Source organism: Panicum hallii, chromosome 1 (assembly GCF_002211085.1).
Source record: "Panicum hallii strain FIL2 chromosome 1, PHallii_v3.1, whole genome shotgun sequence".
Lineage (NCBI taxonomy): Eukaryota > Viridiplantae > Streptophyta > Magnoliopsida > Poales > Poaceae > Panicum > Panicum hallii.
In genome coordinates this window covers 38,404,522-38,476,610 of record NC_038042.1, presented here as the reverse complement: position 1 = coordinate 38,476,610, position 72,089 = coordinate 38,404,522, and positions in this window count along the sequence as shown.

Genomic DNA, 72,089 nt, shown 5'->3' with positions numbered 1-72,089 from the left:
TTGCTACTCAAAACGAGACCATCCACCATAGGGAGGATCAGATTAATGAAAGTGATCATATAATCACCCAGCGGAATACGGTTATTGAATTTTTACAGACGCAAGTCCAGGATCTGATTCTTGCGGTGGATGATGCTCAAGCCCAGATTGAGGAATTGCAGCAGTTTCCGAATCCTCCAGTTGCACCGGCAGCACCTGAAGCTGAAGAGGAAGATCCCGAAGAGATTGAAGGGGTCTCCGAACTTGATTCTGAGCATGGGGATCCTGTCGTTAGTCCCCATCATTCTTCCTCCGGAAGCCAGTCCTCAGTGGGCAATTTTGATGACTCTTAGTCATAGTTGACAGGGTGATGGACTAGGTGTAATAAATGTATAAGATGTAACATAAGTAGTGTGTAGAATATCTAGCTATAAAGCCACTTGTTGTATATGTGGCATGTACTTTTGGGTAAAAGTTTGTAACCATTTGAGTGTGCTGATGTAAGATGGTAGTATCCTTGTAGTAATCTAAATCCTGAGTTTTGGTTATCTTGCTCAACACTTGTGTACCTGTTATGAGTTGACTGAATGGAGCATATGCATTACATTTCAGCTGGATAAATTGCATATTATCTGAAATTGGAGCAAGATTATGGTTGATAATGGATATCTTCTTTATTTCAGATGGTTGGAGCTACTCGAGGAACCCCGGAAGGATTCCGGGCAGGACAACCTGGTAGTTCCCAGCAACCACCACCGCCACCTCCGAACTTGGCCGAGGTTATGGCCCGGCAGACTGAACTTCTAAATCAGCTTGTGCAAGCTCAGATGGGCCATTTCCAGCAGCAACCTCGAGGCCGAGGTGAACCTCTGTCGGCCAACTATCAGGACTTCCTCAGCACCCAACCTCCTTTATTCCACAAGGCCGAGTTAGATGCGGATGCCTGGTTGCGGACTATCGAGTCCAAGTTCGCTTTATTATCAGCTCCATGTTCAGAGGAGAACAAAGTGCTCTTCGCCGCCCAGCAACTCCGAGGCCATGCACGTCTTTGGTGGGATCAGTTTCATGCAATGCAACCCGCCGAACACGTGGTCCTTTGGGATGAATTTCGGACTGCTTTCCGGGCACATCATATACCAGCAGGACTCATTGAGCGAAAGCTCAATGAATTTTTAAATCTGACCCAAGGTACCCGCACGGTTACTCAATATGCACAGGTTTTTAATCACTTGTGCCAGTATGCAGGATCACATGCGGACACGGATGCCCGCAAATGTGATCGCTTCCGTCGAGGCTTAAACACCAAGCTCAAGGAATGGCTGAATTTAGTGAAGGCCAATGATTTCAATGAGTTGGTCAATATGGCCATAACTCAAGAAGACTGCATTGCCGCCCACAGAGCTGAAAAGAAACGGAAGGTACCTACAGGGCCTGCAACTTCACAGCCGCCACGGTATCGGTTGATTCCGAGCAACGCCCCTCGAGCTCCGCCTCGTAATACTTTGCCTTGCAGATGGGTAGCCCGACCTCCCCAACAAGCACAATTCAACCGACCACCCCTGCCACAAAATCAGCAACAACCCCAACAAGGTCCACAGCCGAGCTTTCCGCCAGCTGCTCCCGGAAACAACAATTATCGTTGTTTCAATTGCGGAAGCCCGTCCCATTTCATTAAAGATTGCCCTCAACCTAGGAAATCATTCCAAGGGCAAACATCTAATCCAAACTACAAAGGCAAGGGTAAGAGACAGGTGGTGCAGGTCCGACAAGGGAGGGTGAATCTCACCACACTCTCCGAACTTCCTGAAGGGGCACCGATAATGACGGGTACATTTTCTATTAATCACCATCCCGTTATTGTTCTTTTTGATACGGGTGCTACCCATAGTTTTATCAATACAAAACTAGGAACTAAGATAGGCTTGGAAGTCTGTCCTGTTAATGGGATATATGTGATAACAACTCCTGGGGGTAGCATCTCTTCAAATCATGTCTGTAGGGGTGTGCCAATTCAAATGGGCAATACCCTGATAAAGTCAGATTTATTATTGTTGGACCTAAAAGGAATAGATGTTCTTTTAGGAATGAATTGGATGACCCAATACCATATATCCATAGATATCCCTTCCCGCATGGTGGAGATAGGTTCATTGGAGCACGAACCTACTCTTCTTTATCTTCCACCATCAAAGTCGTTCAACTCTTACACCTATGCCGTATCTGGGGTCAAGCTAGAAGATATTCCAGTCATCTGTGAATATCCAGATGTTTTCCCGGATGACTTACCTGGAATGCCCCCAGACAGAGATATTGAGTTCATCATAGAACTCCAACCTGGTACAGCCCCTATATCTAAGAGACCTTACCGTATGCCTCCTAATGAGTTGGCTGAATTAAAAACCCAACTCCAAGATCTCTTAGACAAAGGCTTCATTCGTCCAAGTGCATCACCATGGGGTTGTCCGGCCTTATTTGTGAAAAAGAAAGACAATAGCTTAAGGCTGTGTGTTGATTATCGTCCTCTCAATGCGGTGACTATCAAAAATAAGTACCCTCTACCCCGCATTGATATCCTCTTTGATCAACTAGCCGGAGCTAAGGTGTTTTCTAAAATAGATCTTCGTTCCGGCTACCACCAAATTAAGATTCGGCCCAGTGATATTCCCAAAACAGCTTTCTCTACCAGATATGGGTTATATGAATATCTGGTTATGTCGTTTGGTCTCACCAATGCCCCAGCATATTTCATGTACCTCATGAATTCTGTCTTCATGCAAGAGCTCGACAAGTTTGTCGTGGTCTTCATTGATGACATCTTGATCTATTCTAAAACTCCAGAAGATCATGTTAAACATCTTCATATCATCCTTCAGCGATTAAGAGACCACCACCTGTACGCCAAATTCTCTAAATGTGAGTTTTGGCTTGAAACAGTCAAATTCCTGGGCCATACCATTTCTGGTGACAGAATATCCGTCGATCCCAGTAAAGTACGAGAAGTGATGGATTGGAAACCCCCAACCTCCGTCCATCAAATTCGTAGTTTTCTCGGTCTAGCTGGCTATTATCGCCGTTTCATTCCTGACTTTTCCAGAATAGCCAAACCTATGACCGAACTACTAAAGAAAGGTGTGAAATTCTCCTGGGATCAAAAATGCGAAGATGCATTTCATATCCTTAGAAATCATCTTACGACGGCTCCAGTCTTAGCTCAACCAGATGTCTCAAAACCTTTTGACATCTATTGTGATGCATCAGGAACTGGACTTGGTTGTGTACTTATGCAAGACAACTGAGTCATTGCCTATGCATCACGAGCACTTAGGGTTCATGAACAAAACTACCCTACTCATGACCTTGAACTTGCAGCCGTTGTCCATGCCCTGAAAATCTGGAGACACCATCTGATGGGTACGAAATGTTATATCTATACCGATCATAAAAGCCTCAAGTATATCTTTACGCAGGCAGATTTGAATATGAGGCAAAGACGTTGGCTAGAACTAATCAAAGATTATGATTTGGAGGTACACTATCATCCCGGCAAGGCTAACGTTGTTGCCGACGCCCTCAGTCGCAAGGCACATTGTTCCTGCTTGTCCGTTGAAGCGTTCAACGAGACTCTCTGTTGGGAAATAAGAAAGCTCAATCTAGAGATCGTTTCCCAAGGTGACTTAAACCATCTCTCGGTTGAAGCCACACTCAGAGATAATATTGTTCTAGCACAACAGCGTAATGAAGGGGTCAGAATCATTAAACAAAAGATAACCCAAGGTGAAGGGAAGTATAAATGCTTCCGAGTAGATCCTGAAGGAGTTTTATGGTTCAACGAACGTATTGTTGTACCGAAGAACCATAAACTCCGAAAGCAAATAATGGATGAGGCCCATCTATCTAAATTCTCTATCCACCCTGGCAGTACAAAAATGTATCAGGATCTGAAACAAAACTTTTGGTGGACTCGTATGAGACGAGAGATTGCCAAATATGTGTCAGAATGTGATATCTGCCAAAGAGTCAAAGCCAGTCATTTGAAGACTGCTGGTATCCTTCAACCTCTACCCATTCCCTCGTGGAAGTGGGAGGATATCAGTATGGACTTTATTGTTGGCTTGCCCAACACTTCTCGGAGGCATGACTCTATTTGGGTAATCGTTGATCGATTAACCAAGACTGCACATTTCCTTCCCGTGCATACTACGTATATTGCCAAGAAGTATGCCGAGATCTATTTAGATCAAATTGTTCGTCTTCATGGAGTACCTAAGACGATTATTTCTGATCGTGGAGCACAATTTGTCGCTAGGTTTTGGGAGCAAATTCATGATGCTCTTGGAACTAAGTTAATTCGAAGCTCCGCATATCATCCTCAGACGGATGGGCAAACTGAGCGAATAAACCAGATTCTGGAAGATATGCTCAGAGCTTGTGTACTCCAATTTGACAAAAACTGGGATAAATACTTGTCATTAGCAGAATTCTCTTATAATAATAGCTATCAGACAAGTATTAAGATGGCCCCATTTGAAGCATTATACGGTCGCCGATGCCGAACTCCTTTAAGTTGGTCACAAACCGGCGAACGTAAAATTTTTGGACCCGATCTGGTTATAGAAGCAGAAGATAAAGTCAGGCTTATCCAGAATAATCTAAAGGTCGCTCAATCTCGACAGAAAAGCTACGCTGATATACGAAGAAGACCATTACAGTTTCACGTCGGAGACTTCGTATATCTTCGAGTATCTCCCACCCGAGGTGTTCAAAGATTCGGTGTAAAAGGGAAACTTGCTCCTCGATACATCGGACCCTTTGAAATCCTTGAAATCTGTGGACCTGTAGCTTATCGTCTCCAACTTCCACCTCAATTAGCGGCCATCCATAACATCTTTCATGTATCCCAACTCAGAAAGTGTATTAAGATCCCCACCGAGATCATCGATTCCCAAGTTATCGAAATCGAACCAGACCTAACCTATACAGAGCATCCAATCAGAATTCTCGATACGAAAGAAAGAAGTACCAGAAGAGAGACCATCAAAATGTACAAGATTCAGTGGAACCATCACACAGAAGAAGAAGCAACATGGGAAACCGAATCTTATCTTCAACACAACTTTCCCGATTTCTTTCAAACCAATCTTCGAACTTGATCTTTCTGTCCCATCCTGCTTCGGAATCTCGGGACGAGATTCTTTTTAGGGGGGAAGGCTGTGACACTCAGGTAATTAGCTGGGTCACACATTAGAGTTTTGGTATGCTTGTATGTTTTAAGTATGGTAAATGTGTATATTATGTATGCAATGCTATGGAAGAAGGGATGTTTATGTAATTAATATTAACTAAAGGTCCTTTTATGCAAAATAGATGGAGATGGGGTAAGAGTTTAAAAAGCATAAGGGTTAGTTTGCAAAAGTGATATCTGTGGTAAAATTTCAAAAATATATATGAAACTACCATAGGGTATATGTGTAAAAGTAACTTTACTTATGGATTTACATAAAATATGAAATTATTACTAAGTCTATTTTATTTCTAAAACTATTGCTCAAATGCAGATGAACCTTAAAGAGAAGTTGTAGAGTTTGAAAAACCATGCACTTTTGCTTTTTGGACCATCTTCATTTGAGCATTGGTTTAAAAGTTGCAAGTCCTTTACAGTAAGGTCCCTGCCTTTCTCTGATTTTACAGATCAGTCCACAAATCAGTTCATCCCCTTTTCTTCCTCCAGGCGCCTCTGCTCCCCCTGCTCTGCCTCCCCTGGTTCCTCTGCCGCCGGAGTAACGCGCCGCTCTGGCTCACCGCCGGCCATCTCCTGTGCTTCCCCGTCCACGCGTTGCTTTCCTGCTCCTCACCGCCCTAGCCCTCTGCTGCTGGCGCCCCACCCGAGCGCCACGTTCTCCCCCGGCTGCCAGCACTGCACGCCGGAATGCCTGCCGCCGCCGCAATTCTTCCACCGGCTTGCCTTATCCTTCCCTCTCTTCTACTCAGTAGGATCCGCAACTCTACACTGCCTGTTTCCCTCGCTCAATCGCTTACCCAACCCCGGCCCACGGCTGTCTCTCCCCTTTTCTTCTTCCCTGCGTCACCGGAGCCGCCCGCTTTCCTCACCGGCATACGCCGCAAACACTCCACCTCGCCCAAATCCCGCTGACCCAGAGTCTCCCCACCTCCTCCCCTTGCCCTACATCCTGATCCCGTCCAGCCCCGACCCCTTCTCCCACCGGATTTGCTCCAACCCGAGCCGCCCCTCCATTGGCGCCGCCGAGCTCGGCTCTACCGTCGGCAGCCCGTCTCGCCGCCTCTCCGACCAAGCCACGTATGGAAATAGTTCCCCCGTGCTCCAGTGTTGCTCGTGCGTGCTTTAAGTCTCCATGTTCGCCGGCCGTTTGCCGGGAACGGCATCGCGCCGCCACGGCCGCCGCCTCTTCTCGCCGTCGGTGGGAATTTCTTTCTACCAGTGGAGTTCTTCTTGGCCCTTTGTGTTCCCCACCCCCCTATGGTCGTGCTTGACCGGCTCCTCACCACCGGCGACCTTGCCGCCGGTGGGAACACACCGGAGGCCGAGCCTCCAGCCATGTCGAGGCCAGGCAAGGGCCCTTTTGCAATTAGACATTTTGGTCTGAGGGCCCTAATGCAAATATTCCATTTTTTTTCTCCCCCTAGTGTGTCTATTATTTCATGTGTATATGTTTTCCTGTCTTGTAAAATTCATAACAAATCACAGAAAAATCTAAAAATAGCAAAACTAGTTTTGTTAGAAAATAGATTTCAAACTCTATGACTTTTACTAATAGAGTTTAGTTTGAAACAAAATATTTCTACCTGTATTTTAAATCCAAGATTAAGGGGTAATGTACACTTAACATTGTCTTTTCATGTTTGGTTACTTATGAAATTTTGCATAAAATGTTCTATGAACTCTAAATAACTTTGTGCAAGTTACAAACTTAACCTTATTTTAAATTTAACCTCTTTTATTTTGAAACTTTTAAATTTGAAATAAACCCAATATATAACCTTTCTCTAATTGGAATCTTTCATCATCCACTAATGTGATATTTTATAATGTTTAATGTATAATCAAATTTCTATAATCTTTTATTTAAAGTTTTGAATTCAAATTTTAGTTCATTTCAAATTTAATATAAATATTTAATTTATATTGCAATAAACTCTACCATATCTATATAAATAGTGTTTAAATCTAAAACCTCTTTATTTTATGTAGGTTTGTGTGTTAATTGTATGAGCTATAATATTTGAAATGTGAACTTCTAAATTTAAATTCCACCTTATTTGATTTATTGCATCTCATATAGAGTCAACGACACTCGACGACGGGGATTACGAACTGGTCTTAGGGCAAGACCAAGGCTTTCCAGAAGATCCAGCACAAGTCGTCGAAGGACTAACCGAAGTTCCGAACCCGAGTTCGGGAATCTCTGACTCTCCTGCCCCCACCCCCACTCAAGAAGGCAAGCCCCGGACATATCCCACTACTTTATTTACACTGCAATCTATGTCTATTTATCTATATTTCTGCATTAAGTCTAGGAGTTGGAGTGAAACCCTAGATGCATAAATCCTAGGAATCCAATGTAATGCGCCCAAGTCCTTATCGGTTAGATGCTCCGCTAATAGGACCGGTAGAAGACGGGTGATTTCCTGTCACTCGCGCGATATAGGAGTTGCATGTTTATTTTCCTGCAACCACTATAAGGATGACGGACAGGGTCATGTGTTGTATCATGACCTGAGATTCTACCCTGTCTGTTTTGATAAAAGTTGATAAGGTCGAAATGTGTGATAGTGGTGGCTAAGTTTTTGAAAGTACTAGCCACATGCCGTGAAATATGGTAAGCGGTAAGCCTAGTAACCAATCGGCCTGGCAAGTGGACATACCTCCCACCACTCGACTTTTATTTTTGTTCTCACGCACCGACGTGCGGGAGTACGTTCTGCAAGGCAGACAGGAATACGGGTTTTGTAGTCGCGCTACAGACGTATATCCTGCACATATAGGGTGTGCGTACGGTCCTGCAGTCGCTTGTGGTGGCCCTGATCCACAACCCGGAATATGAGGGAAACGGTTGCTTGGAACGCCCTGTTGGTATTCCGAGCGTGTGAGTTAGGTTTACCTTGCAAGGTTAAATTCGATTTGAATCGTCCGCCTCTCACGAGGATTGAGATTGCTTATCCCTTTTACCACATTGAGTAAGAAGTGGAACTAATGATGGATAATCTTGATGGATGATAATCACTACCTTGCTTGTTTAGATAGAATGACTAATCAAGCTAGAATATGAAAGCTAAAACTTGAAAATAGTTCATACTCTCTGTTGCTTTTCAGCTGAAAATAAACCTAGAATCTTTACAAAGCCTTCATGAGTCTAGTTACGGGCTAAAGTATACCCAAGCCCGGGTAAGCCTTGCTGAGTATTAGAATACTCAGCCTTGCCAATGTCTGTTTCAGGTATAACCTACGAGAACCCCACGGACAACCTTGGGTGGCCAACGTCCGTTCCGTTTGGCTGGTCCGTGGAGTGGGACCCGTCCCCGGCCGGCACTGACCCACCGGAGTGACACCAGGCCCTGGGCTAAGCTTGGTGTTTGCCTTCGCGACGTCTGTAGTCGCGTGAAACTTTTTCTTCCGCTGTGAGTTGGACAAGCTGTGATGCTTGTCAGATGAACATGGTTATGTATAAATTTACCTATCTTTGAACTCGGTTTGTAATAATGTATGTATGGCTGTAAATTAAAAGTGATGAGCTATTCCGTGATGTGAACTCGCCTTCGTGTGAGGTAAACCTACTTCGATCCTGCTGAACCGTGGTTGTATCGGGCGGAGACCCGACAGACCAAAGGATTGTTCCGTTTAAAGTGCGTTAAGCTGATTGCAGTTTGTACGGCGGTCAATAGCGCTCTTGAGCCGGAATAATTCGAGCGGTTCTGCCACAGCCTCGATGACAGCTACACCTCCAGTTAGTTCAGCTCCAGCAGGCAGTTCTGACCAGCCGCTCCCGTCCGTCACCGAGCATCCACCGTCCGACGACGACGACGACGATGACCCGGACCGTTTTCTCGCCGTACCGCGACAGCCGGATCAGTAGCTCACCTCTTTTTGTGCTTTGATGCCAAAGGGGGAGAGGGAGTTGGAGTCAGGGGGAGGGTAGAGTTAGAGAGGGCTCATAGTGATCAGGACTTTGATGTTTTATATCACATTTGGTGTTAGTTCATGGATATGTACATTTGTCGCTTGAGTATGCTGTGTTTTGAGACATATCTATGGATTTCGTTTGAGCCGTTGAGTTCTTTGGTTCTTTCTTTCCGAGTTTGCTTGTGTTTATTCTTGCCTTATCTTTCTCGCTCTCTTGTTATTTATGTTTGTGTTGTCATCAATCACCAAAAAGGGGGAGATTGTAAGCATCTAGGCCCTCAAGGTATGTTTCGGTGATTAATGACAACCATTATTGTGACTAATGAGTTTGTGCAGCTTAATAGATCGTTATCGCTCATTTGGTCATATGTCAAAAGAGGCCCCTAATTTTCGTTATTCAAAAAGGCGATCTCGGCATTCAACTCAATCATATGTCAAGACTAAGGATCTTTCTAGTCCTAAGTGTCATAAGGTTGAGAAGGACACTTAGGTTAGTATAGGTTTTATAGTTTTGTAGTGATCGCACTATTAAGAGGGGTTAAGGCTAAGTAACTTGAGTATGGACATGGTCATTTGAAAATGGATGCACACAGTGGTCACTCAGGTTTCTAGAAGTTCAAATTAGTGGCTCTCAACTCATATCTCAAGAATATTTGGATTTCATTCAAGACTCAAATCAGAAAAGGCAAAATCAGGAAAAATCCTTAACACCGGTTTAACCGACGCTCTCAACTTTCTATACGTCGGTTAAACGAAGTCAGTAGAGTCTGGACAAATCAATACACCGTTTAAACCGACGTGTTTGAATTTAACGTCGGTGCATTTAGTCCAGAGTTGGTTTTTCCAGGGTATTTCAAGTCAATACACCGGTTAAACCGACGATGTTTGAAATGGGACATCGGTGCAGTTGTCCAGAGACTTGGTTTTTCAGTTGATCAGTGGACAACTACACTCACCGGTTAAACCGATGATACGACGGTTAATCTGCCCAAGTTGTAACGGCTAGTTTTCAGAAGGGGCAGTTTACAATCACCTGTTAAACCGACGATGACTATTGGATGTACGTCGGATTAACCGGCGCTACGCAGTTTTCTGGCAGCTTTTTCACCAACGGCTCTATTCGTGTGAGCTGCCTATATATACCCCTCCAATGGGTCATTTTGCTACTTTTGACACCAGGCAACATCCAAACACTCATAATATAGTCAAGAGCCACCTTGAGCTTCATCATTTCACATACTTGTTCATTCAATCAATCAAGAAGCAAGAGTAAGGACTTGAGTAGAGAGAAGCTTGTGTGCATCCGTTCTTGGTGATCGGTTCTTGCTCAAGTGAAGGCCTTAGCTTGTTACTCTTGGTGATTGGCATCACCTAGGCGATCTTGGTGATCGAGGTGTTTCTCACGGAGCTTGCCAAGGATTGTGGGAGCCCGGAGAAGATGATTGTACGTGGCTTGATCTCCACCACACCGGGATGGTGAACGGAGACTCTTAGTGAGCGCCCTCGTCTCGGTGACTTGGGAGGTGACATGACTCTTTGTGAGTGTCACAACGTGGATTAGGGGTGTGTGCCAACACATCGACACCACGAAAAAAATCCGGTCGTCCCTTGTCCACTTTCTTTATTCAAGCATTTTCTTTCATGCAATTTATTCATGTGCTTGACTTAGAGATCATTACTTTTCTCTACCTTGCTAGGCTTTACTTCTCTTTTTATTTCTCTTAGCTTGTGTAGGTAGCTTAGTTATCCGGTTGGTGAATTGGTGCCTTACTAGCTTTGCATAGGTTAAGGTTGCTTTACTTTGTTTTAGAAATTGTAAAAGGCCCAATTCACCCCCCCTCTTGGTCCATCGATCCTTACAACGGACCAGCCAAACAGAACAGAGAGTGGCCATGTTGGACTATCCGTGGGGTTTTCAAAGGTCATACCTGAAAAATAGACTAGCAAGACTGAGTATACTAATACTCAACAAGATTTTACCGCTTCATGGTATAATTAGCCATGTATCTAGACTCATGAAGGCTTGAAATGGTTTTGGGTTTAATTTCAGCTGAAAAGCAACAAAGAGTATGAGCTAACTTTCATATTTTAGCTTTCAGATTCTAGTTTCATTAACCATTCTAGGTAAGCACCTATACTTAGACAAACAGGGTAGAGATTAACATCCATCCAGATTATTGCATAATGATTACCGTTCTTACTCTATGTGGCAGAAGGAATAAGCAGTCTCAATCTCTGCAAGAAACGGACGATTCTGAATCGAATTTCCAAACCTTGCAAGGCAAACCTAACTCACACGCTTGGAACATCCAACGATAGTTTTGAAGCAACCGTGTTTGCCTTTCATTCCGACTCGTGGAACAGGGCCACCACAAGCGACTGTAGGACCGTATGCACACCAATTGTGCAGGACATACGTCTGTAGCGCGACTACATGACCATACTCCTGTCTGCTGCGCGGAACGTACTCCTGCACGTTGATACGTGAGAAAAACCAAATTACGAGTGGTGAGAGGTATGTCCACTTCTCGGGCTGATTGGTTACTAGGCTTACCGCTTTACCATATTTCGCGGTATGTGGCTAGTACTTTCAAACGCTTAGCCACCACTACCACATACTGCGACCTTATCAACTTTTATCAACACAGATGGGGTAATCTTCCGAGTCATGATACTGCACATGACCCCATCCATCATCCTTATAGTGATTGCAGAATAGTAAACATTCAATTCCTAGATCGCACGAGTGACAGGAAATCACCCGACTTCTACTGGTCCTATTAGCAAAGCATCTATCCTGATAAGGATTCAGGCAAAATACATAGGTTCCTAGTATCAATGCATCTAGGGTTCCATTTCAACTTCTAGACTTAATGCAAGATATAATATATACATATAATTTGAAATGTAGTAATTTGAAATACTGGGTTATGCACCGGGGCTTGCCTTCTTGAGCGGGGCTGGGGGCAGGAGTGTCAAAGATTTCCGAACTTTGGTCCGGAGCTTCAGTTAGAGTCTCGACAATGTTTACTGGATCTTCAGAAAACCCATGCTCAGTTTCCGGGACTAGCTCGTAGTCTCCGTCGTCGAGTATCGTTGATTCTACACGATATGCAATGATTTGATTTAGATGGTTTGCGAGTTAAGAGTTTTATTTCACGATAAAATTGCAATCCAACAGAGTAATACACATACATTCATAAAGCAAGAGGTTTAAATATAAACTTATTATTGGTATCCTAATTCAATTATCCTAATTAGTTGAATTAGGTTAACAAGTTTGATTTTTAATTTGAAATTCATAAAGGCTCTACCTTGAATTTTTGTAGGTGAGAATTTTTCTAGTGGATGAGCTTACTGTGAATTTTTCATAATTTTCTAAAAATAGACACTAGGGTATTTGAATTTAGTTCAAATTTTAGGTTTAAATTCAAATCTTAGGTAAAACAGTGCTATGAATTCTTGAAAAATTGATTATGAACTAATTAGCAACATATCAATATATGATAAAAAGATCTAAGCACAAAAAGCTTAGGAACATGTTTGAATAAATTTAAAACCTTTCAAGCTTGATTTGCACAAAATTAAATTAGCTGAAGCTAGAGTGCAATACTGGTGCTGATATTTTACAACATTGGACTTAAATCAAACTTAATAAATTTTTGTCCTTAGTAAGGTGAATTTTATGTAGTTTTGGACTTAACTGCAAATATTTATGGCAGGTCATGATGACTTGCATTTTTATATTTTAGCCCTTAGTAACTTTGAAAGTTATCTTTGTAATTCAACTACTTGCATAAAAGGATTTGTATTTTTGTGAAATTACATAAATACCCTTATTTTCATAACTTTACTCAAATTTCACACAATTCAAACCATACACAACATTTTTCCTATTGGCTTGCTATAATTAACACCTAGGTTGTCACACCGCCGGTCGCCAGCAGCTGCTCCCGCTCACCCGTGCCTCTTCTTGGTTCCGCAGAGCGTCCAAGAGTTCTCCTCGGCTTCGTTTACCTCCTCGCGCGGCCGCATTTTGCTTCCTCGGCTTCTTCTCCACTCAGCACCGCCGCCAGACCACCGCCGCACTCTCTGCTCGCTGTCGTTAGCCAACTTCACCGCCCCACGTCCGCAACCCGGTGCTTCCCTGGCACTGCCACATCCCACCGAAGCTCCATAGCCAGTTCTTCTCCATCCTCTCGTGCTTACGCCGCCCAGAATGCCGCGCCGGCGGTCCTCTTCACCGCCACCATTCGGTGTCACCGTCGTCCCGCCGCTTCGTCCCCTCTTGGCCCTCATCGCGCTTACCACCAGCACTACATCTACACGTGGAAGCTTCCTAGCCACTTCTTCGCCACCTTCCTGCACTCCGGCCGCCGGAACACCGCCGCCGCCTCGGCACCTCACCGCGCCGGCTCGGTTTTCCGTCGAACTGCCGTCGCCGCGCCGGCTCGGTTCTTCCTCAATTCAAATCAGCCAACTTTGAAAATCTGTAGAAATTTGTAGAAAAGTCCAAAAATTTGTCAAACTAGTTTTGTTATACTCTAGAAATCCAGCTCTACAACTTTTGTTACTAAAGTTTAGTTTGAAACTTAATGCTTTATGTGTTATTTTAAAGTTGAACAAAAGGGAATCTTGTATGTATCTTTTGCATGCTAGCATTATTTCATGTGATTTTTGGTATGCAACTTGTATGTGATATGAGTGAATTGGTGTGCAAATTTCACCACCAGTACTGTACTCTAACTTGAACCAATTTAAACTTGTGCAAAGAAAGTTTGAAATAAAGTAAATATATTCAAGCATGCTACTGATGCTTCCATACTTAAATATTTTTACCATGTGTTGTTCTGATGTTGATTAATTCATAGGGAATTTTTAATAATTTTATAGCACTGTTTTGCCTTAGGATTTAATCTATACTTGAAATTTGAATTTAATTAAAATAATTTAGCTTCTGCTTTCAAACAAATTATGAAAACTTGCAATAAAACTTGTTATCTTAAGTTTGAATTTGTCAAAATTTATACTATTATTTATCAAAATTTAAGGCCAAAACCTATGTAGATTTCAAACTAACAATAAAACTTGTTATCTTAAGTTTGAATTTTTCTATTTTTATACTATTATTCTGTTAGGTTTAAAAATATGAAAAATTAATAGAAGTCTTATATTAACTTCAGATGTGTGCAGTTAAATTCTTAACCTCAGTACTCCTATGCTTGAAGCTATAGAAATTAATTATGATATTAGTAGAGTTAATTGGTTTAATTTATGATAAGGAAAATTTAATTCTTGGAATTTAAATCTATTGTTTTGTGATGTGTTGAATGTGAGTTATTACATTGCAAATTTATTGTGAAAGAAAATTATTGATATAATAAATCACTTAATTCAAATCATTGCATATCATGTAGAATCGACGATGCTTGAAGACGAAACCTATGAGTTGGTCCCGGAACCCGAGCAGGGTATATCTGAAGACCAAGTGAATGTCGCCGAGAATCTTACTTAAGCCCTGAACTGAAGTTCGGAAGTTATTGACATTCCTAACCCCAGCCCCACCCAAGAAGGCAAGCCCCGGTGCATAACGCAGTATTTTTAAATTATGCACTTATATTAATATATATCTATCTTGTGCATTAAGTGTTAGGAGTTGTTATGAAACTCTAGCTTCATGAAACCTAGGAACCAATGTAATGTTTCCGAGTCCTTATCGAGTAGATGCTCTGCTAATAGGACCGGCAGAAGTCGAGTGATTTCCTGTCACTCGCGCGATATAGGAGTTGATTGTTTACTATTTTGCAATCACTATAAGGATCACGGACGGGATTATGTGCAGCACCATGAATTGGAATGGTACTCGTCTGTGTTGGTTTAAGTTTGATAAGGTCACAATGTGTGGTAGTGGTGGTCAAGTGTTTGAAAGTACTAGCCATATACCGTAAATATGGTACGCGGTAAGCCTAGTACCTGATTGGCCCGGCAAGTGGACTTACCCACCACTCGAATTTTGGTTTTGCTGCACACACGCACCAATGTGTAGGAATACGTTCTGCATAGCAGACAGGAGTACGGTCATACAGTCACGCTGTAGACGTACGTCCTGCACATTGGATGTGCGTATGATCCTGCAGTCGCTTGTGGTGGCCCTGATCCACGCCCCGGAATATGAGGGGAATGGTTGCCTAGAAAGGAAAGTTTCCAAGGGTGTGAGTTAGGATCCCTTGCAAGGTTATGAAATTCGATTCAGGAATCATCTGTTTCTTAGGGAGATTGAGACTGCTTGATACTTCTGCCACATAGAGTAATAATAGTAACAGTTCATGGAATAATTTGATGAATGCTTAATATCTACCTTGCTTGACTAGCATGGGTGCTTACCTAGAATGGTTAAAAGAAACTAGAATCTGAAAGCTAATATATGAAAGTAAGGAGATAGTCTTTGTTGCTTTTCAACAAAAGAAAACTAGAGCTGTTACAACCTGTCATGGTCTAGTTATGGGCTAAGTATACCCAATGTCGGGTAAGCCTTGCTGAGTATTAGTATACTCAGCCTTGCTAGTAATGTGATTTTCAGGTATGCCATTCGAGGACTCACTGGCTAGTTCTCCTTGGTCCTGCACTGTTCCGCTTGGCTGGTCCGTGGAATGGGATCCGTCCCCGGCCGGCAATGATGTGACATTCAGGCACTTAGGATTAAGACACACTAGATTCTAATATGAGTTTGTGTGTCTGATCTTCTGTACGTGTGTTAAAAACTTTAATACAAAGGCAATAGGGTCTTTTTGTAATTCTGGAAAATTTAGGTCCTTTGGTGCAAAATGTGTGAGAATGGTAGGTAAAATCAAAATATGTAAAGGGTTGTTTTGCAAGAAGCAAGTACTTACTTTTAAACCTCTGTGAGAAGTGAAACTACCCTAGGGATTCAATTGGAGTGTAGAATTTAAATAGGATATCTCCGAAGTTTAAAATTTGGCCAAGTTTTAAAATAGGTCCAAATCCTTAACTCTTTTGAATCTGAACCTTAAAGCAAAGTTGTAGATCTTATTAAGCTCTACACTTTTGCTTTTGGGTATATTTTCATTTGAGCTATGGTTTAAAAGTTAATTTAGTTTTATAGTGGAGTCCCTGCACTTTTGAAAAATTGCAGAAAGGTCCTCATCGTCTACCTCCAGCCCCTACCTCCCTCTATTTCTCTCTGCGCCCGTGACCCCCCGCCTTCGCCGGCTGTTTCCCGAGCCCCAGCTGCCCCCGCGCCGCTCCTCTCCGCGCCACGTGCCCTCCAGCGCCCGCACCCGCCGCTCACCACCCTGCGCTGGCCCTCTCCGTGCCCCTCCACGTCGCGCCGCCGCGGCCCGAGCCGCCACGCACGCCGCCGGGCTTGCCAGCAGCTGCTTCGCACGTGCAGTGCTTCTCCTAGTCTTAAATCTTGCCCAGGAGTCCCTCTCGACTTATTTTACCCATTCCACCACGCAGCATTGCTTCTCCTTCCTTCCTCCGCTTGACTACCCTCACCGGAGCTCCGCCGTAGCTCCTGCCCGCCGTCATCAGCCGCCTCCGCCGCCTCCCACCCGCGATTCAGTGCTCTAGTAGCACCGCCGCAACCCACTGAAGCTCATAGACCCGTCCAATTTCATTTTCCCGCACTCGAGCAGCCCAGACCATAGCACCGGTGAGCTCGAGCTCCGCCGCCGCTCGGTCCCGCCGTCATCCTGCCGCTCCGCCACCGCTCAGCACCTGCCAAGCACACCACCAGCACCACATCATCGCGTGAAAGCTTCCTAGCCACTTCCCCACCGTCCTTCAGCACTCCGGCCACCGGAACGCCATTGCCGCCCCTCGGAGCCCCGCCGTCCGCCCCTGTTCGCCGTCGACCCGCCGTTTCAGCCCCTCTTTTTCTCAACACCGGCCACCCCCGTGACCGCCGTGAGCTCCTGAACCTTTTCCCCCACTTTCCCCTCGCCATCGGTGAGCCCCCTCGCCGGAATTTGATCGCCATCGATTGGCTTCTCTGTTAACCCAGCCAAGGACCCAATTGCAAGGATTCAAATCTTTCCAGGGGCCTTTCTGTGGAAAATCAGTACCCCCATTTCAAATCAGCCAAATTTGAAAATCCATAGAAATTTGTAGAAAAATCCAAAAATTGCCAAACTATTTTTGTTGTACTTCAGAAGTCTAGCTCTACAACTTTTGTTACTGGAGTTTAGTTTGAAACAAAATTTTTTTAGAGTTATTCTAAAGTTCAGCAAAAGGGTATCTTGAGTATAACTTTGGCATGCTAGCTCTATTGCTTGTGATTTTTGGTGTGTAGCCTAGATAAGTTATAAGTAAGCTTGTGTAAAAACTTCACTTGCATTACTGAACCCTACCTTGAATTAATTTAAACTTATGCAAATCAAGCTTGAAATTTTTTAAATTTATTCAAGCATGCTACTAAGGTTTTCATGCCTAGATCTTTTTATCATGTGATGTTCTATAATTGAGTAGTTCATAGTAAATCTTTCAAGAATTTATAGCACTGTTTTGCCTAAGGTTTGAATTTAAACTAGAAATTTGAACTTAATTCAAATGCTTTAGTTTTTGTTTTCAGAAATTTATGAAAAATTCATAGTAAGCTCATCTACTAGAAGTAAGCTTACCCACAAAAATCCAAGGCCATAGCCTTTGTGGATTTCAGAATAAAAATCAAACCCTTTAACCTAATTCAATTAATCCAATCAATTATGATAATTGACTTAAGATACCAATGGTAGGTTTGAATTTAAATTTCTTGTTTTATGAAGTTGTGTTTATCAATTTGTTAGATTGCAACTTTATTGTGAAGTAAAATTCTTAACTCAAAAACCACCTAATACAAATCATTGCATCTCATGTAGAGTCAGAGACACTCGACGACGGAGTCTACGAGTTAATTCAGAAGCCCGAGCAAGGGTTTTCTGAAGACCAGGAGAACGTCACCGAGGATTTAACTGAAGCACCGAACCAAGGTTCGGAAGTCCTTGACATTCCAGACCCCAGCCCCGCTCAAGAAGGCAAGCCCCGATGCATAACCCAGTATTTTAAATTATTACACTTATACAGTTTTATACTTATATATCTATATTATGCATTAAGTCTAGGAGTTGAAATGGAACCCTAGATGCATGAATCCTAGGAACCTATGTATTGTATCTGAGTCCTTATTGAATAGATGCTCTGCCAAAAGGACCGGCAAAAGTCGAGTGATTTCCTATCACTCGCGTGATATAGGAGTTGAATGTTTACTATTCTGCAATCACTATAAGGATGATGGACGGGGTCATGTGCGGTATCATGACTTGGAAGGTTACCCCGTCTGTGTGGATAAAAGTTGATAAGGTCGCAGTGTGTGGTAGTTGTGGTCAAGTATTTGAAAGTACTAGCCACATGCCGCGAATTATGGTAAGCGGTAAGCTTAGTAACCGATCGGCCCGAGGAGTGGACATACCCCCCACCACTCGTAATTTGTTTTTTTTCACAGACGCACCGACGTGCAGGAGTACGTTCCGCACAGCGGATAGGAGTACGGTCATGTAGTCACGCTACAGTCGCTTGTGGTGGCTCTGATCCACGAGTCGGAATGAAAGGCAAATGGTTGCTTCGGAATGATCCTTGGATGTTCCAAGCGTGTGAGTTAGGTTTACCCTTGCAAAGTTATGAAACTCGATTCGAAATCGTCCATTTCTCGCGGAGATGGAGACTGCTTGCTCCTTCTGCCACATAGAGTAAGAACAGTAACTATTGTCGGAATAATCTTGATGAATGCTAATCTCTACCTTGCTTGCCTAGTATAGGTGCTTACCTAGAATGGTTAATGAAACTAGAATCTGAAAACTAAAACATGAAAGTTAGATCATACTCTTTGTTGCTTTTCAGCAAAAGAAAACCAAAGCCTCTCAATCCTCCATGGTCTAGCTTCGGGCTAAGTATACCCAATCTCGGTTAAGTCTTGCTGAGTATTAGCATACTCAGTCTTGCTAGTCTATCTTTCAGGTATGGCTTGTGAGAACCAAACGGATAGTCCAGCCTGGCCATTCTATGTTCTGTTTGGCTGGTCCGTGGAGTGGGATCCGTCCCCAGCTAGCAATGACCCTCCGGAATGACGCCATGTTTCAGGCTGAGCGTGGTGTCAACTTTCGCGATGTGTGTAGTCGCGTGTTAATTTCTTCCGCTGTGACTCTGAACAAGCTGGCATAGCTTGTAGTTTTAAACAATGTTTGTATAAGTTTACTTTAAGTTTGAAATAGATTGTAATAATATTTAATATTTCTGTGAATTAAAAGTTGGTGAGCTGTGGTGTGATTGTAAACTCGCCTTCATGCGAGGTAAACCTACCTCGATCCTGTGTAACCGTGGTTGAATCGGACGGTGACCCGACAGACCAATAGGTTGTTCCGTTTGAAGTGCGTTGAGTTAGTATCGCCTGTATAGTGATGACTAGCGCACTTGAGCCGGAATAATTCAAGCGGATTGGTTCTGCCACAAATGACCCATCGGAATGACGCCATGCTCTGGGCTAAGTATGGTGCCTTCTTTGCGACGAGTAGTCGCGTTGTTATATCTTTTTCCACTGCCCCCTCTGAACAATGCCAGTTAAAACTTGAAGTTTTGAATAATACTTGTATAAATTTGTATTAGCTAGGAAGAAACAAAAACTCTGTGTAATAATGTTTAATTATCCTGTGGTGTAAAATTTGCGAGCTGTTGTAAGGCTGGACTCGCCTTCGTGCGAGGTAAACCTACGTCGATCCTGTGTAACCGTGGTTGAATCGGGCAGTGACCCGACAGACCAATGAGTTGTTCCGTTTGAAGTGCGCTGAGCTTCTATCGCTTGCCTAAGCGAGGACTAACGCGCTTGAACCGGAATAATTCAGGCGGTTCTGCCATAGCTGGTATCAGAGCTGTAGGTTTACGCTTACAGCCGGTACCAGAGATATAAAGGTATCCAGGATTGCAACAGCTTTTAAAAATACTTTCATAATAAAAATTTATTTAATAAAAGAGTTATAAATTACGTTTGACTCGTTAAGGTTTGTGCTTAGATCGTAAAGCCCTAAAGGATTATATGGGAGTTATTAGGTGGCTACTAATATATATGTATATATAGTACTACTCTAACTTCCAACACTACATTTCTATAAAAACTTACTTTCAAGCACAATCAACCTTATATTCTGTAACAACGCAATCGATGATAAGGTAAGAGGGTACGGATCCTTAGCCAACTGAGAGAGATTGGCCTTTCCGTCGGTGATGCGAACTGAACGCTGTTTCTCAAGCAGTGGCTTACTTGAGATGCTACCAATATATCAACAATAAGTTGATTACATTGGGAGTATATGGTTAGGCACAGGGTATGGTGATCGCTGTCCATACCCCCGTTTTATACGGTACCCCGTGAATACGTTGCAAACGTAACGTATGTTAACGTTGTCCGTACGGTGGGAATTGTATGGATACTGTTTCTATAGTGAACAGTAATGTTTGGGGATGCTTTCATGATGTGCTGGCATGAAAGGTTCGTGATATACAACTGTGAATTTATCGACTAGTTATTATAGAGAGAGATGTATGTATTGTGCCACCGAAATTAACCACGTAAGTCCAAAGATATTTGGCAGTTGTTTTTGGTTGTGAGGTCGAATAGCACATGTATGCATAATTCATGATCAAAATAAAGTGAATACATTGAATGTGTTGTTCTTTTAAGGATGTATCGAGTGTTGTCTATCTCCAGTGCAGTTTCGATAGGATTCTTGCGGCAGCCTTAGTTGAGTTCTCGGTAGGATAGTCGCATTCCGGCCATTCCATGCATCTAAACTCACCTTTATTGCCCCAGTCTATTCAACTATTTGTTGAAAACCTTCAATCTCACCATTTGAATTCTTGCTTCAGATGGCGGAAGTTCCAAAGATCTTATGGGACCACGAGGGACATGCTCATACCAATGCCTTGCATTGGGAGGGTTTTCCATATCTTTTGTGGGAGTCACTTCAGTTATTTTGCTACACCGAGCCCCCGCAATATGATGGAGTTGAGTATGGTGAAGAGGGTGTTCCTCAGTGCAGAGTGAAGATGACCATCCCTCAACATCCTTTTTGTTCTCTATGGCAGCCCATCGAGATTAATATGGTTGGTTATCGCCTTGTTGACACTATAGAAGCGGCAGCCCTTGAAGCTATCCACATTTTCTGTGACCAACATCCAGAAGAAGTTGCCGGGTATCCTATTGGCCTATTCCCTGCAGCTGATTCTCGTAATCCCGAGTGGGTTTTTCGAGTATCGCATTGTGGCCATTTGCTGGGAGATCTGGCCAAAGAGACGTTAGGAGCTACAATCAGATTCATGAATGCACAGCACTGCTATCAGATACTTCAACACCATGGTATGAACCAACTGACTAGCATAGGTCAAAGTCATCACAGAAATCTTGACCAACAGGATACTCAAATTGAAGAGCTCCAAGCCATGATCACTGCTAAAGATGAGGTTATCGCATAGAGAGACGAAACCATCACTCACCAAGAGGATCATATTCTTGAGAGTGATACGGTGATTATCCAGCGCAACACCATTTTTGAGTTCCTCCAGGAGCAAGTCCACGACCTCACCCTTGAGCTTGATGATGCCATCACCCACATCAATGTGCTCCATGAGCAGCCGGTACCTCCTGATGTACCTGGGGAGCCTGAAAGTGAAGATGAAGAAGAAGACCCGGAAGAGATTGAAGGAGTTTCAGATCTCGATTCCGAGCATGGAATCCAGAACCTAATCCTCAGCCCAATCATTCTTTTTCTGGCAGTCAGTCGTCTGTAGGCAACTTTGATGATTTCTAGTTCATCCGTATCGTCAATATCCTAGATGTGTTTAGTGTAGAATAGTGTGACATAGGGAGTGAGTAGTCTAGTTTGACCTAAGGACCACTTGTTGTATTATATATGGCATGTGTAGGTATGGCTTGATTGTAATTAGTAAACTACTGAGATGTAACATAATGACCACCAATTATGACCTATAGCCTGGGTTCTTGTCCGGTTATCTTTTGAGCTATCCATCTGTTACACTATCTCCATATGTTTTATTTTCGTGCGGTATATTTTTGAAAATGGAAGCAAGTATTGGTGATTTCTAATGGATATCTTCCATTCTTCAGATGGTGGGCGCTACGCGTGGAACCCCTTAAGGTTTCAGGTCGGACCAGGCTAGCGGTTCCCAACAACCGCCCCCAGCACCCCTAAATCTGGCAGAAGTAATGGCACGGTAGACTGAGTTACTTAATCAGCTAGTGCAGGCACAGATGAACCAATTCTATCACCAGCCCCGAGGTCGGGATGAACCTCCATCTGCTGGTTATCAGGACTTCTTCAGCACACAACCTCCACATTTCCACAAGACTGAAGAGCCTCTCGACGCTGATGCATGGCTCCATACTATTGAGTCCAAGTTTGCGCTACTATCCGCAGCACAGCAGCTTCGCGGCACTGCCCGCATTTGGTGGGATCATTATTATGCCATGCAGCCAGAAGGACATGTAGTCAGATGGGAAGAGTTTCGGACCGCCTTTAGGGGTCATCATATTCCTGAAGGACTTATTGAGTGGAAGCTCAATGAATTGTTAGCTCTTACCCAGGGAACCCGCACCGTGAGATAGTATGCACAGGCTTTCAATCACCTATGTTAGTATGCGGGCTACCATGCAAACACTGATGCCAAGAAATGAGATCGTTTCCATCATGGCCTAAACACCAAGCTCAAGGAATGACTGAATCTTGTTAAGACAGATACCTTCAATGAGCTGGTCAACATGGCGATTACTCAGAAGATTACATCTCAGCCCATAGGGCTGAAAAGAAGTGAAAGATACCCACTGGACCCTCGAATGTTCAACCCCCAAGGTATCGGTTAGTCCAGAATACAGCTACACGAGCCCCACCCTGGAACAATCAGTCAGGCAGATGGGTAGCTAGACCCCCTCAGCAGTCTAGATTCAACAGGCCACCAGTGCCTCAGCAGCAGCAACAGTCTGGATCAAGGTCGAACTTACCGCAGTTCAACCAAGGAAACAACAACAATCGTTGTTTCAATTGTGGCAGTTCATCGCATTTCATCAGAGATTGCCCTCAACCTAGGAAATTATTCCAAGGGCAAACGTCCAACCCGAGCAGCAAGGGCAAGGGCAAGGGCAAGAAGCAAGTTGTACAAGTCCGCCAAGGGAGGGTGAATTTCACCGCTCTCTCCGAACTTCCCGAGGGTGCACCAATAATGATGGGTACATTCACTATACACCATCAACCTGCAGTTATACTTTTTGATTCTAGTGCAACTCATAGTTTTATCAATTCAAAGTTTAGAATAAAAGTAGGTTTGGATTACTATCCTACTAAAGGAGCATATATGATAGCGACTCCTGGCGGTAAAATTGTCTCAAATCAAATCTGTAGAAATGTGCCAATTCAGTTGGGTAGCAATCTGGTAAAGACAGATTTACTTGTGTTAGATCTAGAAGGAATGGATATCCTACTAGGCATGGATTGGATGACTAGGCACCGAGTATCATTAGATATCTCTTCATGAGAAGTTGAGATAGACTCACCCTACCAAGGCACTACTGTTCTTTATCTCTCACCACGGAAGTGCATCAACTCTTGTGCCTATGCTGTAGAAGGAATCAAGCTAGAGAACATCCCTATTGTATGTGAGCACCTAGATATTTTTCCTGATGATTTGCCTAGGATGCCTCCAGATAGAGACATTGAATTCATTATAGAGCTATAGCCCGGCACAGCCCCCATCTCAAAAGAGGCCATACCGTATGCCACCCAATGAGCTGGTAGAATTGAAAATTCAACTTCAGGACCTCCTTGATAAAGGTTTTATTCATCCAAGTGCTTCACCATGGGGATGCCCAGCCCTATTCGTGAAGAAAAAGGACAATAGTCTAAGACTATGTGTAGACTATCGCCCTCTCAATGTGGTAACCATCAAAAACAAATATCCTCTTCCCCGCATTGACATCTTGTTCGATCAATTAGCCGGAGCCAAGGCATTCTCTAAAATTGACCTTCGCTCTGGATATCATCAAATAAAGATTAGGTCTAGTGACATTCCAAAAATGGCATTTTCCACCAGATATGGGCTCTATGAATATCTGGTTATGTCTTTTGGTCTTACCAATGCACCAGCCTATTTCATGTATCTTATGAACTCAGTCTTCATGCCAGAGCTCGATAAATTCATTGTGGTATTTATCGATGATATCCTGATCTATTCCAAAAACCTAGAAGATCATGCAAGACATCTCCATGTGGTTCTTCAGAGATTGAGAGACCACCGTTTATATGCCAAGTTCTCCAAATGTGAGTTTTGGTTGGATACAGTTAAATTTCTTAGGTCACACCATCTCCAGTGATGGCATATCCGTCGATCCGAGTAAAGTACAGGAAGTACTGGATTAGAAGCCTCCTACTTCAGTCCATCAAATCCGTAGTTTTCTTGGTCTAGCTAGCTATTATCGTCGTTTTATCCCTGACTTCTCTAGAATAGCCAAGCCCATGACAGAGCTACTGAAGAAGGGAATTAAATTCTCCTGGAATGAGAAATGTGAAGAAGCATTCCACACCCTTAGAGCACATCTCACTACTGCTCCAGTTTTGGCTCAACCAGATAATTCTAAACCTTTTAACGTTTATTGTGATGCTTCAGGCATTGGACTTGGTTGTGTACTTATGCAAGATAACTGAGTAATTGCTTATGCATCGCGAGCACTTAGGACTCATGAACAGAACTATCCTACACATGATCTTGAACTTGCAGCTGTTATTCATGCACTTAAGATTTGGAGACATCATCTGATGGGTACTAAGTGCAATATTTATACTGACCATAAGAGACTCAAGTACATTTTTACGCAAGCAGATCTAAATATGAGGCAAAGACGTTGGCTAGAACTTATAAAGGATTATGATCTAGAAGCGTACTATTATCTAGGCAAGGCCAATGTGGTTGCAGATGCACTTAGCCGCAAGGCGCACTACTCTTGCTTATCAGTAGAAGCCTTTAATGAAACTCTCTGCTGGGAAATGGGAAAACTTAATCTCGAGATCATTCCTCAAGGTAGTTTAAATCATATCACAATTGAAACTACACTTAAGGATATCATCATCATGGCACAACAGCATGATGAAGGTGTCAACATCATCAAGCAGATGCTAGCCCAAGGAGAGGAAAAGTACAAGTGTTTCCATGTGGATCAAGAAGGGATTCTATAGTTCAATGGGCATATTGTTGTACCCAAGGACCATCAGCTTCGCAAGCAGATATTGGACGAGGCACATCTATCCAAGTTTTCCTTACACTCCGGTAGTACCAAGATGTACCAAGACTTGAGGCAAAACTTCTAGTGGACTCGCATGAAAAGAGAGATTGCAAAGTATGTCTCGGAATGTGACATTTGTCAAAGAGTTAAAGCCAGCCACTTAAAAACTGCTGGTATCCTTCAACCTTTACCCATCCCTTCTTGCAAGTGGGAAGATATCAGGGGATTTTATTGTTGGTTTACCCAACACTTCCCAAAAGCATGATTCTATATGGGTAATCATTGATCGATTAACCAAAACTGCCCATTTCTTTCCCGCGCACACTACTTACAATGCTAAGAAGTATGCCGAGATTTATCTAGACCAAATCATTCGTCTCCATGGAGTACCTAAGATGATCATTTCTGATCATGGAGCACAATTCATTGCTCGTTTCTGGAAGCAACTTCAACATTATCTTGGGACCAAGTTAATTTGAAGTTCCGCATATCATCCTCAGACTGACGGACAAACAGAAAGAATAAATCAAATCCTAAAAGATATGCTTAGAGCCTGTGTAATTCAGTGTGACAAGAATTGGAACAAATGCTTATCTTTGGCGGAATTTTCCTACAATAACAGTTATAAGTGAAGATCATTCAAAGTAATCTAAAAGCGGCCCAATCTCGACAAAAGAGCTATGCGGACAAACAAAGAAAACCATTACAGTTTGAAGTTGGTGATTTCGTATATCTTTGAGTATCTCCTACCAGAGGTATTCAACGGTTCGGCATAAAAGGAAAACTCGCTCCTCGATATGTTGGACCTTTTGAAATTCTCGAAGTCTGTGGACCCGTAGCTTATCGTCTTCAACTTCCTCCTCAACTAGCAGCCATTCATAATGTCTTCCATGTGTCCCAACTTAGGAAAAGCATCAAAACCCCTACCGAGATCATCGATTCGCAAGCCATTGAAATCGAATCAGATCTGTCTTATACTGAGCACCCGATCCGAATATTGGATAGCAAGGAAAGAAGCACAAGAAGAGAAACCGTCAGAATGTTTAAAATTCAGTGGAACCATCACAACGAAGAAGAAGCGACTTGGGAAACCAAGTCATATCTCCAACACAATTTTCCACACTTTCTTAAAGCGAACCCACATATCTAATCATCTGATTCCATCCTGTTTCGGAATCTCGGGATGAGATTCTTTTTAGGGGGGAAGGCTGTGACATTCAGGTACTTAGGAGATAGGCATGCTAAGTTCTAGTATATGTTGTGCTTGTTAAAATGAAGCGTGTGTTGCTTTTATAAATGCTTTTAAAACCTAAATGTAGGTTAAAGGGTATTTTTGTAATTATGGAAAAAATTAGGGTTCTTTTGCTAAAATGTGGTTGAAGGTAGGGTAATTTCAAATTGTAGGAAGGTTAGTTTTATAAAGACAAGAATTTACTTTTAAACCACTGTAAGAAGTAGAATTATCCTAAGGTTTCATTTGAAATGTGAATTTTAAATAGGTTTTATGTGAAATTTGATAGTTTGTCGGATTTTGAAATAGTTGCAAAACCCTAACTCTTTTGAAGCTAACCCTTAAAGCAAAGTTGTAGATTTTTTTAAACTCTACACTTTTGCTTTTGGGCATATTTTCATTTGGGCTGTGGTTTGAAAGAAAATTTTACTTTACATTGCACTCCTTGCTCTTTTGGAAAATTACGGAGGGGTCCTCGTCGTCTTCCTCTCTCCCCTCCCTCTCTATTTTTCTCTGCTGCTCTGCTCCACCGACCGCAGCCCCTCACCGGCGAGCTCCCGCGCTGCCAGCTGCCACTCGCCGCTCTAACCCCACCACCTGGCCCTCCAGCTGACCCGCCCGCCGCCCGTCCGACCCCTGCTGGTTTTTCCCCGCCCCGCCACGTCGTGCCGCCGTCGCCCGCAGCCGCCATGTTGCGTCGCAGGTCGCTAGCAACTGCTCCCGCTCGCCCGTGCCTCTTCTTGGTTCCGCAGAGGGTCCAAGAGTTCTCCTCGGCTTCTTTTACCTCCTCGCGCGGCCGCATTTTGCTTCCTCGGCTTCTTCTCCACTCTGCACCGCCGCTAGACCACCACCGCACTCTCTGCTCGCCACCGTTAGTCAACTTCACCGCCCCACGTCCGCAACCCGGTGCTTCCCTGGCACCTCCACATCCCACTGAAGCTCCATAGCCAGTTCTTCACCATGCTCTCACGCTTACGCCGCCCAGAACACCGCGCCGGTTGTCCTCTTCACCGCTGCCGTTCGGTGTCACCATCGTCCCGCCGCTCCGCCCCTCTTGGCCCTCATCGCGCTTACCACCAGCACTACATCTACGCGTGGAAGCTTCCTAGCCACTTCTTCGCCGCCTTCCTGTACTCCGACCACCGGAATGCCGCCGCCGCCTCGGGACCTCGCGGCGCCGGCTCGGTTCTCCGTCGAACCACCGTCTCCGCACCATCCTTCTTCGATTCCGGCCACCCCCGAGCCCGTCGTGAGCTCCTAAACGTTTCCCCCCACTTCCCCCTCACCGCTGGTGATCCTCCTCGCCGGAATTTGACCGCCGCTATTGCTGTCCCTCGGTTCAAACCGGCCAAGGACCCAATTGCAGACCTTCTTTTCTTTCTAGGGTCCTCTCTGCAAAATATCCGTACCCCTCTCTCAATTCAAATCAGCTAGCTTTGAAGATCTGTAGAAATTTGTAGAAAAGTCCAAAAATTGTCAAACCAGTTCTGTTATACTCTAGAAATCCAGCTCTACAACTTTTGTTACTAAAGTTTAGTTTGAAACTTAATGCTTTAAGTGTTACTTAAAGTTTAACAAAAGGGAATCTTGTATGTATCTTTTGCATGCTAGCTTTATTTTATGTGATTTTTGGTATGCAACTTGTATGTGATATGAGTGAACTGGTGTGCAAATTTCACCACCAGTACTGTACTCTAACTTGAACCAATTTAAACTTGTGCAAAGTATGTTTGAAATAAAGTAAATTTATTCAAGCATGCTACTGATGCTTCCATACTTAAATATTTCTACCATGTGTTGTTCTGATGCTGAGTAATTCATAGGGAATTTTGAATAATTTTATAGCACTGTTTTGCCTTAGGATTTAATCTAAACTGGAAATTTGAATTTAATTAAAATAATTTAGCTTCTACTTTCAAACAATTTATGAAAAATTTATGGCAAGCTCATCTGATAGAAATAAACATATTTATAAAAATTCAAGGCCAGAACCTCTGTAGATTTCAAACTAAAAATAAAACTTTTTATCTTAAGTTTGAATTTGTCTATTTTTATACTATTATTCTGTTAGGTTTAAAAATATGAAAAATTAACAGAAGTCTTATATTAACTTCAGATGTGTGCAGTTAAATTCTTAACCTCAGTACTCCTATGCTTGAAGCTATAGAAATTAATTATGATATTAGTAGAGTTAATTGGTTTAATTTATGATAAGGAAAATTTAATTCTTGGAATTTAAATCTATTGTTTTGTGATGTGTTGAATGTGAGTTGTTAGATTGTAACTTTATCATGAAAGAAAATTATTGACGTAATAAATCACTTAATTCAAATCATTGCATATCATGTAGAATCGACAACGTTTGAAGACAGAACCTACGAGTTGGTCCCGGAACCCGAGCAGGGTATATCTGAAGACCAAGTGAACGTCGCCGAGAATCTTACTGAAGCCCCGAACCAAAGTTTGCAAATTTTTGGCATTCCTAACCCCAGCCCCACCCAAGAAGGCAAGCCCCGGTGCATAACCCAGTATTTTTAAATTATGCACTTATATTAATATATATCTATCTTGTGCATTAAGTGTTAGGAGTTGTTATGAAACTCTAGCTGCATGAAACCTAGGAACCTATGTATGTTTCCGAGTCCATATCGAGTAGATGCTCTACTAATAGGACCGGCAGAAGTCGAGTAATTTCCTATCACTCGCGCGATATAGGAGTTAATTGTTTACTATTTTGCAATCACTATAAGGATCACGGACGGGATTATGTGCAGCACCATGAATTGGAATGGTACTCGTCTATGTTGGTTTAAGTTTGATAAGGTCGCAGTGTGTGGTAGTGGTGGTCAAGTGTTTGAAAGTACTTGCCACATACCGTAAATATGGTACGCGGTAAGCCTAGTACCTGATTGGCCCGGCAAGTGGACTTACCCCACCACATACCGCTAGTGATTTTGATAAAGATACACTTGCTTTGTTTGCTACTAACCTTGCAGGTAATGAGGGAACACCAGAAGAACATATTGATGCAGGTGCCGCCGAACACTACGAGAGTCTCATTGTGCAGCGTGTGCTTAGTGCATAAATGGAGAAGGCGGAGCAAAATCAGCGACACACACTATTCCAAACCAAGTGTGTCATTAAAGAGCGTTCCTGTCGTATGATTATTGATGGAGGTAGCTACAACAATTTGGCTAGCAGCGAAATGGTGGAGAAGCTTGCACTCAGCACCAAACCACACCCACATCCGTATCACATTCAATGGCTAAACAACAGTGGTAAGGCTAAGGTAACGAGACCGGTGCGCATTAATTTTGCAATCGGATCATATCATGATGTTGTTGAGTGCGATGTTGTGCCTATGCAAGCTTATCATATTCTGCTCGGTAGACCTTGGTAATTTGATACGGATTGTGTGCATCATGGTAGATCAAATCAATTTTCGCTCTTGCACCATGATAAGAAAATTGTGTTGCTTCCTATGTCTCCTGAAGCTATTGTGCGTGATGATATTACTAGAGCTGCCAAAGCTAAAAGTGAGAACAATAAAATTGTCAAGTCTGTTGCTAATAAGAAAGATGAGATACGATCGAAAGGAACTTGCTTGCTTCCTACTAAATCTGATATTAATGAATTGATTGCTACCACTTCTGTTGCCTATGCTTTGGTGTGCAAAGATGCTTTGGTTTCCATTCACGATATGCAGCACTCCTTGCCCCCTGTTGTCGCTAACATTTTGCAGGGGTATTCTGATGTGTTTCCAAGTTAAATACCAGCGGGACTACCACCAAAACGAGGGATTGAGCACCAAATTGATCTAATTTCAGGTGCATCATTGCCCAACCGTGCGCCATACAGGACCAATCCAGAAGAAACAAAAGAGATTCAGCGACAAGTGCAAGAACTATTTGACAAAGGTTATGTACGTGAGTCCCTTAGTCCTTGTGTTGTTCCGGTTATTTTAGTCCCCAAGAAAGATAGAACCTGGCGTATGTGTGTTGATTGTAGAGCTATTAATAATATCACAATTCGATATCGACATCCTATTCCACATTTGGATGATATGCTTGATGAATTGAGTGGTGCTGTTGTATTTAGCAAAGTTGATTTGCGTAGTGGGTACCACCAGATTCGCATGAAATTGGGAGATGAATGAAAATCTGCTTTCAAAACTAAGTTCGAATTATATGAGTGGCTAGTCATGCCTTTTGGGTTAACTAATGCACCTAGTACCTTCATGCGATTAATGAACGAGGTTCTGCATGCTGTTATTGGAAAATCTGTTGTTGTCTACTTTGATGATATATTGATTTACAGCAAATCCATGGAGGCACATCTTGATCATTACTTGCTATTTTTAATGCTTTACGTGATGCACGTTTATTTGGTAACCTTGAGAAGTACGTATTTTGCACAGATCGAGTATCTTTTTTGGCTATGTCATCACTCCATAGGAAATTGAAGTTGATCAAGCCAATGTGGAAGCTATTTAGGGATGGCCTGTACCAAAGACCATCACACAGGTGTGGAGTTTTCTAGGACTTGTTGGGTTCTATCGTCGCTTTGTGAAGAATTTCAGCACCATTGTGGCACCGTTGAATGCGCTTACGAAGAAGAGGGTGCCTTTTTCTTGGGGCACCACATAAGAGAATGCATTCACCATGTTGAAAGATAAGTTGACACATGCACCTCTCCTCCAACTTTCTGATTTTAATAAGACCTTTGAGCTTGAATGTGATGCTAGTGGAATTGGTTTGGGTGGTGTTTTGTTACAAGATGGTAATCCTGTTGCATATTTAGTGAGAAATTGAGCGGACCGGTTCTGAATTATTCTACTTATGATAAGGAATTCTATGCTCTTGTGCGCACATTAGAAACATGGCAGCATTATTTGTGGTCCAAAGAGTTTGTTATATATTCTGATCATGAATCTTTGAAACATATTCGTAGTCAAGGAAAATTGAATTGTAGACATGCTAAGTGGGTTGAATTTGTTGAATCTTTTCCTTATATCATCAAATACAAGAAAGGGAAAGAGAACGTCATTGCTGATGCTTTGTCTAGATGATATACTTTGTTGACACAACTTGATTGCAAGGTTTTTGGTTTGGACACAATTAAAACATAATATGTGAATGATGCTGATTTTAAGGATGTCTTGTTGCATTGTAAGGATGGAAAAGCATGGACAAATTTGTCATCAATGATGGGTTTGTGTTTCGAGCTAACAAGCTATGCATTCCAGCTAGCTCCGTTCGTTTGTTGTTGTTACACGAAGCGCATGGAGGTGGCTTGATGGGGTATTTTGGAGCAAAGAAGACAAAGGATGTACTTGCTGGTCATTTCTTTTGGTAAAAAATGAGAAGAGATGTCGAGCGATTTGTTGCACGCTGCACTACATGTCAAAAAGCTAAGTCATGATTAAATCTGCATGGTTTGAATATGCCTTTACCAGTTCCTAGTGCTCCTTGGGAGGATGTTTCTATGGATTTCGTATTGGGATTGCCTAGAACTAGGAAGGGACGTGATAGCATTTTTCTAGTTGTGGATAGATTTTCTATGTGGCAGAACCAACCTGAATTACACCGGCTTAAGTGCGCTCATCCTTTCTCGAAAGACAGCAGGAACTCGACCGCACCTCAAACGGTGTAACCCCGTGGTCTATCGGGTAAAGTCCCGATAAAACCACCTAACTCAGGATCAAACCAAGGTACCTCGCACAAAGGCGAGTCCAGAGATACAAACACCAACTATTTTTACATTACAGACATAATATTACAATGGTATTCAACCATAGTATAAAGACCTAACTAGTTTGAATTTATACAAGACTTGTTCCAAGTTATAGTATTTGCAGCAGAAAACAAACGCGACACTACAGATGTCGCACAATGGATGTTTGAGCTAAGCCCATGCTCAACATCATTCGGAGGAACCTGTGTTGGCTGGGGACGGATCCCATTCCACGGACCAACCATCGGGAAGAGCATAGGGCCATGGCACGGGCAGAGTAGAGTCCTCAGGGGGATTATCTGGAACAAAAGTCACAATGCAAGGCTGAGTATGCTAATACTCAGCAAGGCTTACACGTTTCATGGTATACTTAGCCATGTAACTAGACTATGAAGGCTTTTAATGGTTCTGGGTATAGTTTTCAGCTGAAAAGCAACAAAGAGTAGATCCTTAATTTCAACTTTTAGCTTTCAGGTTCTAGTTGATTATCCATTCTAGGTAAGCAACTATAACTATTCAAGCATGGTAGAATCCTTTAAACAAACATCAGCTTTGACCATCATAAGGTTGCTCTTGTTACTCTATGTGGCAAAGGGATCAAGCAGTCTCAATCTCCGTGAGATATGGATGATTCTGAATCGAATTTCAAAACCTTGCAAAGGGTAAACCTAACTCACACGCTTGGAACATCCAATGATTGTTCCGAAGCAACCATTTGCCTTTCATTCCAACTCGTGGATCGCGGCCACCACAAGCGACTGTAGGACCATATGCACATCCAATATGCAGGACGTATGTCTGTAGCGCGACTACATGACCATACTCCTGTCCGCCTATGCGAAACGTACTCCTACAGTGTGCGTGACTGTAGGACGTACTCTCATCCGCTGCGGAACGTATTCCCGCACATCGGTGCGTGTGCGAAAAACCAAATTACGAGTTGTGGGAGGTATGTCCACTCCTCGGGCCGATTGGTTACTAGGCTTACCGCTTACCATATTTCACGGCATGTGGCTAGTACTTTCAAACGTTTAACCACTGCTACCACATACTGCGACCTTAGCAACTTTTATCAACACAGGTGGAGTTTTTACCAAGGTCATGAATCATAATCACAACCCCGTCCGTCATCCTTATAGTGGTTGCCGGAATATAAACATTGTAACTCCTATAAACCTCGCAAGTGACAGGGAATCACTCGACTTCTATTGGTCCTATTAGCTTAGCAGCTAGTCAGACTCAAGTTCTAGTATTCAATACATAGGTTTCTAGGAATATGCAACTAGGGTTTCAAATACAATTCCTAGAAACTTAAATGCACAAGTAGATATACATGAATATATAGATTGCAGTGTAATAAAAATAGCGGTTTATGTCCGGGGCTTGCCTTCGTTGGTGGGGCTGGGGTCAGAGATGTTAATACTAAAATTTTCCGAACCGGGGTTCGGGGCTTCAGTTATATCTCCGATGATATCCCCGGGGTCTTCAGAATTATCCCCTTCTGGTTCCGGGATCAGCTGGTAGTCTCCGTCAGCGAGAGTTGTCGAGTCTATATGATATGCAAATATTACAGTTACGGAAACGCATATGTTTTCATTTTATTTCACGACAAAGTTGCAATCCAATAATTCAATAGTCAAAGCATCACAAAGCAAGGATTTGAATTCTAAGGTTTCTAATCTACTTCCTGTAAATTAACTTATGGTAACAAGTTTGATTTTCATTTTGAAATCCACAAAGGTTATGGCCTTGAATTTTTGTGGGTAAGCTTACTTCTAACAGATAAGCTTACTATGAATTTTTTATAATTTTCTGAAAATAGAAACTAAAGCATTTGAATTAAGTTCAAATTTTAAGTTTAAATTCAAATTTAGACAAAACAGTGCCATAATTTCTTGAAAAATTTACCATGAACCACTTAATTACAAAACATTCTATGGTAAAAAGATCTAAGCATGAAAACCATAGTAACATGCTTGAATAAATTTAAACCATTCCAAGCTTGATTTGCATAATTTTAATTTAGTTTAAGCTAGGTTTCAATATTGTAAGTGAATTTTGCACACAAGCTCACTCATACCCCAAACAGACTACACACCAAAAATCACAAGTAATAGAGCTAGCATGCAAAAGTTACACATAAGATATCCTTTTTGTTAAACTTTAAAATAGTTCAAAAAGCATTTGGTTTCAATCTAGACTCTAATAACCAAAGTTGTAGAATTTGCTTCAAGGATTCAAACAAAACTGGTTTGATATTTTTCTAAATTTCCTGCAAATTTCTACAAATTTCTAAAGATCACTGATTTTGAATTGAGGGGAGGGACTGGAATCTTGCAGCCAGGCCCTCAGAAAGAATTGAATCAAAGCAATTGGGTCCTTGGTTCGTCGGGGAAGGGAAGCCGAGATGCGCCGGCCAAATTCCGGTGATGGTGGTCATCGGCGGCGAGGGGGAGCTGACCAGGAAGGAGCAGGGGACTAGGGGGAACCTCGCTAGGGGTGATGTGATGGTCGGGGTTGACCGGAGGGGGCGGAACGGCGGCAACCTGAAGCGGCGGCGGTGGAGCTCAACCACGGTGATGGTGTTCTGGCGTGGCGGCTCACCGGCGGTGGATCTGAGGTAGGGACCGGCGGTGGATCTGAGGTAGGGGAAAAGCTTCAGGGGATCAAGGCGGTCCTCCCAAGCTACTTGTCGGGAGCTAAGATGGCCGGAAGAGCAGGTCCCCACGGCGACCCGGGATGACGGCGAGGGAAGGAGCTCATCGGCAAGGTAGATGCGGTGCTTAAGGGCGGCGATGGAGGGGCTGGTGAGCTTCATGGGATCACGGCGAAGCTACTGGAGGTGACGGGGTGGATTGAGAAGGGGCGGAGCGAGCTGACGACGGTGCGGTGGTCGGCGGCAGAAGGTGAGCAAGGAGGTGGTCCGGTGGAGAAGAAGTCGAGAAAAGCAAATGACGGCCGTGTGAGTAGATATAAGTAGTCGAAGGGGAGCTCCTGGTTATGCTGTGGGACTAAGAAGAGGCACGGCGAGCGGTAGCTGCTGCTGGCAGTCGACGGCGCGGCGTGGCGGCTGGGCGGAGCTCGGGCAAAGATCGGGCGGCGTGGCGCGCGCGGAAGAAGGCCAGAGGGGAGGAGCTAGAGCGGCGGCCGGCCTGGAGGTGACGCATGGGAGCTACCAGAGCAGGAGGTGGCACCGGCAGGACTGTAGTGACGGTGAGCGGCGGCGGTCTGCGGCGGCAGAGAGGGAGCAGCTCGGGCGGATGGCAGAGCGTCGTGGCGTGCTCGGGGAGGGCCAGCAGGAAGGAGGTGAGGCGGTGGGCGAGCTCGGGGGCGACGCGTGGAGCGGCGCTAGAGGAGTAGTTGGCCTCGGGCGGTGCAGCAACGGTAGCCGGCGGCAGCGCTGTCGCGTGGCAGAGGAGGGGGACAGAGGAAGAAGAGGAGGGAGGGGGTGCGCCAGGGACTGTTGTGAGATTTCAAAAACTCTAGGGACCTCACAGTAAAGCCAGGTTTTCTCACTATTTTATACCTCAAATGAGAAAATGGTCAAAATAAAAGTTTTAGAACTTTTCAAACCCTATCACTTTTACTTAGGGTTCACATTCAAAAACTCAAAGGATAGAGCTTTATTTAAAAACTTTGGACTCAATTCAAACTTTTCAATGTTTTTGTCCTTAGTTAGGTAAATTCCATATACTTTTGGACTGAATTGCAAGTTTAGGTAATGTAATTGTGACACTCAGATAATTAGTGTTGTCACACCCTAGATTTAAGTGTGATGTTATGTGCAATAGGTGGTAAAAGTGTGTTTAAAAATTAAAATGCTAAGGGAAAAGGGTTGTTTATATAATTATATTTTAATAAAGGTCCTTTAGTGCTAAATGGGTAAGCATGGAGGGTAGAATTTAAATGTATGAGGGTTGTTTTGCAAAAGTCAAAAACTTGTGTTTAAATCGCATATTTGGATGAAACTAGGCATAGGATATAAATGTGGTGTACTTTTAAAATAGGATTTATGCAAAGTTTGGAAATCTTGTTAAGTTTCAAATTAATTGCAAATCTTTAGCTCTTCTGCAAATGAGCCTTAAAGCAAGGTTGTAGATCTTGAAAAACCATACACTTTTGCTTTTGGGCCCATCTCCATTTGAGCACTGGTTTAAAAGTTACCCAGATATTACAGTAGGGTCCCTGGCTTTTCTGCTTTTTGCACCTAGGTCCTCTATCGTTTTCCTCGAGTCCCCGAGCTCCTCTGTCTCTGCCGCGCGCGCGTGACCCGCCACCGCCGGCCGATTCCCGAGCTCCTGTAGACCTGCACCACCCCTCCCTTGCCCACGCGTCGCCCCACTCCTCCTCCTACCGCCAGTGCTGCCCCCACTGGCCGTTCTCCGCACCGCCACGTCGGGCCGACGTTGCCGAGTGGCTGCCACGCACCGCAGAGCACGCCGGCACCGCCCGCCGTCCTGGGCTCGGCCCGTGACTGCCCCCTCTCTCCCTCTCCTCTACAAGGCCGTGCCCTCCTATAAAACCCGACCCGAACCCCCTTTCCCCCGCTTGCTTCCCTCTTCTTCCTCCTCGCGACATAGTGCTCGCCGCTGCATTATTCGCCGAAATTCATCGCGACCATGCCACCCCGCCCGAATCCCCACTGCCCGCCACTTCCCCACCTTCTCCCCTAGCTCCCCGACCTGATCCGGTCCAGCCCCCAGCCTTCCTTCGCTAGAATTTCTCCAACCCTGTGCTGCCCCTCACCGGAGCCGCCCGCGGACGACCTCACCATCGACGACCTACTTCCACTCTTTCCCAAGCCAAATTTGGTACGGGAATCACTTCCTCACCTTCCCCTAGTGCTCGTGCGCGCCTTACTTGCCCATGTGCACCGGCCCTTCGTCGGGAACGCCGGTGACCCGACACGGCCGCTGCCCCTCCTCGTCGCCGGTCGTGTTCCACCGCCGCCCATCGAGCACATCCCCTCCCAAACAGTCCCCTAGGTCTCGTAGATCGTGCCCGGTCAGCCCCTCACCGCCGGTAACCTCGCCGCCGGCAAGAACGTGCCGGAGCTGATCGGCCGGCCGCCGTCGGGGTCTGGTAGGGGCATATGTGCAAGTCTATCTTTTGTTCTAGGGACCCAAGCGCAAAAGACTAAGGACCCCCCCCCCCCCAAAGGTTTTATTATTTCATGTGATGAATGCTGCTGCATTGTAAAATTCATAGAAAACTGTAGAAAAATACAAAAATTGCCAAACTAATTTTGTTGGAAACTAGATTTCAAACCCTACAACTTTTATTAATGAAGTTTAGTTTGAAACTAAATACTTTTGAATCTATTTTAAACTTAAAGTTAAAAGGTAAATTGTGTATAACTTCTACATACTAGTTTATTTTCCTGTGATTTTTGGTGTGTAGCTTCTATAGGTCATGTGTGAGCTTGTGTAAAAGTTCCAAACCTAGCACTGTTTTGTAGTTTAAATTCTTTTAAATTTGGTTAATTCAAATTTGAGATGATTTGAAATTAATTAAGCATGTTCCATAGGCTTAATTAATTAGATCTTATTGTCATAATCTAATGTGTTGATAATTAGTCTATAATTAAATTTTCAAGACTTTATAATTCTATTTACCTAAGATTTGAATTTAAACTTGAAATTTGAATTCAAATTCAAATATTTAGTTTCTATTTTCAGTAAAGCCAGTATTATAATCATAATTGGTAATTCAAGACTAAACCCCCCTTGTTTCATGAGTTCATGTGTGTTAACTATTTGGATTGCAACTTTATTGTGAAATAAAATCTTAAACTTAAGCACCATCTCACTTAAATTAATGCATATCATTTAGAATCAACGACGCTCGACGATGGAGACTACGAGTTGGTCTTGGGACAAGACCAAGGGTTTTCTAAAGACCCGATAAACGTCGCTGAGGATCTAATTGAAGCCCCAAACCAAAGTTCAGAAGTCTCTGACACTCCTGCCCCCAACCCCACTCAAGAAGGCAAGCCCCGATGCATAACCCAGTATTTCAAATTACTACATTATGCAATTCTATACTTATATATTATATCTTGCATTAAGTCTAGGAGTTGAGATGGAACCCTAGATGCATAAATCCTAGGAACCAATGTATTGTACCTGAGTCCTTATTGCATAGATGCTCTGCTAATAGGACCGGTAGAAGTCGGGTGATTTCCTGTCACTCGCGTGATATAGGAGTTGAATGTTTACCATTTCGCAACCACTATAAGGATCATGGACGGGGTCATGTGCAGTATCATGACCTGGAAGTTTGCCCCGTCTGTGTTGATAAAATTTGATAAGGCCGCAGTGTGTGGTAGTGGTGGCTAAGCGTTTGAAAGTACTAGCCATATGCCGCGAAATATGGTAAAGCGGTAAGCCTAGTACCTGAATGGCCTGGCAAATGGACATGTCTCCACCACTCGACTTTTATTTTATGTTTGCACGCACCAACGTGTGGAAGTACGTTCTGCATGGCAGACAGGAATACGATCATGTAGTCACGCTACAGACATATGTCCCGCACAATTGGTATGCGTACGGTCCTGCAGTCGCTTGTGGTGGCCCTGATCCATAACCCAAAATATGAGGGAAACGGTTGCTTCGGAACGATCTTTGGATGTTACAAGTGTGTGAGTTAGGTTTACCCTTGCAAGGTTGAAATCCGATTCAGAATCGTCCGTCTCTCATGGAAATTGAGACTGCTTATTCCTTCTGCCACATAGAGTAAGAAGTGTAACTAATGATGGAACAATCTTGATGAGTGATAATCTCCACCTTGCTTGCTTAGTGTAGGTGCTAACCTAGAATGGATTATCAACTAGAATCTCGTAAGCTAAAATTTGAGAGTAGATCATACTCTTTGTTGCTTTTCAGCTGAAAATAAACCCAGAACCTTTTCAATGCCTTCATGAGTCTAGTTACGGGCTAAAGTATACCCAATCCCGGGTAAGCCTTGCTAAGTATTAGAATACTCAGTCTTGCTAGTATCATTTTCAGGTATAAGCTTCGAGAACCCCACGGATAGTTCTGCGTGGCCAACTTCTGTTCCACATGGCTGGTCCATGGAGTGGGACCCATCCCCGGCTGGCAGTGACCCTCTTGAGTGACACCAGGCCTTGGGCTGAGCATGGTGTCAACCTTTGCGACGTATGTAGTCGTGTGTTTATTTTTCCTTCCGCTATGAGTATGGACAAGCTGTTTGGCTTGTCGGTTTAAACACTGTTTGTATAAGTTTTACTTTGAGTTTGAACAAGGTTTGTAATAGTATTTGAATATCTGTAAATTAAAAGTTGATGAGCTGTACCGTGATTGTAAACTCGCCCTCGTGCGAGGTAAACCTGCTTCGATTGTTGAACCGTGGTTGTATCGGGCGGAGACCCGATAGACCAATGGGTTGTTCCATTTGAAGTGCGTTGAGTTAGTATCGGCTAAATAGCGATGACTAGCGCACTTGAGCCGGAATAATTCAAACGGTGAAAGGATCGATGGACCAAGAGGGGGGGTGAATTGGGCCTTTTTCAATTTCTAAAACAAGATAAAGCAACCTTAACCTATGCAATACTAGAAAGGCACCAATTCACCAACCGGATAACTAAACAACCTACACAAGCTAGATAAGATAAAAAGAGATAAGGCCTAGCAAGGTAGATCTAACTAGTGATTCCTAAATCAAGCACATGAATGAATTGCATGAAAGATAATGCTTGAAAAAGTAAAGTGGACAAGGGACAACCGGATTTTTCCCGTGGTATCGATGTGTTGGCACACACCCCTAATCCACGTTGTGACACTCACAAAGAGTATTGTCACCTCCCAAGTCACCAAGACGAGGGCGCTCACTAAGAGTCTCCGTTCACCATCCCGGTGTGGTGGAGATCAAGCCACGTACAAATCTCTTCTCCGGGCTTCCACAATCCTTGGCAAGCTCCGCGAGAATCACCTCGATCACCAAGATCGCCTAGGTGATGCCAATCACCAAGAGTAACAAGCTAAGGCCTTCACTTGAGCAAGAACCAATCACCAAGAATGGATGCACACAAGCTTCTCTCTACTCAAGTCCTTAATCTTGCTTCTTGAATGATTGAATGAACAAGTGTATGAAATGTTGAAGCTCAAAGTGGCTCTTGACTATAGTATGTGTGTTTGGATGTTGCCTGGTGTCAAGAGTGGTAGAATGACCCATTGGAGGGGTATATATAGGCAGCTCACACGAATAGAGCCGTTGGAGAAAAAGCTGCCAGAAAAACTGCGTAGCGCCGGTTAATCCGACGTCCCTCCAATAGTCATCGTCGGTTTAACCGGTGAATGTAAACTGCCACTTCTGAAAACTAGCCGTTACAGCTTGGGCAGATTAACCGTCGTTGCATCGGTTTAACCGGTGAGTGTAATCATCCATTGATCAACAGAAATACCAAGTCACTGGACAACTGCACCGACGTCCAATTTCAAATAGCGTCGGTTTAACCGGTGAGTGTAGTTGTCCACTGATCAACTGAAAACCGAGTCTCTGGACAACTGCACCGATGTCCAATTTCAAATAACGTCGGTTTAACCGGTGTATTGACTTGTCCAGACCGGCTGACCTCGTTTAACCGACGTATAGAAAACTTTAAACGTCGGTTAATCCGGTGTTAAGGATTTTTCTGATTTTGCCTTTTCTGACTTGAGTCTTGAATGGAATCCAAATATTCTTGAGATATAAGTTGAGAACCACTTATTTGAGCTTCTAGAAACCTGAGTGACCATTGTGTGCATCCATTTTCAAATGACCATGTCCATTCTCAAGTTACTAAGCCTAAACCCCTCTTAATAGTGCGATCACTACAAAACTATAAAACCTATACTAACCTAAGTGTCCTTCTCAACCTTATGACACTTAGGACTAGAAAGATCCTTAGTCTTGACATATTATAGAGTTGAATGCCGAGATCGCCTTTTTGAATAATGAAAATTAGGGGCCTCTTTTGACATGTAACCAAATGAGCAATAATGATCTATAAAGCTGCACAAACTCATTAGTCACGATAATGGTTGTCATTAATCACCGAAACATACCTTAAGGGCCTAGATGCTTACAATCTCCCCCTTTTTGGTGATTGATGACAACACAGACATAAATAACAAGAGAGCGAGAAAGATATGGCAAGAATAAACACAGGCAAACTCGAAAGAGAGGAACCAAAGAGCTCAAGGGCTCAAACGAAATCCATAGATATGTCTCAAAAGCTCAGTATGCTCAAATGACAAATGTACATATCCATGAACTAAAACCAAATATAAGACAATATATAATACAATAAGAAACAACAAAGTCCTGATCGAGCTCTCTCTAGTGCTACCCTCCCCCTGTCTCTCACTCCCTCTCCCCCTTTGGCATCCAAGCCCAAAAAGGGTAGCTACTGATCCGGGTGATGAGGGACGGCGAGGAAGCGATCCGGGTCATCGTCGTCGTCGTCGTCGTCAGACGGTGGATCCTCAGTGACTGACGGTAGCTGCGGATCTGAAGGGCCTGCAGGAGCTGAGCTGACCGGAGGTGTAGCTGTCGTCGAGGCTGTCGTCGAGGCCCTGGTGCTCGCACTGCCTGGGAGAGGGTCCGTGGAAGTAGTAGCCGGCTCAGCAGAAGATGTGTCAACATCTGAAGTAGTGAGTGCTGATGCTGCCGGCTGTGACGACTGCTGGGCTAAGGACACCTCTCCGCCTCCCCCTGAAGGTAATGGCTGTGGTACGACGGGGAGGCCAACGGACTGCACTGCAGAAGGTGACTCCTGGAAGAGTGAGGTCGCAGGCAGTGGAGAGAAGAGAGGACGACTCGCAGACCCAAGTAATGCTGACAGTGAGAACATAATCTCTGGGGTCGCGGAGGAAGCTGGAGCAGTGGAGGCCGGAGCAGGTGTAACTGCAAGTGGTGGTGCTCCGGCGCCCTGAAGGCCTGTCTGACCTGGCTGCTGTGGGGCGAGTCCGGTGTGAGAATACAGCTGTGAAATCATTCCGAACATCGCCATCATGCCCTGCTGCATCTGCTGAAACTGAGCGTCCGTCCTCTGAGAGACTCTGTCAATAAGGCCGACGAAACGCTCCTCAGTAGCAGCTCGCTCTCGGGCGGCCTCCCTCTGAATCTGTGCAAGCTGGGCCTCATGGGCTCTCCTGGCCTCCTCCTGAGCAAGGCGGTCCTCTCTCTGCTGTGTCACCAGCTGCTGTAGAAGTGCGGTGAGCTCAGACGGCTGAGACACCTGTGACTCTGAAACTGTAGCGGCAGCAGCTGATGCTGGAGCTGGCTCTCCGGACCCGCCTGCCTCATGATCATGACTAGCTGGGGCTGGTGCAGGGAAGTACTCCTCATCCTCGGAGGAGTCTGACCAATGAATCTCATCATCTCCTCCGGGAAGCTGTGCCTCTGCGGCAAGCAGTGCCTCATCCTCCTGGGCCACTCGGGCCTATACCTCCGGTGACAATCGTGCCATGGCAGCTCTATCAGCCTGCCTGCCTCTCCTCCGGTCCGAAGGTGCTGTAGGACGGTAAACTGGGAACCAGGGAGTCTCGTCCTGTCGGTAGACTGCACTGACGGGTGACTCAGCTGGCACTATCATGGAGCAAATGAAACTGATCCAGTGAGCATAAGGAAACTGTCGTACTACGCCCATCCCGTCAGTGATAACATCCTCGATCTCTGCCAGAATAAAATCAACAATATCGAACGGCTCGTGAGTGAGGATGTGAAGTAGAAGGAGCTGCTGCAGACCAGTGAACCCCTCTGGGTAGCCACTCCTCGGGAGCAAAGTCCTCCGGAGTGCCATGTGAACTGCGTAAGCCTCTGGGGTCAGCAAGCTGGGGACTCTGGCGTAGGAGGCTGGAAAGGGCTGGCGGAAGCACTGTGAGATCGCCTCGTGAGAAGGTGCAATCCCGCCAATCATGGCCCTGCGAGGTGGATCTGCATCACCGTAGACCATCTCGTGCAGAGAGACGTCAACAAGGTCAACTCCAAGTATCCCAGCAAGTGTCGCTCTGGACAATCCAAATACCTGCCCCCCAAACATGAAGTGAACAGCTCTGTGCTCTGGGGCAATCCATGCTGTGGCGTAGAAAACCCTGACCCAATCCTCAATGTATCTGTTCCTCTCAATCGAGAGCAACCTGGGCAAACCCCTGAAGTGGTCAAAGTGCTCCCAGACATCGGCTCCCCCTGCAGCTGTCCTCAGTGAAACCCAGTCAAGAACCCTGTGCGGAAATATCCTGTGGCCCCGCCTCTGATAGGTCTCGTAGAAACTGGCCTGAAGAAGTGTCCAGAATCTGCGATCGACCCGGCTGTCTCGTGTCACGGGAAACCACTCCTCCTCCTGTACACTCCACCTGAGCCTCTTGACCTTTGCCGCATTGGCCTTGGTCAAGTTCTGGAGCAGCACACCTGGCTCCAGACGCACGACAGTGTCCATGCGGAACACTGCGCGCTCGGCCGCTAGGGCCTCGGCTCGTCGAGCTGCTGCTGCTGCTGCGGTGGACCTGCGAGGCTCCTGAGGCTGGTGGCCTCCTCGCGTCCTAGGTCCGGTGCGACGCTCGGTCGCTGGTGAAGTGTCCTCTGCGGGGGACGTCTGCCGGGTGCGGCCAGAACGTCGTAGAGCTGGTGACTGAGTGTCCTGCCCCTGAGACTGCTCGGACTGCGCTGTCTCTGTATCTGAATCGGACTCTGCCGCTGAAGCTGACTGCCCTGACTCTGCTGCTGCTGCGGCTGTGGCTCTGGTGGCCCTGGCACCTCTGACTCGGCCCATCCCTCTGCCTCTGCCTCTGCCCCTGGCTGCCGGATCTCTGATCGCGAACGGACGAGCACGGCCAGACGCCTGCTCCTCGGCGGCCTTAGCCACCATCTCGGCCCTTTCGGCCTCTCTCGCTGAGCGAGTCCGCTTGCGCGCGGGCTCCTCAACCACTATCTCCTTCCCCTTCCTTTTGTCACGACCCATCTTGACACAGTGAGTAACACGGACGCGACGATGCGGTGGCAAGCGGGCGACGCGGTGATGCGCGAGTGGCACAGTGGTGTGCAGGACGGTAGTGGTGGAGCGACAGTGGTGGTGACACGATGCGTGGGCGGCGCTGGCGCAGGCGACGGCGCGGTGGCGCACGGGCGCAAGTGAGACGGCGGTGTGACGGCGCGGAGGCAGTGCTGGTGGTGCACGGGCGCGGCTGGGCGCGCGGTGGAAGGCGGCGGCGGCGCGAGGGCGGCGGTGTGACGGCGGCGCGAGGGAATGCACGGGCAGCAAGTGCGAAGGCGCGTGAGTGCAGACGGCGGCGGCGCGACGGGCGGCGGAGCGAGGCGGCGCGGGCGGCGTATGGCGGCGCGTGCGGGCGGCGCAAGGCGGCGGACAGCGGCGGCGGTGACAGGAGCGAGGGAGAAGGCGAGGGGTCGAGCGGGAAACGAAAGCGCGTGAGGGGTCATGAGCCGGCAAGAGAGAAATATGACATGTGGACCCCGCAATTTTTCTTATCGTCGGTTGATCCGTCGCTTAGGTTTTGAACACCGGTTGATTGCGTCGGTGTAGTTTACCAGAAACTCTGCCAAATCTGTATCTGTACGCCGGTTGAACCGATGATCTGAAAAGTGAACTCGTCGGTTGAACGATGCAAATAACAGTTGATTTTCAGGTCAAATTTGTGATCTGTTCACCGGTTGATCCGATGCTGCAAATTTTGTATACGCCGGTTGAACGCCTGAAATGACTGAGCTGTGGCTGACACTTAGTAACGCCGGTTAAACCGATGGGTATAGATCCATCGAACGTCGGTTTAACCGGTGTACCCAAAAACCCTCTCTCAGCTCACTTTTCTATGCTAAGTCCAATGAACTTATAAGATTCAACTAAACTCAAGTTAATGGACTTGCATAGGCGACTTTACCCCTCAAAATAGGATAGCTTAATAACTTAAATAGTTTTTCTTTTCAAAATCAAGGATAAGTCGCAAGAGAGACAAAGCGCCAAATTAAAATGTATGAGCCATGTCATAGGAATATTGAAGGAGGAAAGCTTCAAACTCACAATGACATTGCTCACTAGGCAATAACGCACCTAACACTTTACTCTCTTCACTTCTCATGAATTAAGATCTTGCATGTAAAAACAAGTCTCATCTTCATCAAGTGATCTCCTTTGTGACTTTTACGCATGCAATGATAATGCAAATTACAAACACATGCGAAAGAAAGGTAAACATGAGATGCACAATTATATGACAAGAAATGCATAGCGAGAATTTAAGATCTACTTGTCAAGTTTGATCCCATGGAAAGCTTCTTCATGATGAGCCTTTCTACAAGCCTAGAGGAAAACAAGTGGACCACCACCTCTAGCTAAACCCTTGCTCATCACTATCTTACCATGGTTAGACAAGTGTCCTATATGTATGCATTTTTCTATATGACATGGCAACTTACATGACGTTTGCCGCATCTAACACATTTAGCTCATTTCTTAGCCTAACAAAGGTACTCTCGTATAAAGGTTTTGTGAAAATATCCGCCAATTGCTCCTCGGATCTCACACCTTGAAGGGAAATGTCCCCCTTGGCTTCGTGATCACGCAAGAAGTGATGGCGAATATCAATGTGCTTTGTGCGAGAGTGTTGAACTGGATTCTTGGCAATTTTTACGGCACTTTCATTGTCACAAAGGAGTGGTATTCTTCCTAGTTTCACACCAAAGTCCAAAAGGGTTTGCTTCATATATAGAATTTGGGCACAACATGCACCGGCAGCTATATATTCCGCTTCCGCGGTGGACAAAGCCACGGAATTTTGCTTCTTACTCGACCAAGAAACTAGTGAACGCCCAAGCAAGTGGCAACCCCCGGAGGTACTCTTGCGATCGACACGGCTTCCGGCAAAATCCGAATCCGAGTATCCCAAGAGATCTAAGCTAGCGCCTTTGGGGTACCACAAGCCTATGCTAGGAGTGTGCTTGAGATACCGAAGGATCCTATTCACAGCCGAGAGATGTGACTCCTTAGGGTTAGCTTGAAAATGGGCACACAAGCACACGCTAAACATTATATCGGGCCTAGATGCGGTAAGGTAAAGCAAAGACCCTATCATAGAGCGATAGAGGGATTGGTCAACCGGTTTACCGTCCACATCCAAGTCGAGATGCCCATTGGTTGCCATGGGTGTCTTGATTGGCTTACATTCATCCATCTTGAACTTCTTCAAGATATCTTTAGTATATTTTTCTTGATAAATGAATGTCCCTTCCTTCATTTGTTTGACTTGAAAACCAAGGAAGAAGGTCAATTCGCCAATCATGGACATCTCGAATTCCCTAGACATCATGGTAGCAAACTCATGGCTTAGTAAATCATTAGTTGAGCCAAAGATAATATCGTCAACATAAATTTGACAAATGAAAAGATCCCCGTTGACGTCTTTTGTGAACAAGGTGGTGTCCACCCTCCCGATCTTGAAGCCTTGCATGATTAGGAAGTCACGAAGCCTCTCATACCAAGCCCTTGGAGCTTGTTTGAGTCCATAGAGTGCCTTGTGCAACCTATAAACATGGTTAGGATTCCTCGGATCTACAAACCCGGGAGGTTGCTCAACATAAACAAGTTCGTTAATAAAGCCATTTAAGAAAGCACTTTTCACATCCATTTGATATAACTTGATATTATGATGTGAAGAGTAAGCAAGAAGAATGCGGATAGCTTCAAGTCTTGCGACCGGAGCAAAAGTTTCACCAAAATCCAAACCTTCGACTTGAGAAAACCCTTTTGCCACAAGTCTTGCTTTGTTGCGTACAACCACCCCATGTTCATCTTGCTTGTTTCGAAAGACCCACTTTGTGCCGATGATGTTCTTATCTTTCGGAGGAGCTTCGAGGACCCATACTTCATTGCGGGTGAAATTGTTCAACTCTTCTTGCATGGCCATCACCCAATCCGAGTCCTCAAGTGCTTCCTCTATGCTAGTGGGTTCAATACAAGAAACAAACGAGTGATGTTCGCAAAATGAAGCATACTTAGAGCGAGTTCTTACTCCTTTGGAAGGACTACCAATGATTTGACCAATTGGATGATCCTTGGAGATGCGACCGTGCTTCACTAGCGGTATTTGCGTGGATGCTTGTTGGGGTGGATCATGAGTGACTTGTGCTTGTGGTGGAACATTTTGCTCTTCTTGTTCTTGGACTTGGGGTGTTGGCGTTGACACATTTTCTTGGGGTAGTGGATCAACTTTATCTTGATCTTCATTCGCTTGGGGTGCCGTGGAGGTGTTTGGTAAAGATGAGGAAGTTCCTCCCCCTTGATCATTGTCTTCATGCACCTCTTCCGGCTTGATATCCCCAATGGACATCTTCTTTAAGGCTTCTTCAATCTCTTCATCCCCTACATTTTCATAGCCAACAACCTCCTCTTGGGAGCCATTAGATTCATCAAACTCCACATCACATGTTTCTTCAACTAACCCGGAGGTTTGATTGAATACTCTATATGCTTTGGAGTTTGATGCATAACCAAGAAAGAAACCTTCATCACATCTACTTTCAAACTTACCGAGCCTTTTCTTCTTATAAATGAAGCATTTGCAACCAAAGACTCGAAAGTATGATATATTTGGTTTCCTCCCGGTGATGAGCTCATATGGAGTTTTCTTGAGGAGTCGGTGAGGATACACACGGTTGGATGCATGACACGCCGTATTGATTGCTTCCGCCCAAAACTTCTCGGACGTGCCATAATCATCCAACATTGCTCTTGCTAGGGTGATGAGTGTCTTGTTCTTTCTTTCCACCACACCATTTTGTTGGGGCGTGTAGGTGGCGGAAAACTCATGTTTGACTCCTTCTTCATCGCACCATTCTTCAATCTTCATATTTTTGAACTCGGTGCCGTTGTCACTCCGAATCTTCACGATTGGGGAATTGTATTCCCTTTGAGCTTTTCTTGCAAATGACTTGAAGATTTCCGGAGTTTCACCCTTATCGCCTAGAAACATGACCCAAGTGTAACGTGAAAAATCATCAACAATTACTAGGCAATAGAGGTTACCACCAATGCTCTTGTATGAAGTTGGACCAAAGAGATCCATGTGTAGTAGCTCGAGCGGCTTGGAGGTAGACAACATCGTCTTGATAGGATGATGAGTTGCAACTTGCTTCCCGGCTTGACATGCTTTGCATAGCTTGTTCTTGTCAAAAGTGACGTCCTTTATGCCGGTGATCATCCCTCTCTTGTGGGCTTTCTTGAGGTTGCTCATGCCAATGTGAGCAATTCTTCTATGCCAAAGCCACCCAAGAGACGACTTGGTGAAGAGGCAAGTCATGGTGCTTGTTTGCTTTGAAGAGAAATCCACCAAATAGATATTGCCATGCCTAAACCCCGTGAATACCAATGACTTGTCTTTTTCATGAGTCACTACAACACCATTCTTGTCAAAGGCACACGTTAGTCCAAGATCACATAATTGTGCAATAGAAATAAGATTAAAACTAAGTGCTTCTACAAACAAAACATTTGAAATGGATAAATCTTTTGAAATTGCAATTCTACCCAAACCTAAGACTTTCCCCTTTGAGTTATCACCATAGGTGACATGTTCATGATCGCCGGGGTCTTCAAGTGAGGTGAACATGCTATCATTGCCGGTCATATGTTGAGAGCAACCGCTATCAAGTACCCAATGTTTTCCACCGGCTTTGTAGTTCACCTACACACATGAGAATTTATTTTTGAGTTTTCGGAACCCAAACAAGCTTTGGGCCTTGCACATGTGTGACAAGAGCTTTTGGGACCCAAAGTTGCTTGGGGAGCTTCTTCTTCGACTCCTTAGCAATTTTGCCAATGAACTTGGCCTTCACCTTTCCCTTCACTTTACTCAAGAGAAAATGATTATTTTGAAACATTGATGAGTAATTCTTGGGTAATTTAGGAAGAGGACGTGATGGTAAAGTGCACTCCCTAGTGTGGTGCCCGGTGACTTGGCAATGTTGGCAATATGAACCAACTTCCTTGATGAAGCTTGTCTTGATCTCCGGAGAAGGAGTTGTAGCCATGTTTGGCTCCGGAAATGAACCAAGACCTCTCTTACCATAGTCACGGGCATTGTTGAAGAGAATCTCCTTGTGGATGTATTCTCCCCTTGAGAGTTTCTCCACACTACTCTTGAGGCTTGCCACTTGATCCATCAATTCCTTTTCCCTAGAAGAGGCAAGCTTGGGCACAACATTAGTGGCATATGCATCAATGAGTAGGTCATGACATGAAGTAGAAGCATTGACCTTTTCAAGAACAACTTTCTCAAGACTTGGGTCAATTACTTCATAAGCAAATTCAAGTTCTTGATACTTGTGAGCCAACTCCCTATGCTCTTGTTTGAGCTTTTTGTGGCTCTCTTCAACTTGCTTAGCAAGTACAAGTGACTCATTGTGCCTTTTGAGCAAGTCATTGTACTTACTAAGTAAGTCGGAGTGGGCAAGCTCTAACTTGGCATGAGTGCTCTCAAGAACTTTAACTTTGCCCTTTTCCCTCTTGATGACGGATGTATACTCATTGATGAGGTTAGTAAATTCATTTGGATCAAGCTCTTCATCACTATCATCTTCACTATCTACCTCACATACCTTGGTGTTACCTTTTGCCATGAGGCACATAGGAGGCGGAGGTAGAGAAGGTTCTTCATTGGTGAGGGCGATGGTGACAATGTCTTCTTCATCACTTGAGTCTTCGCTTGATGAGACATCAGTCACCCACTCTTGTTTCTCCACCAAGAAACTTTTCTTGGTGTGCCCTTTCTTCTTTGGGAAGAGCTTGGTCTTCTTGTCATGGGTCTTCTTCTTCCCAAATCTCTTGTTTTTGTTCTTTCTCTCCTCTTCTTCATCATCGCTTGAATCATGGCGATGCTTACTCTTGTTGTCCTTGCTTCTTTTGTCCGGCTTGGGGCAATTTGGACGGATGTGTCCTTTTTCGCCACAATTGTAGCAAATCTTGTTCTTGACATCCATTGGCCGGAACATTCCCTTCTTGGAGTCAAAGTTGAAACCCTTCTTATTGATCTTCTCATTCAAGCGTGTGAACTTTCTCATCATGAGAGCAAGTTCTCCATCATCTTCAATATCGGATGAGCTCTCATGATGATCATCTTCTTCATTGCTTGAGCTTGAGTCTTGTTTGACCATCTTGAGCTTGCGGGATTTGTTTGTCTTGGTCTTTAGAGCAATTGACTTGCTTGAAGTTGGCTCTTCAGTCATACCAAGAATACTCATTTCATGAGCGCGAATTTCGCCCACTAGTTCTCCTACTTCCATTGTGGCGAGATCCTCCTTTTGAAGCATAGCATTGATAATGTTATACTTGGGCTTCGGGAGGAGCATGAGGATCTTGCGGTTGATGGATGCACTGTCAATTTTGGATATTTCAAGTGCATTAATGTCCTTGACAATGACATTCAAGCGAGAATACATATCATTGCAATTTTCATGAGCTAGCATTTTAAAGGAATCATACTTAGCTCTAAACAAGTGATATTTTTGTTCACGAACTTTGGTGGAACCTTCATGTATTTCAATGAGCTCCTTCCAAATATCACTTGCTAGGTCCATGCCATTAACTCTAGCAAAGACCTCCTCACTAATAGCTTCGAAAATTGCATTTCTAGCTCTAGCATTCCATTTTAATTGGTCGGGGGTGGGATCTCCGGTGAACCCGACTTTAGTTGCCAACCATACTTCGGGGGCAATCGCATCAAGGTATGCGGCCATGCGAACTTTCCAATAGGCAAAGTTCTTGCCCTCGAAGTGCGGCGGCGAACCACCCATCTTGGCCATAGCTCTAGGCGGTGAAGCCTAATGATCCAAATGAGCAACGAGGCTCTGATACCAATTGAAAGGATCGATGGACCAAGAGGGGGGGTGAATTGGGCCTTTTTCAATTTCTAAAACAAGATAAAGCAACCTTAACCTATGCAATACTAGAAAGGCACCAATTCACCAACCGGATAACTAAACAACCTACACAAGCTAGATAAGATAAAAAGAGATAAGGCCTAGCAAGGTAGATCTAACTAGTGATTCCTAAATCAAGCACATGAATGAATTGCATGAAAGATAATGCTTGAAAAAGTAAAGTGGACAAGGGACAACCGGATTTTTCCCGTGGTATCGATGTGTTGGCACACACCCCTAATCCACGTTGTGACACTCACAAAGAGTATTGTCACCTCCCAAGTCACCAAGACGAGGGCGCTCACTAAGAGTCTCCGTTCACCATCCCGGTGTGGTGGAGATCAAGCCACGTACAAATCTCTTCTCCGGGCTTCCACAATCCTTGGCAAGCTCCGCGAGAATCACCTCGATCACCAAGATCGCCTAGGTGATGCCAATCACCAAGAGTAACAAGCTAAGGCCTTCACTTGAGCAAGAACCAATCACCAAGAATGGATGCACACAAGCTTCTCTCTACTCAAGTCCTTAATCTTGCTTCTTGAATGATTGAATGAACAAGTGTATGAAATGTTGAAGCTCAAAGTGGCTCTTGACTATAGTATGTGTGTTTGGATGTTGCCTGGTGTCAAGAGTGGTAGAATGACCCATTGGAGGGGTATATATAGGCAGCTCACACGAATAGAGCCGTTGGAGAAAAAGCTGCCAGAAAAACTGCGTAGCGCCGGTTAATCCGACGTCCCTCCAATAGTCATCGTCGGTTTAACCGGTGAATGTAAACTGCCACTTCTGAAAACTAGCCATTATAGCTTGGGCAGATTAACCGTCGTTGCATCGGTTTAACCGGTGAGTGTAATCATCCATTGATCAACAGAAATACCAAGTCACTGGACAACTGCACCGACGTCCAATTTCAAATAGCGTCGGTTTAACCGGTGAGTGTAGTTGTCCACTGATCAACTGAAAACCGAGTCTCTGGACAACTGCACCGACGTCCAATTTCAAATAACGTCGGTTTAACCGGTGTATTGACTTGTCCAGACCGGCTGACCTCGTTTAACCGACGTATAGAAAACTTTAAACGTCGGTTAATCCGGTGTTAAGGATTTTTCTGATTTTGCCTTTTCTGACTTGAGTCTTGAATGGAATCCAAATATTCTTGAGATATAAGTTGAGAACCACTTATTTGAGCTTCTAGAAACCTGAGTGACCATTGTGTGCATCCATTTTCAAATGACCATGTCCATTCTCAAGTTACTAAGCCTAAACCCCTCTTAATAGTGCGATCACTACAAAACTATAAAACCTATACTAACCTAAGTGTCCTTCTCAACCTTATGACACTTAGGACTAGAAAGATCCTTAGTCTTGACATATTATAGAGTTGAATGCCGAGATCGCCTTTTTGAATAATGAAAATTAGGGGCCTCTTTTGACATGTAACCAAATGAGCAATAATGATCTATAAAGCTGCACAAACTCATTAGTCACGATAATGGTTGTCATTAATCACCGAAACATACCTTAAGGGCCTAGATGCTTACAAACGGTTCTGCCACAGCTGGTATCAGAGCTGTAGGTTTACTTTTACATCTGGAATAGCTCTTAAAAATGTTTTCAGGAAAATTGGCCAACTAATGAATTTACAACGTGCGTTGAATTCGTTAAGGTTGGTGCTTAGAACGCAAAGCCCTTGGGATGTATATGGGAAATATCAGGTGGCTGCTAGAATATATATATATATATATATGTATAGATAGCTCTGATTTGCAGCACTACTTTCTGTCCAAACTTAAATTCATGCACAACCCAACCTTACTTCCTGTAACGACACCTGCGACCGTGAGGTAAGAAGGTAAGGATCCTCAGCTAACTGGGGAGTTAGCCTTCCCGTCGGTGATGCGAACCGAACGCTGTTTCTCAAGCAGTGGTCTACTTGAGATGCTGCCAATATATCAACTTAGATTGATTATATTGGGAATATATGGTTCGGCGCAGGGTATGGCGATCGCTGTTCATACCCCCCGCATTTTGCGGTATCCCCGTGAATACGTTGTTTCGATAACGTATGTTAACGTCGTCTGTACGGCGGTAATGGTACAGATACTGTTTCTATAGTGAACAGTACTGTTTGGGAACGCTTTCATGTCGTGCTGCCATGAAAGGTTCATATATATATATGTGGTCTTTTGCAGGTACACTAACCACGATTAAGAGGTTAGGACGAGTAGGACTTATCGACTAGTTATTAGTAAGAGACGTATGGGTAATGCTACCGAAATTAACCGCGTAAGTCCGAAGATGAGGGCAGTTGTTTTTGGTTGTGAGGACGAATAGTACGTGCACACATAATTCATTGTCGAACAAAAGAATGCAATATATGTTCAAATTTTGTTAAGGATGAATAGTGTGTTGTTTATCTCTAGAATGGGTTGATAAGATTCTCATGGTAGTTCTAAGTTGAGTATCTTAAGTACCCTAGGCATCCATCTGATTTTAAGTCTTTGCTGTTATCAGAATTGATTATCTTATTCCATTTATCTTGTGATTTCTCAGCAAGGTAAATAAGTCTCACCATTTGCATTCTTGTTGCAGATGGCAGCCCCTTCCAATGTCGTTTGGGATCCGGCAGGGCATCACCACACAAATGCCTTGCACTGGGAGGGTTTCCCTCGCCTTCTCTGGGAGTCACTGCATTCGCTCCTTTATACTGAGCCTCCATAGTATGATGCAATAGAATATCAGGAGGAGGGTGTTCGCCGATGTCGAGTCAGGATGATCATTCCCCAGCATCCCTTCCGCTCCCAATGGCAGCCCATTGAAGTTAATGTGGTGGGTCATCGTATAGTTGATACGATTGAGGGAGTAGCTCTGGAAGCTATCTATCTGTTCTGCAACCAACATCCAAGGGAAGTTGCAGGACAGCCTATTGGATTATTTTCTACCATAGATCCTAACGATCCTGAGTGGAATCTCAGGGTAGTCCCTGAAGGTCACAGGTTGGAGGGCTCGACAGAAGAAGCGCTTCAGGGTACTATGAGGTTTATGAGTGTTCAGCATCACTCTCAGCTTCTACTACATCGCAGTATGGGTCAATTGATCAGTATCGCGCAAGGTCATTTCAGGAATGCTGACCGACAAGTTACCCAAATATAGCAGCTTCAAGCTTCGGTGATAGAGAAGGAAGAAATCATCACTGCCCGGGAAGAGACTATTCATCACCGGGAAGACCAAATCAATGAGAGTGATGCGATAATCACCCAACGCAACACGATCATTGATTTTCTCCAGGAACAGATCCATGACCTTATTCTCGAGGTTGATGATGCCCAAGCCCAGATCAATGAACTCCAACAGCAGCAAGCACCTCCTGCTGTACCAGCTCCTGAAGAAGAAGAAGATCCTGAAGAAATCGAAGGAGTCTCCGAGATCGATTCTGAGCATGGAGATCCTGTTATCAGTCCCCATCATTCTTCTTCTGGCAGTCAGTCATCAGTGGGCAACTTTGATGACTTTTAGTTTTGGTTGGGTGGGTGACAGTCTAGCTGTAATTAGTGTACATAGATGTGGCATAGGTAGTGCGTAGTGTATTTAGATCAAGAGCCACTTGTTGTGTTATGTGTGGCATGTGTACTTAGGAAATGGCTTATGATAGTTGAAGTACGTTGATGTAAGATGTAAGGACTACCAGTGTTCGAGTAGTAATCCAAACCCTGTGTTCTACCATCCTACTTCATCCTTTTGCATCTGAAATGAGTTGATTGAATGGAGCTTATGAATTACATTCTAGCAATTGTATATCATTTGAAATTGGAATAAGGATATGATTGATAATGGATATTTCCTTTATTTCAGATGGTTGGAGCTACTCGCGGAACCCCGGAAGGTTTTCGGGCAGATTAGGCTAGCGGTTCTTAGCAACCGCCACCGCCACCTCCAAATTTTGCCGAAGTCATGGCCCGACAAACCGAACTCCTCAACCAGCTTGTGCAGGCTCAGATGGGCCATTTCCATCAACAATCTCAAGGCCGAGACGAACCCCTATCGGCTAGTTATCAAGACTTCCTCAGTACCCAGCCTCCACTATTCCATAAGGCAGATGAGCCCCTCGACGCTGACGCTTGGCTCCGTACCATCGAGTCCAAGTTTGCTTTATTGTTTGCCCCATGTTTGGATGAGAACAAGGTGCTTTTTGCAGCCCAGCAACTCCGTGGCACAGCTCGCCTATGGTGGGATCATTTCCATGCATGCAGCCTGCCGATCATATCGTCACTTGGGATGAGTTTCGGACTGCGTTTCGAGCGCACCACATACCCGAAGGACTCATTGAGCGAAAGCTCAATGAATTTTTGAACCTAACTCAGGGAACCCGCACCGTCATGCAATACGCACAAGTTTTCAACCACTTGTGCCAGTACGTGGGATACCATGCGGACAGTGATGCCTGCAAAAGAGATCATTTTCGTCGAGGCCTGAACACCAAACTTAAAGAACGATTGAATTTGGTTAGGGCCGATAACTTCAATGAGCTAGTCAACATGGCCATCACCCAGGAAGACTGCATCTCAGCCCATAGAGCAGAAAAGAAAAGGAAGACACCTATAGGGCCTATAAATACGCCACCGTCAAGGTATCGGTTGGTCCCGAGCACTGCTCTTCGAGCCCCGCCTCGAAGCAATTTGTCTGGCAGATGGGTAGCTAGACCACCCCAACAGGCACGATTCAACCGACCACCGACACCTCAACCTCAGCAGCAACAACAACAAGGTCCGCGGCTGAGCTTTCCGCCCATCAATCAAGGCAACTATCGTTGTTTTAACTGCGGAAGCCCGTCCCATTTCATCAAGGATTGCCCTCAACCTAGGAAGTCTTTCCAAGGGCAAACATTCGGTCCAACCAGCAAGGGCAAGGGCAAGAGGCAAGTGGTCCAGGTCCGCCAAGGAAGGGTGAACCTCACCACTCTCTCCGAACTCCCCGAAGGGACACCAATAATGACGGGTACATTTTTTATCAACCATCACCCAGTAATTGTTCTTTTTGACACTGGTGCCACCCATAGCTTTGTCAGTGCAAAGTTTGGAACTCAAATAGGCTTGGACCTTTATCCTGTTAGTGGGGTATATATGATAACAACCCCTGGCGGTAAAATCTCCTCAAACCAAGTTTGTAGAAGCGTGCCTATTCAAATGGGTAAAAATCTGATGAGGACAGATCTACTATTACTAGACCTAGAAGGAATGGATATCCTCTTAGGTATGAATTGGATGACCCAACATCAAGTGTCATTAGATATCTCTTCCCGAATTGTGGAGATAGATTCACCTGAGTATGAGCCTACCATTCTCTATCTCCCACAACAGCAGTACCTTAACCCTTGCACCTACGCTACAATAGGGATCAAGTTAAAGGATATCCCTATTGTCTGTGAATACCCAGACGTCTTTCCAGACGATTTGCCTGGAATGCCCCCAGATAGAGATATCGAGTTTATCATAGAACTCCAACCTGGCACAGCCCCTATCTCTAAGAGATCTTATCGTATGCCTCCTAACGAGTTGGCCGAGTTGAAAATCCAACTCCAAGACCTCCTTGACAAGGGTTTTATTCGTCCGAGTGCATCACCATGGGGTTGTCCAGCCTTATTTGTGAAAAAGAAAGATAATAGCTTAAGGCTATGTGTTGATTATCGTCCTCTCAATGCGGTAACTATCAAAAACAAATATCCCCTGCCCCGCATTGATATTCTTTTTGATCAGTTAGCCGGAGCTAAGGTATTTTCCAAAATTGATCTTCGTTCCGGCTATCATCAAATTAAGATCCGGCCAAGTGACATTCCAAAAACATCTTTCTCCACTCGATATGGTTTATATGAATACCTAGTCATGTCATTTGGTCTTACCAACGCACCAGCATATTTCATGTATCTCATGAATTCCGTCTTCATGCAAGAACTCGACAAATTTGTTGTGGTCTTCATTGATGACATCCTGATCTACTCTAAAAATCCTGAAGATCATGCCAAACATCTTCATGTCATTCTTCAGCGATTAAGAGACCACCATTTATACGCCAAATTCTCCATGTGCGAGTTTTGGTTAGATACTGTGAAATTTCTAGGCCATACCATCTCTGGTGACGGTATATCCGTTGACCCCAGCAAAGTACAAGAAGTGATGGATTGGAAACCCCCAACATCAGTCCATCAGATCCGTAGTTTTCTTGGTCTAGCTGGCTATTATCGCCGCTTTATTCCTGACTTCTCTAGAATAGCCAAACCAATGACCGAACTACTGAAGAAAGGTGCCAAATTCTCTTGGGATCAAAAATGCGAAGACACATTCCACACTCTCTGAGACCATCTTACAACTGCTCCAGTCTTAGCTCAACCAGATGTGTCAAAATCCTTCGACATCTATTGTGATGCATCAGGAACCGGGCTTGGTTGTGTACTTATGCAAGACAATCGAGTAATTGCATATCATCACGAGCACTCAGGGTTCATGAACAGAACTACCCTACCCATGATCTTGAGCTTGCAGCAGTCATTCAAGCCTTGAAGATCTGGAGACATCATTTGATGGGTACAAAATGTCACATTTATACTGACCATAAAAGCCTCAAGTACATCTTTACACAGGCAGACCTAAATATGAGGTAAAGATGCTAGTTAGAGCTTATCAAAGATTATGATTTGGAGGTACACTATCATCCAGGTAAGGCCAATGTCGTTGTGGATGCACTCAGTCGCAAGGCACATTGTTCATGCTTGTCTGTAGAAGCTTTCAACAAGACTCTTTATTGGGAAATGAGAAAGCTTAATGTAGAAATCGTTCCCCAAGGTGACTTAAACCATCTCTCGGTTGAAGCCACACTTAAGGATAGCATTGTTCTAGCTCAACGGCGCAATAAAGGAGTTAGAATTATTAAACAGAAGATAACACAAGGAGAAGGGAAGTATAGGTGCTTCTGAGTAGATCCAGAAGGAGTTTTATGGTTCAACGAACGTATCGTTGTACCTAAGGACCATAAGCTCCATAAATAGATATTGGATGAAGCCCGCCTATCTAAATTCTCTATGCACCCCGACAGTACAAAGATGTACCAGGATCTAAAACAAAACTTTTGGTGGACTCGTATGAAACGAGAAATTGCCAAGTATTGTGACAGTTCGTGTGTTTGTAAACTAGGCATGTATTTTGTTAGTGTGAAATATGTGTTTGTTTGTATAAAGCTTATGTGTGTTTATGTGATGCTTTTGAAAATTTAAAGTGCAAATAAAAAGGGTATTTTTGTAATTACAGAAAAATCTAGGGTTGTTTTTGCAAAATGTATTTGGATTAAGGCAAGGGTGGTTTTGCAAATATATTTTTCTTACTTTATGTTTTGTAAAAATATATATTTACTCAAAAGGTTGCACTGGAAATGTGTATGTTGAAGTGTGTAAAAATTTTGGGTAAAATGGTAAAAATAAGGGTATTTATGTAATTTTATAAAAGTACAAGTCCTTTTATGCAAATGTTTGATTTACAAAAGTAACTTTCAAATTTACTCAGGGCTAAAGTGTAAAAGTGCAAGTCATCATGACATGTCTATCCAATTATTATGACGATTCTATCCCGTCATCATGACATGTCATAAATGCTTGCATTCAAGTCCTAAATTTTATAAAATTACACTTTTAGGACAAAAGTAATTCAAATCCGACTTTTGTTCAAAACTTCATGCGTAAAAATATAAATTTTGAGTTTTTGAATTTGAGCCTTAAAGCAATGTTGAAGAGTTTGAAAAACTCTCCAACTTTCGTTTTGGGCATTTCTTCATTAGGGTTTTAAATCAACGGGAAATTTTGTTTTACAGTCAGGCCCCTGCAGTTTTCGGAAATTACGCATAGGTCCTTGGAGAATTCCATCCCTCCTTCTCCTCTGTTTCCTTATCCCTGGCGCCTCCTGCTGATTCCATAAATCCAGCACTGTTCCCTTGGTCTCCATTCCTATCCCCATGTCCATTTTTTCCCTCTCTCTTTCCTCCACTGATACAGGGCGTCCAGGCGGCGTGGGGGATTTTTCCCCTGTTTCCCTCCCTCTGTTCGGCACCAGGCGGAGCAGCTCGGGGCCAGCGCAGCGGCCCGAGCGGGGCGCGAGCGGCGGCGGCCCCACGCGGGCACAGGCGCGGGCGACGGCTGGCGAGCGCGCGGCTGGCGGGCAGCACCGAGCGGAGCTGGGCGGCGTGCGGGGGCCGGCTCAGGCGCAGCCGTGCGGGGCGCGGGGTCCCGGGCCCAGGGGCGGCGCGCGGCCCAGGTGCGAGGTGAGCAGCGGACCAAGGCGCGGAGCCGACGCGCGCGGACCGTGCACTGGTGTGGCGCGCACGGAAGCCAGAGCGGCGCGCGCAGGCGTGCGGCCCGAGCGGCCAGGACAGAGCAGGGAGTGCCCGAGGCTGGCGGTGCGGGCGACTCGTGGGCGCGGCGAGCGAAGGCGTGCTGGTGGCGTTGGCGGCGCGCGGGAGCAGGACTGGCGCCGGGCGTTGGGGCGAGCGGAAGCAGGCCAGCGGCGCGCGGACGCGCTGGCTCGGGTGCGGAGCGCAGGTGCGCGGCAGCAAGGGTGAACGCCGCGCGGATGGAGCGGAGCGAGCGGGTGTCGTGCGACGCAGCGAGGGTGGCTCGTGGTGCAAGCGTTCGGGCGAGGTCCCGGGCGGCAGAGCGGCGCGGCGCTAGTGCACTGGGCGAGCGGAGGTGCGCGGCTCGAGAACAGGCACTGCACTAGAACAGACGTGGCGCGAGCAGGAACGCGCAGGCACGAGTGTGGACGCGGCTCGCGCGGGAGGCGTAACGCTGAAGCGTGAGTGGCACGCGAGCCAAGCGGCGCTGGAGCGGTTCGCGGACGGTGCAGGAGCGAACGGGAGCGACGCCGAACGGGTCGCGCGAGTGTGCGCGCGGTGACGCGCGAAAGCTGGCGAGTCGGAAGGAGGAGTTGTGGGGCGAAAGCGGCAGTTAGGCGTGAGGAGCTAGGAGGAGCCTCGATGCAACCAAGCACGACAGTCCTGCAGGAAGTTACACGGGTGTGCCAGACGTGTTTCAGTGGCACGTGTGCGTGAGCAAGAGAAGGTTTAACCCGTGAGCAGGAGGATCTTGAGGTTCACGGAGGATTTGACATAGCGAACCCATTCGGCTCCATCATCTCATCCCAGGAGTCCACGACATCCAGCACCTCTTACCTTTCACCGATCGTCCGAGCAAGACCACAACACCTCAAGAAAGCTCGTGAACCTTTTCATCGAGCTTTTCTCTTCGCCAATCTTGTTCGCCATGGAACTTCACTTTCCGTTTGTTCTTCTCCACAATCAAGGTTTGCCCTGATCCTTTGAATCTTTCTAATGCCGGCGACTACTTTGCCGGAATATCGTTGTTAACTTCCTGTCATCTGTTTATCCCGAACCAGGGACTTGATTGCCATGTTTTAGAAAGATCTAGGGTGTTCCTTGTAAAATTTCCAAAGCTTTCTGTATTTCAAATCAATGAACTTCTACATTTTATAGTAAGAAGTTCATAAAAGTACAAAATCAGTTTTGTTTGAAACCTAGATCAAAATCTACAAGTTTATGTGGTGATTTTGAATTGAAAATCTTGATGTGTGGTCTAGGTCAAGTGTTAGGGAATGAATGTTTTGTTGTGCTTTATATTGTATGCTTGTGCTATAACTAAAAAGTAAGCCCTAGAATATATGTCTTAAATAGAAAGGTGTGATATCTAGTTAATCCTATCACCCTGGTGCTTATATCCTGCCGTCAAGACATTGTTCTCGTCTTGATTGCAATCTCCTTAAGGCCCTTTTCGTATAGGGATTCTTGTTAGTTCATGTGTATCTGCTGCTTAGTTAATACATCTCGACAGCTATGCTTCAGTGGCGGCTATTAGCTCAGCCGCTAAGCATCTGTTTTCCTTGAGTTTATGATGTTCCCGTGTAACAGCTGTCGGTCGATACTTCTACCATCGGCTGATTAGCTGATACAGTTGTTACCTTTCTAGTATCGGCTGCTGCCGATACAATTCCTTTGTTCTGTCCTACGTCGGCTGCACCTAGACACTGTATCAGAGTTACACGCACGACCTTAAGATTCTTGTTATCGGCCGATCCAAGCCGATTCTAGTCGTTTCCGTATCGGTCAAACACGGCCGATCGATCCTTAGTTTTCCCACCTTTATCTATACACTTCTATCAGTCGATTTATCGACTGAAAGATCGGCTATCTATATCTATCGGCCATATACCCTTAACCACACTTCTATCGACTATACGTCACTCAATTGTTGTGCTGACGTAATCGAGCCGATACAACCACACTTAGTTGCCTAGAATAACACTTAAGCACATCTCAGTTAAGACACAACTGCTTTAGGAATCATCCTTCTGCCAAGGTAATCGATGCTTTCATCGATCATCTAGAAACCCGATGCACCTTTCCATCGGCTAAACCTCTATGGTTTCCAATCGGCTCTGTTGTAATCTTCAACGAGTAGCCGATTCTAGTTAGTTGTTCCCCTAAAGCTCTATCTAAGTTTAGTTTCAGATCTTTCGGTTGATATGTGAATAGTGTGTTATATGAATGCTAAGTTACAATTGTATTGTGAAGTAAGGTAGTGTTATGCGCACATTTTAAATGAAATGTTGCATTGCATGTAGATACGTCTACTTCTGCAAACGGTAACTACGAGATCTCCCAGAAGTCTACGGCGAATATTCCTGAAGACCAAATGAACGTCACCAAGGGATTAACTGAAGCCCCGAACCAAAGTTCGGAAGATGTTGACTTACTGACTTCAGACCCACCAGTAAAGGCAAGCCCCGGACATATCCCACTACTTTATTTACACTGCAATCTATGTCTATCTATATTATATCTTGCATTAAGTCTAGGAGTTGAAGTGAAACCCTAGATGCATGAATCCTAGGAATCCCATGTAATGCTCCCGAGTCCTTATCGGATAGATGCTCCGCTAATAGGACCGGTAGAAGTCGGGTGATTTCCTGTCACTCGCGCGATATAGGAGTTGAATGTTTACATTATTGCAACCACTATAAGGATGACGGACAGGGTCATGTATTGTGTCATGACCTGGAAGTTTACCCTGTCTGTTTCGATGAAAAGTTTTAAGGCCGAAATGTTTGGTAGTGGTGGCTAAGCTTTTGAAAGTACTAGCCACATGCCGCGAAATATGGTAAGCGGTAAGCCTAGTACCCGATTGGCCCGGCAAGTGGACTTGTCTCCACCACTCGACTTTTATTTTATGTTCACACACACCGACGTGTGGGAGTACGTTCTGCAAGGCAGACAGGAATACGGGTTTTGTAGTCGCGCTACAGACGTATGTCCTGCACATATAGGGTGTGCGTACGGTCCTGCAGTCGCTTGTGGTGGCCCTGATCCACAACCCGGAATATGAGGGAAACGGTTGCTTGGTTCACCTTGTTGGTATTCCAGGCGTGTGTGTTAGGTTTACCTTGCAAGGTTAAATTCGATTCGAATCGTCCGCCTCTCACGATGCTTGAGACTGCTTATCCCTTTTACCACATTGAGTAAGAAGTGGAACTAATGATGGATAATCTTGATGGATGAGAATCACTACCTTGCTTGCTTAGTGTAGGTGCTAATCTAGAATAAATACTCAACTAGAAGAAAAAAAGCTAAAACTTGAAAGTAGTTCATACTCTTTGTTGCTTTTCAGCTGAAAATGAACCCAGAGCCTTTGCAAAGCCTTCATGAGTCTAGCTATGGGCTAAAGTATACCCAATCCCGGGTAAGCCTTGCTGAGTATTAGTATACTCAGCCTTGCTAGTTTTATGTTTTTCAGGTAAAGCCTTTGAAGATCCTACTCTTCCCTGTCTTGGCCCTATGCTCTTCCAGAAGATTGGTCCATGGAAAGGGATCCGTCCTCGGCCAACACTGATGATCTCGAGTGATGTCGTGCCCGGGCTTAGCATGACATCCGTCTTGACGACGTGTTGTAATCGTCGCGTATGTTTTCCGCTGCCAAAAACCATAGCTTTAATGGTTGGTAATCTTTTCTCTAGATTTGAAACTTCATACTTCTTTTGGAAATTCTTGTAATGTAATTCTCTATGATGTAAAATGTGATGGTGATTGTATCTCTGGACTCACCTTCGTGTGAGGTAACCTTATTGATCCTGTGTATCGGTGGTTTATCGGGACGTTACCCGACAGGCCAAGGGATTATACCGTTTGAAGGACGCTGAAGCCCTCGGAAGTGGACTCGCGTACTTGAGCCGGTATAATTCAGGTTGGTTCTGCCACAGCTGGTATCAGAGCTATAAGGTTACCCTGGAGATACATTTTACCATAAAAATGCTTTCAGTATAAAAGTTTAACCAACAGAGTATTTGGTAAAACTACGTTGGATTCGTTAAGGATTATGTATAGTACGTAAAGCCCTAGGGTGATGTTTAAGGGAAAATAGAGGTGGCTATAGTATATGTATATATAACCCTAACTACCAGCATTATTTTCTGTCAAAACTTAAATTTATGCACAACCCAACCTTACATTTTGTAACGACATCTTCGATGGTGAGGTAAGGAGGTAAGGATCCTCAGCCAACTGAGGGAGCTTGGCCTTCCCGTCGGTGATGCGAACCGAACGCTGTTTCTCAAGCAGTGGCTTACTTGAGATGCTGCCAATATACCAACTTAGGTTGATTATATTGGGAGTATATGGTTCGGCGCAGGGTATGGCGATCGCAGATCATACCCCCGCATTTTGCGGTACCCCGTGAATACGTTATCTCAATAACGTATGTTAACGTTGTCTGTACGGCGGTAATTGTACAGATGCTGTTTCTATAGTGAACAGTAATGTTTGGGGACGCTTTCATGACATGCTGGCATGAAAGGTTCAGTATATACATATTGTGTTTTCTGCAGGAATGCTAACCACGATTCGATGGGTTTTGAACGGTTAGGATTATCGACTAGTTATTATAGGGAGAGACGTATTTATATGATGCCACCGTACTTAACCACGTAAGACCAAGATTACTTGGCAGTTATTTTTGTTTGTGAGGACGTGTAGAACGTGCATGCATCATGACATCTTGGATTGACCTGATTGCCTTGGTTGTTACGTTGATGTACTGAAATATGTGCTTGTACTGAATGTCTGTTTTGACTCTGTGCGGTAGAAGCCAACGTAATCTGATAGGCTAATTTAGAGTTGAGAACGCCTTTTGTGAATCAGGTGAATTGGGCTTTGTTTGAACCCTATCACCGATCTTAGCTTGACAGCCAAATCAAACCCCTGATCTTGCCTTAAATCTGTTTCGGCAGAACCATTGAACTTCTCCTTTGATGGTTAAACCTTGATGGTTATCATCAAATCCTTCAATCCATTATCTAGCGGTCTATCTATCCTTTCTTGGTGTTGTACCTGATATCGTTGGCTATTCTGGTTACAACATCTGAAAACTACACCTTCCATTTTTTGCTCAGATGATTTTAGATAAATTAAAAAGATGTATGACCATAGCTACTTCTGGATACAAAATTTCCGGCAAATGTCATGCATCATAGCATATATCATCTTTGGTTAGTGCATGGTGTTGCATCATCATCGAAAGCCCGTAGACTAACTAACGGGTATGCCTCCAGTACAACTTCGAGTATCTTGGGTTTCCTAAGATCTATCTTGTTGCTGTTGGCACTACAGGGTTGCTATTTCTCTTTTGTGGTGGTGTTTAATCACATGACCATGATGCCGTGTCGGAACCTAAGGCCTCATGTGTGCTGCAGCCATATGATTAAGCCATTAGGGGCGCACTGGTGACTAGGTATATGTGACGTAACCCTACTGCAATCTCTTCTTATGCAACCTTACTGGTGTCCTAACTTTTGATCCTTGCCTAAGGATATAGAGCTACCCAGGTGTTCATTACGGAAGAACGGTTGTAGAGCGCGAGTCATATGCATCATCAACTCATGAGAGTATGCATCATACTTCATGCATTTCATATGTGCATACATTGCAAATATCATCATCCTTGCATCATAGTGTATGCATCATTTGGTCAGCATCATGGTGATTGCATTGTGTCATATGCACCATTTCGGTCGTGCATGGAATCCCTCATCCTCATGTTGCACCATCATTGTAATCATACATCTCAGCAGTGCATCATGTTCATGGTTATATATCGAGCATTGCACTCGGAGTAGAGCATTTTGTCATTATCCCTTGATTGCATCAGTATGAATAGACATGTTTTACAATCAATCTCATCCAAATCATTCAGGTAATAAACTCTGAGCAAGAATGTTTCAAACATCATTTATCAAACTCTCATGCTATCCTTACTTGCTATCCACAAAGTTTTGTGATGAATGTCGCTGACATTTATCGTCCTCCTGTTGTGATCGTAACTCTATGAGAACTCGATCACCTTTTCTTTCCTTATCCTGTTAAACTCATCTATGTCCCATCTCTTCATGCTCTCGTTATGCTCATCTCTGGTGTGATTGCTTTTGCCACTTTTGGTGTGTGATTCACTTCTCTTTCCCTTAGAGCCTTTCGTCCGAATCTCGGGACGAGATTCTTTTTAGGGGGAGGGCTGTGACAGTTCGTGTGTTTGTAAACTAGGCATGTATTTTGTTAGTGTGAAATATGTGTTTGTTTGTATAAAGCTTATGTGTGTTTATGTGATGCTTTTGAAAATTTAAAGTGCAAATAAAAAGGGTATTTTTGTAATTACAGAAAAATCTAGGGTTGTTTTTGCAAAATGTATTTGGATTAAGGCAAGGGTGGTTTTGCAAATATATTTTTCTTACTTTATGTTTTGTAAAAATATATATTTACTCAAAAGGTTGCACTGGAAATGTGTATGTTGAAGTGTGTAAAAATTTTGGGTAAAATGGTAAAAATAAGGGTATTTATGTAATTTTATAAAAGTACAAGTCCTTTTATGCAAATGTTTGATTTACAAAAGTAACTTTCAAATTTACTCAGGGCTAAAGTGTAAAAGTGCAAGTCATCATGACATGTCTATCCAATTATTATGACGATTCTATCCCGTCATCATGACATGTCATAAATGCTTGCATTCAAGTCCTAAATTTTATAAAATTACACTTTTAGGACAAAAGTAATTCAAATCCGACTTTTGTTCAAAACTTCATGCGTAAAAATATAAATTTTGAGTTTTTGAATTTGAGCCTTAAAGCAATGTTGAAGAGTTTGAAAAACTCTCCAACTTTCGTTTTGGGCATTTCTTCATTAGGGTTTTAAATCAACGGGAAATTTTGTTTTACAGTCAGGCCCCTGCAGTTTTCGGAAATTACGCATAGGTCCTTGGAGAATTCCATCCCTCCTTCTCCTCTGTTTCCTTATCCCTGGCGCCTCCTGCTGATTCCATAAATCCAGCACTGTTCCCTTGGTCTCCATTCCTATCCCCATGTCCATTTTTTCCCTCTCTCTTTCCTCCACTGATACAGGGCGTCCAGGCGGCGTGGGGGATTTTTCCCCTGTTTCCCTCCCTCTGTTCGGCACCAGGCGGAGCAGCTCGGGGCCAGCGCAGCGGCCCGAGCGGGGCGCGAGCGGCGGCGGCCCCACGCGGGCACAGGCGCGGGCGACGGCTGGCGAGCGCGCGGCTGGCGGGCAGCACCGAGCGGAGCTGGGCGGCGTGCGGGGGCCGGCTCAGGCGCAGCCGTGCGGGGCGCGGGGTCCCGGGCCCAGGGGCGGCGCGCGGCCCAGGTGCGAGGTGAGCAGCGGACCAAGGCGCGGAGCCGACGCGCGCGGACCGTGCACTGGTGTGGCGCGCACGGAAGCCAGAGCGGCGCGCGCAGGCGTGCGGCCCGAGCGGCCAGGACAGAGCAGGGAGTGCCCGAGGCTGGCGGTGCGGGCGACTCGTGGGCGCGGCGAGCGAAGGCGTGCTGGTGGCGTTGGCGGCGCGCGGGAGCAGGACTGGCGCCGGGCGTTGGGGCGAGCGGAAGCAGGCCAGCGGCGCGCGGACGCGCTGGCTCGGGTGCGGAGCGCAGGTGCGCGGCAGCAAGGGGTGAACGCCGCGCGGATGGAGCGGAGCGAGCGGGTGTCGTGCGACGCAGCGAGGGTGGCTCGTGGTGCAAGCGTTCGGGCGAGGTCCCGGGCGGCAGAGCGGCGCGGCGCTAGTGCACTGGGCGAGCGGAGGTGCGCGGCTCGAGAACAGGCACTGCACTAGAACAGACGTGGCGCGAGCAGGAACGCGCAGGCACGAGTGTGGACGCGGCTCGCGCGGGAGGCGTAACGCTGAAGCGTGAGTGGCACGCGAGCCAAGCGGCGCTGGAGCGGTTCGCGGACGGTGCAGGAGCGAACGGGAGCGACGCCGAACGGGTCGCGCGAGTGTGCGCGCGGTGACGCGCGAAAGCTGGCGAGTCGGAAGGAGGAGTTGTGGGGCGAAAGCGGCAGTTAGGCGTGAGGAGCTAGGAGGAGCCTCGATGCAACCAAGCACGACAGTCCTGCAGGAAGTTACACGGGTGTGCCAGACGTGTTTCAGTGGCACGTGTGCGTGAGCAAGAGAAGGTTTAACCCGTGAGCAGGAGGATCTTGAGGTTCACGGAGGATTTGACATAGCGAACCCATTCGGCTCCATCATCTCATCCCAGGAGTCCACGACATCCAGCACCTCTTACCTTTCACCGATCGTCCGAGCAAGACCACAACACCTCAAGAAAGCTCGTGAACCTTTTCATCGAGCTTTTCTCTTCGCCAATCTTGTTCGCCATGGAACTTCACTTTCCGTTTGTTCTTCTCCACAATCAAGGTTTGCCCTGATCCTTTGAATCTTTCTAATGCCGGCGACTACTTTGCCGGAATATCGTTGTTAACTTCCTGTCATCTGTTTATCCCGAACCAGGGACTTGATTGCCATGTTTTAGAAAGATCTAGGGTGTTCCTTGTAAAATTTCCAAAGCTTTCTGTATTTCAAATCAATGAACTTCTACATTTTATAGTAAGAAGTTCATAAAAGTACAAAATCAGTTTTGTTTGAAACCTAGATCAAAATCTACAAGTTTATGTGGTGATTTTGAATTGAAAATCTTGATGTGTGGTCTAGGTCAAGTGTTAGGGAATGAATGTTTTGTTGTGCTTTATATTGTATGCTTGTGCTATAACTAAAAAGTAAGCCCTAGAATATATGTCTTAAATAGAAAGGTGTGATATCTAGTTAATCCTATCACCCTGGTGCTTATATCCTGCCGTCAAGACATTGTTCTCGTCTTGATTGCAATCTCCTTAAGGCCCTTTTCGTATAGGGATTCTTGTTAGTTCATGTGTATCTGCTGCTTAGTTAATACATCTCGACAGCTATGCTTCAGTGGCGGCTATTAGCTCAGCCGCTAAGCATCTGTTTTCCTTGAGTTTATGATGTTCCCGTGTAACAGCTGTCGGTCGATACTTCTACCATCGGCTGATTAGCTGATACAGTTGTTACCTTTCTAGTATCGGCTGCTGCCGATACAATTCCTTTGTTCTGTCCTACGTCGGCTGCACCTAGACACTGTATCAGAGTTACACGCACGACCTTAAGATTCTTGTTATCGGCCGATCCAAGCCGATTCTAGTCGTTTTCCGTATCGGTCAAACACGGCCGATCGATCCTTAGTTTTCCCACCTTTATCTATACACTTCTATCAGTCGATTTATCGACTGAAAGATCGGCTATCTATATCTATCGGCCATATACCCTTAACCACACTTCTATCGACTATACGTCACTCAATTGTTGTGCTGACGTAATCGAGCCGATACAACCACACTTAGTTGCCTAGAATAACACTTAAGCACATCTCAGTTAAGACACAACTGCTTTAGGAATCATCCTTCTGCCAAGGTAATCGATGCTTTCATCGATCATCTAGAAACCCGATGCACCTTTCCATCGGCTAAACCACTATGGTTTCCAATCGGCTCTGTTGTAATCTTCAACGAGTAGCCGATTCTAGTTAGTTGTTCCCCTAAAGCTCTATCTAAGTTTAGTTTCAGATCTTTCGGTTGATATGTGAATAGTGTGTTATATGAATGCTAAGTTACAATTGTATTGTGAAGTAAGGTAGTGTTATGCGCACATTTTAAATGAAATGTTGCATTGCATGTAGATACGTCTACTTCTGCAAACGGTAACTACGAGATCTCCCAGAAGTCTACGGCGAATATTCCTGAAGACCAAATGAACGTCACCAAGGGATTAACTGAAGCCCCGAACCAAAGTTCGGAAGATGTTGACTTACTGACTTCAGACCCACCAGTAAAGGCAAGCCCCGGACATATCCCACTACTTTATTTACACTGCAATCTATGTCTATCTATATTATATCTTGCATTAAGTCTAGGAGTTGAAGTGAAACCCTAGATGCATGAATCCTAGGAATCCCATGTAATGCTCCCGAGTCCTTATCGGATAGATGCTCCGCTAATAGGACCGGTAGAAGTCGGGTGATTTCCTGTCACTCGCGCGATATAGGAGTTGAATGTTTACATTATTGCAACCACTATAAGGATGACGGACAGGGTCATGTATTGTGTCATGACCTGGAAGTTTACCCTGTCTGTTTCGATGAAAAGTTTTAAGGCCGAAATGTTTGGTAGTGGTGGCTAAGCTTTTGAAAGTACTAGCCACATGCCGCGAAATATGGTAAGCGGTAAGCCTAGTACCCGATTGGCCCGGCAAGTGGACTTGTCTCCACCACTCGACTTTTATTTTATGTTCACACACACCGACGTGTGGGAGTACGTTCTGCAAGGCAGACAGGAATACGGGTTTTGTAGTCGCGCTACAGACGTATGTCCTGCACATATAGGGTGTGCGTACGGTCCTGCAGTCGCTTGTGGTGGCCCTGATCCACAACCCGGAATATGAGGGAAACGGTTGCTTGGTTCACCTTGTTGGTATTCCAGGCGTGTGTGTTAGGTTTACCTTGCAAGGTTAAATTCGATTCGAATCGTCCGCCTCTCACGATGCTTGAGACTGCTTATCCCTTTTACCACATTGAGTAAGAAGTGGAACTAATGATGGATAATCTTGATGGATGAGAATCACTACCTTGCTTGCTTAGTGTAGGTGCTAATCTAGAATAAATACTCAACTAGAAGAAAAAAAGCTAAAACTTGAAAGTAGTTCATACTCTTTGTTGCTTTTCAGCTGAAAATGAACCCAGAGCCTTTGCAAAGCCTTCATGAGTCTAGCTATGGGCTAAAGTATACCCAATCCCGGGTAAGCCTTGCTGAGTATTAGTATACTCAGCCTTGCTAGTTTTATGTTTTTCAGGTAAAGCCTTTGAAGATCCTACTCTTCCCTGTCTTGGCCCTATGCTCTTCCAGAAGATTGGTCCATGGAAAGGGATCCGTCCTCGGCCAACACTGATGATCTCGAGTGATGTCGTGCCCGGGCTTAGCATGACATCCGTCTTGACGACGTGTTGTAATCGTCGCGTATGTTTTCCGCTGCCAAAAACCATAGCTTTAATGGTTGGTAATCTTTTCTCTAGATTTGAAACTTCATACTTCTTTTGGAAATTCTTGTAATGTAATTCTCTATGATGTAAAATGTGATGGTGATTGTATCTCTGGACTCACCTTCGTGTGAGGTAACCTTATTGATCCTGTGTATCGGTGGTTTATCGGGACGTTACCCGACAGGCCAAGGGATTATACCGTTTGAAGGACGCTGAAGCCCTCGGAAGTGGACTCGCGTACTTGAGCCGGTATAATTCAGGTTGGTTCTGCCACAAGTATATCTCCAAATGTGATATCTGCCAAAGAGTCAAGGCTAGTCATTTAAAAACTACTGGTATTCTTCAACCTCTACCTATTCCCTCTTGGAAATGGGAGGATATTAGTATGGACTTTATTGTTGGTTTGCCCAATACTTCTCTGAGGCATGACTCTATTTGGGTAATCGTTGATCGATTGACCAAGACTGCACATTTCCTTCCTGTGCATACTACATATATGTAACATTCCTGTAATTAGAATATAGACACTAGGTATTAATGTGTTGTATGTATATTAGGGTTTGTACAAAGAACTAGGGATGTAATTGTAAATTATGAAATTTTATAAGTTCTTATGTACAATGGTGTGAAAAATACTCTTAAATGTCAAATTCAATTGACTATAGCAAAGGAAAGTACAAATATTGAGTTAAAGTCTAAAGGAAAATAAAAATTTATTGGAAACTAAGGACCTACGTGTAATTAACACAAAGGTATAAGGATTTACATGTGAAATAGTAAAAAGATAAAAGTAAAACTCAGATTTACCTAAGGGCTAAAGTGTAAAAAGAACTAGTCATGATTACTGCAGGCAATCTTGCAAGAAGACCCTAAGCATTAAAGAAATTGGGTTGAATTATAACAAAGAATTTATAAATTGGGTTGTGTTCAAAAGTTCAAAATAAAACTATCTCCTTTAAAGATTCTGAACTCGAACCCTAAAGCATTCTTGTAGGATTTGAAATTCTCTACAACTTTGCTTTTGACATTTTGTTCATTAGGATTTTGTATCAGCAGGAAATTTTAGTTTACAGACGGGTCCCTGAACTCTTTGGAAATCACGAACAAGTCCCCCTGACACCTCCCTGCTTCGTCTTCCTCTGGCACGCGCCGCTTCCCTCTCTGCGTTGCTCCTGCCACCACCGCTCGCCGCCGATGCCGCGCCCCGAGCTCCACCTCCAGCTGCTATACCCGTCCACGCGT